The sequence below is a fragment of the Quercus robur genome, chromosome 5 (assembly GCF_932294415.1).
Source record: "Quercus robur chromosome 5, dhQueRobu3.1, whole genome shotgun sequence".
NCBI classification, from domain to species: Eukaryota; Viridiplantae; Streptophyta; class Magnoliopsida; order Fagales; family Fagaceae; genus Quercus; species Quercus robur.
In genome coordinates, this window is record NC_065538.1 from 58,290,151 (window position 1) to 58,355,391 (window position 65,241).

The 65,241-nt window shown below is 33.4% G+C and overlaps 3 protein-coding genes and 1 long non-coding RNA gene across 13 annotated transcripts; all 4 read right to left on the minus strand.

Moving 5' to 3' along the window:
• Positions 1–9,708: 9,708 nt before the first annotated feature.
• On the minus strand, positions 9,709–14,347 carry LOC126726448 (uncharacterized). Of its 2 annotated transcripts, XR_007655880.1 has the most exons (7): positions 13,811–14,347; positions 13,605–13,664; positions 13,478–13,522; positions 11,440–11,544; positions 10,670–11,288; positions 10,033–10,181; positions 9,709–9,889 (listed from the first exon to the last, which is right to left on the minus strand). XR_007655880.1 is itself a non-coding variant. In XM_050431705.1 (5 exons), exons 1-4 carry the CDS (start codon positions 14,042–14,044, stop codon positions 11,494–11,496), a joined length of 390 nt encoding a protein of 129 aa, XP_050287662.1. In that variant the 5' UTR covers positions 14,045–14,347; the 3' UTR covers positions 10,421–11,288; positions 11,440–11,493. The 2 variants fall into 2 exon arrangements, 1 of the variants encoding a protein (XP_050287662.1); XM_050431705.1 differs by lacking the exons at positions 9,709–9,889; positions 10,033–10,181 and having other exon boundaries at positions 10,421–11,288.
• An 11,753-nt stretch (positions 14,348–26,100) lies between these two features.
• LOC126726449 (uncharacterized) lies at positions 26,101–31,748 on the minus strand. 3 transcript variants are annotated; one of them, XR_007655882.1, is made up of 5 exons: positions 31,398–31,748; positions 29,936–30,033; positions 27,564–27,651; positions 26,613–27,246; positions 26,101–26,389 (listed from the first exon to the last, which is right to left on the minus strand). It is a non-coding gene; the product is annotated as an uncharacterized LOC126726449 (long non-coding RNA). The 3 variants fall into 3 exon arrangements; XR_007655883.1 differs by having other exon boundaries at positions 26,103–26,389; positions 26,613–26,851; XR_007655881.1 differs by having other exon boundaries at positions 26,613–27,651.
• A 3,379-nt stretch (positions 31,749–35,127) lies between these two features.
• On the minus strand, positions 35,128–42,844 carry LOC126726450 (protease Do-like 5, chloroplastic). 2 transcript variants are annotated; one of them, XM_050431706.1, is made up of 8 exons: positions 42,543–42,844; positions 41,500–41,649; positions 41,008–41,065; positions 40,797–40,900; positions 37,046–37,168; positions 36,702–36,789; positions 35,900–35,974; positions 35,128–35,308 (listed from the first exon to the last, which is right to left on the minus strand). In XM_050431706.1, the coding sequence occupies exons 1-8, from the start codon at positions 42,801–42,803 to the stop codon at positions 35,202–35,204; spliced, it is 966 nt and encodes a 321-aa protein (XP_050287663.1). In that variant the 5' UTR covers positions 42,804–42,844; the 3' UTR covers positions 35,128–35,201. The 2 variants fall into 2 exon arrangements, with proteins under 2 accessions (XP_050287663.1, XP_050287664.1); XM_050431707.1 differs by having other exon boundaries at positions 40,797–40,886; positions 41,003–41,065; positions 42,543–42,842.
• Positions 42,845–50,715: 7,871 nt separating this feature from the next.
• Positions 50,716–54,325, minus strand: LOC126726452 (cell division control protein 48 homolog A-like). Of its 6 annotated transcripts, XR_007655885.1 has the most exons (6): positions 53,670–54,325; positions 52,769–52,981; positions 51,874–52,043; positions 51,305–51,477; positions 51,065–51,189; positions 50,716–50,941 (listed from the first exon to the last, which is right to left on the minus strand). XR_007655885.1 is itself a non-coding variant. In XM_050431712.1 (5 exons), exons 3-5 carry the CDS (start codon positions 51,986–51,988, stop codon positions 50,855–50,857), a joined length of 399 nt encoding a protein of 132 aa, XP_050287669.1. In that variant the 5' UTR covers positions 51,989–52,043; positions 52,769–52,981; positions 53,670–54,325; the 3' UTR covers positions 50,716–50,854. The 6 variants fall into 6 exon arrangements, 4 of the variants coding, with proteins under 4 accessions (XP_050287669.1, XP_050287666.1, XP_050287665.1 ...); XR_007655884.1 differs by having other exon boundaries at positions 51,065–51,477; XM_050431712.1 differs by lacking the exon at positions 51,305–51,477 and having other exon boundaries at positions 51,065–51,261.
• Positions 54,326–65,241: the final 10,916 nt, after the last annotated feature.

Below are 65,241 nucleotides of genomic sequence, written 5' to 3' on the forward strand. Positions count from 1 at the left end.
TCAGGTGTGAGGCCCGGAGTTGCCCGTCCCAATGCACGTAGATCTCGGAACGGAGGACGAAGTTTAAATCCCTGGTGTGGACGGCTCTGAGGTCCTGAACAAACACTTTGCCGTCTGCAAAAGAACAGGTGACGCATTAGCCTTTAACAATAGAAAATTTTTTACTCCAATAAGAAGAAAAGAAGAGGCGGTGGAAAACAATTATATGAAGGGGATGGTACGAACCCAGTTCACGCCGTGTAAGGGGGCAAGGGATCTCCCCGGCAAACCAATTGCCGCGCACCCTGACGAACTCCCCGGCGGAGTTCCTGTTCGAATCGGGTAGGCACGATATCAGCTGTACCCGAGCATCCCTTGTCTTTAAGTAATAATTGGTGGATTTGCTCCCACAGAGGCTGTACATTTGGTTAATATCATGGTGGTCTAACTGTAAGTTAAAGGTGTGGTTCAACTTGCTGACACAACTAACTACCCGGTAAAAATGGGGGGGAAGCTGGTCGGGGCACAGCCCATAGTAAGTGAGTGTGCTTATCAAGAGGGGATCTACGGGGAACCTAACCCCACCTTCTAAAATGGACATCAAAGGAAAGAAGGCTGTACCCTGCCCTCGGTGGAGTTCCATATCACTCTCATGGTAGTAAGCCACGTCCACGTCATTGGGAATACTAAATTTACTCCTAAAGGTGGCCAAAGCAGCTGGGGATTCTAGAAGGTAAGAGTAACCCATCTATAAAGCCTAAAACTACAAAAGCGAACTCAAAGAAACAAAGCTGAAGGAACAGGAAGGGGAAGAAAGACTTACTTTGGGTTCTAAGGAGGAAAAGAACACTGAGCAAGCAAGCGCACAGAAATGTGGTCGGCAGAGAGTAAGCACTAAAGATCAGAGGCGAAGGAAAAATGGAATGGTGTTCAGAGAGGGACTATTTATAAAGCCAAAAAGAAGTGGGGGGAGAAGAAACGTTTATTCAAGCAATAAATGGGCACAATTTACGAGCGACCCAGCGACTGCCAAACGTAACCGATTCGCGCGCCGCTTCGGTCCACGAACCGTCAGGCAATAATGACGACTGCGTCTGGCGCTGCGAGACGGCGCGTCTTTTGAGAATATTAGTAAAAAGTAACAGTCATAAGTCCCAGACAAGAAGGTTCCCGAGGTCAAGAGGCCCAAACGGCTCCTTGATTCTTCTCGACGACCGAGTATGAATCAAGGGGGGTCTATTGTACGGCACCGAGATCCCAGGCCCACACAGGCCCTGGGCCCAGTCCCATACAGGCCCTGGGCCCAATCCCACGTAGGCCCCGGGCCGAGGCCCATACCAGCCTTGGGCAAAGGTCCAGCAGAAAGGTCCGGTTGTCCTGCGCCCTTCTTGGAGCTTCCTTCATGTACGAACAAGCGTAGGGTATTGAATTCCGAGAGGTGATCGGACAAACGTTCCCGGTCAAATATACGAACTGTTCCCGGGAAATTGTGATATTCCCAGGGAACTGAGTTGCCGAACATAGTCGGTCAAGATGGAGCCAAGTTCCAAGATCATAAATGCTGCACCGCCCTTTCACCTAAACATCCACTTCAATCAGATAATATTGGACCTCCAGTAGCACTAACGGTGGCTGTAATCATAATCTCCCCACTAACCTTAGCTATAAATAGAAGAAAGTTGGGAGAAGAAGGGGTTCAGAAAAATTGAGAGAAAACAGTCAAGGAGAGAGTATCAACTGAGTGTTACTTTAAGTCTCTCTGCCGAGAACGACCCATTGTAGGAAATCCTTAAGCCCACTACAAATAAATTGTGAGCCCAAGTGACCTAAGGTCCAGAAGTCTTGTACTTGGTTCTTACAGGAATGTAATACAATAATGAAGACCAAGAAGAAAAAAAAAATACAAAATTAAAATGGGAAAAGGAAAACTCTTTTCCCCCTTAATCAAAACTAGAACTAATTGATTTTGACAATATTATGAACAATTGGTCTAATGTTATGATAAATTTAAGGGACACCAAATTTTTTTTGGAACTATTGATGTAATTTATTATTGTTGTTAATACTAGAAAGCTTTTATTAACAAATGTCCACCTAAGGGCAAGAAAAGTGGTCATAGTGAATTCAATTTGACTATGAAAAAGTATGCAGTTTTTTTTTTAATTATTTTTTTTTTTTATATGCGTCCATAGCCTGTGGAACTCACATATCAGTCTTAATTAAATGCATTTGATGAGAAAGATGCAAGAGATACCTTATTGTTTTCGGACACCAAAAGTTGAAAAAAAAAATTGCATTATGTAACAAGAGGTATATGTAGTAAGCACAAGTTCTTATTTTGCAAAAGTTGAATGTACATATTCACCATTGTTAGACATTAACAATAACGTCTATGTTTTTAGGTAAAATTTTTTGGAAATTATCGTTACTTGAATCTGGGAAGTTTGAAATATCTTTATCATCATCTAATAGAGTAATTTCATTAATGGACTTGATGTTTCGCTCTTGTGCCTTCCTCTATAGATGTTTCCTAGCCTTTTGGATTGGATGAAAATGGTCTAGTCACCTTTGCATTTAATTGTTCTCTCTTTAGAGATGAGCAAGTATCTTGGTAGGTTCGTCTTAAGGTAACTTGGTTGAATGTGCCTTAGGAATTCTTAACCCGTGCCATCTACAATACACCTTTTCTCATATAGCGTTGACCATGATAGTTCTTCTGTGGTGAATTCTATTGTGTTGGTATCCGTACTCAGTTGTCTAGTTTTGTCGACCATAATGTGTTCAACACTCCCAAGATTCTTGTATAAGTATATTGGAACATTAATGAAATCTTTTTTCTTTCCAATCCATTTCACTCCATAATGGTCTGTGTATCTCTGTAGTTGTTGCTTTGTTGAAATTTCTGATGATGCACATGTTGAAGTAGATCCAAACTTATTTCTCATAGTATGATTTGATTTTGAGGCACTGCAACTCATATCTTATTCAATCTAAGATTCCAATGGGGTTAGAAATAAACTATTTAATATTGTGGTGCATTTAAAACCTTAGTTCATGGTCCAAGCATTATCAAATATATGAGTTGTCAAGTGAACATGAGTACCCCATGCTTCCAATGTTATAGTGATATTTCTCCTTGTGTGCAGTAGTTATGAGTTTGTACATGGTCATGTCAAGTCACTTTTAAGTCAATTATATTGACACAGTTGCAACGTACTTCAACAAAGCCACATCTTTCATTGACATGGGGCTATGCATTATGCATCAGGGTATGATTATTCATATATTTACGTTATTTACCACATGTGAGTATTAGCATTTAATTTAATGCATGTACTATAACATTAATTTATGAATGTTTTTGTCTTGTATCATCTTATGCAGCTTTACATCATTTACCAATAGTTAATGCACATTGTTAATAATGCAATAGATGTTATTGCAGCCAGAGTGAATGGAATATTCAATTTACAGGCCAAGCGATGTGTTCACAATGATGGGTCATTGTTGGGTATTGGAAGATGAGTTTAATTATCCAATTGATCTCAATCTGCGAAATAATGCACGAGTTCACAGTACCATGAGGTGGGGGTGGGTTTGGTTAATCCATGAATGTGAGATGTTTTATGAGGAGTTGGTTGGTTATAAGTTGCTAGTGCCTCGTCAGCATACATCGCAGATGCCAAAAGACACTATAGATGGACTTCATAGAGCATTAGACCATATAAGAGAAGAAAATAATCGAATAAAGATAAGTCTTAATTGATATCGGACCCAAGCCAAGATTAGTGAATTAGTGGAGTGTAAGTTGTACGATCAAGTATGATACATGCAATCACTTCTTGCTGGAGACATTTATCAGTTGGATGTGGAGATGTTGGATGAACAGTTATCGTGTTTGTGGCATGATTGCATGCTGTTGTAGAAGGCACCGCATAATTAAGGAGAACATATGGTCACCATTGATGCATTCTAGAACTATGTTTTCTTAACTATGTATTAGAACTATGTATGTCGTTGTTGTATTACTACTTTGCACTAGAATTGTGTATCCTTATAAGGGAGACAATGTGAATGTTATTGTTAGGACATATGTGAATCATGTTAGGAATATATGTCAATATTTTATGTAATTCGCTAATCCTTTGACAAAACACACTTTACTTGTAATTGGATAGATCTAGGATGTGTTTAATGCTTCAAGGAACAAGGTTTCAAGATTAAGTATTAAAGCCATGCAAGTTTGTCCAAGAAACAAGTGAAGAAGTGCTGGATTTTAAAGCTCGACAGTTAGCATCTATCAAGGTTTAAAACGCTGCTGAAGCCCGAAGCTCGACAACTAGCTCGTAGATATCCTATCTGTCAAGATTTATGAAAAACAGATTTTCAGTTCTGTTTTACATCCAATCCATGAGTACATGTTTAGGCTTTTTTTTCTCACAACCCTAAACAAATATACGGATTATTTTAAGGGCTGTCAAAGGTTGCGCAAGTGTGAAACAAAGTTTTGTTCATGCAAATTGTGACCGGAAACAGAATTTGCCCTAGTTCATCTTTCTCTTGAAGAAGTTGCTGTGTTTGTACACCTTAGGGTTTTGTGACCAAGGAACTTCATGATCTTCATCGTCTGATGAACTAAAGAACTTTGTAGCTAAGATCTTTCTCAAGTTGGTGATTAAGTCTTGTACTGGGATCCGCGTATCGATTGGTTAATCATGTATTGAGAGCCATGCATTAAAAGGTGAGATTGTCACTATAGAACAAGTCCAAATGGGTATTAGGGTAAGGGTTCAACTGTAGGTTGGTATAAGGTACTTGATTCCTTTACTTATAACTGCTTATTTTGATAATAGTGGATTCTCGGGAGTAGTAATCTTAAAATCACCCCGTGGGGTTTTTGTTGTGTAGGCTTTCCTCATTCGTAAACAAATCACTGTGTCAATTTAATTTCCGCTACACTTTAGTTAATTGGTTATTTGTTTGTGCTACCATGTATTTTGCATGTTAATTGAATTAATTAATTAACTTGGCTAAATTAATTGGTTAATATATCACAAGGGGTCAATACATTCTTGACCTATCAGTCATAATGGTTAGGGATAAACATGCACGTTGTTAATACCCAATTTTTTCCGACCCCGATTCATGTGTCAAAACAAATGCCAAAAATCCAAAAAAGTTGAGAAAAGGTGCAAATTGCAAGTTTAAAGGCCAAAAAGGGTATAAAAAAAAAGTTAAATACAACATGATTGGATAGTGGATCAAAGGATCACAACATTTAAAAGCCCTTTTAAAAGCAATTAAGACCAAAACCCTAGTCCGATATGGTAAAAAAATTGACTTTTTGATCCAACCGTCAGATCGAGTTGAATTTTGAATTGTCTCGTGGGGCATATTTTTCTCTTCAAAATGATAGTTTATAGGCCAAAATCAAAGTTAAAACGGATTAGATATCATTAAAATACCAAAAACTCTAATAAAATCTTCACCTTTCTTTCCAGGAAAAATAAGTAGTTTTTGGGCCAACTTTGCGAAAAAAAAAACTGTCCTGATTGGAAAAGAACTGGAGCAATCTGACTAAGCCAACTTGAAGAACAAGGTCTTGACTTCCTCCATAAAAAGGGCTCAATGAGATCTACCACAATTTGGAAGATACGAATTTTTTAAGGAAAAACGTCACAAAATATTCAACACTGCATCACCTTCCTTTTGAACACGATATCTCAACGATCGTAGCTCCAAATCTTGCAAGATTAGGACCATTGGAAACTAGACATTCAGAGCTTTTCAGAAATATAAAGTTTGAAGAAAACAGAGCTCAGAAAGTCCTACAAACAGCTGCACAAACACCGGGCCAGAAATAGGAAAAAAAGACAAACTCTCATCTTTTTAGCATCTCTATAAATACCCCCCTCATTTTTTTTGGAGAAAAATATAGGAAAAAAGGGAACTTGTGTTTACTAAACTCGAGTTCCAATTAATTTCAGCACCGGCCCCATCTGTCTCAGTTTTCATAACTCACAGATTATGTACATTTCATAGATCACACTTTGTCTCCCTCAATTGCTCTCACCTGTCCCAACTCTCACACGCCCAAACTCTATTTGTTTACTTCACACCCAACAATTTTTATTGATCGATCTACAAAATTAAAAGCTTCCTTCTTCTTCAATTTGTAGGTAAATATCTAAACATTTTTCAATTTTTTTTTTAGCTCTGGCTATAAGTTTTCTTTTGGTAGATATATATATACATACTACTTTTATGGTGTTTATGAGTAATGTGTTATTAGTTCTTTGTAATGGGTTGTTCTTTGCAATATGTAATGGGTTTTTCTTTGTAATGGGTAGTTATCTGTAATGTGTATGGATAACCTGTTGTTATCATTTGCAATATGTTGTTATTTGTAATGAGTTGTTATTTGTAATGTGTAACGAGTTTTACTTTTTAAAGGTTAGTGACCATATAAAAATTTGCTTGAGTATAAAAATTGGAATATTTATATTTGATTCAAGAGAATATTTTATATTTGCTTGGTTAATCATACAATATTATCTTTAATAAAAATTTGCTTGAAAATTTCAAAAATATTATCTCCAATGTTATATTTGGTGGACCATACAATGTTATTTTTACTTGGCGGACCATACAATGTTATATTTTATATTTTATATTTGCTTGGAGATAGTAGAATTTCAATTATTTATAATTGTTTGGTGGTTTTTACTTGGCAGACCATACAATGTTATATTTTATATTTGCTTGGAGATAATAGAATTTCAATTATTTATAATTGTTTGGTGGACCATACAATGTTATCTTTATATTCGCTTGAAGACAATATTTTATAGTTCAAATCGGATAAAAGGGTTATATTTGTCACTAACTTTTAGTGAATTTTTTTACTTTGAATGTGCTTGCAATGAGGAGGGAGTCTCGCAGTAATGTGACTTATGGAGTGACATATGAAGGGTATGGTAAAAAGTTAGAGATTATTCAGCAAAAAAAATGATGGGAGATCAATTTTGAAGAAGTTGAAAAAGAAAATTATGAAAAAACTGGATTTGGACCGTTGACAACACTGTAATACTATATTGCATCGGCGACACTGTGATACTATACTGCATGTGCCAGAAACTTGCTATCTACTAATAACAAGTCCTGCTTGATTCATTGAATGCCTTTGTGGAAAAGGACCGATTAATTTGGTTAATAGAGAGGAACGACTGACTATATACCCAATTAGAGGAAACCCTTCTCTCATTTTTGCGGAATCTAGTGGCTTGGCATTTAGGTAGTATAAAATAGCAAAATAAGAACCCAAGTGCACATCTCATCACAACAATAATCACAAATATATATATATATATATATATATATATATATTTTTTTTTTTTTTTGAGGAAACAATAGTTACAAATCTTCACTGGGGACAACCACATAATTCATCTAACAGAATAATGTACTCAAATATCTAGTCCATAACCCATTCAATTAATTACATCCTAAACAAACTTAAAGGAATTCCTCAAAAAACCTAAACAAATTTAAACATATTATTTAGAACCCAAAACATATTTACAACAGAACCCTAACAAAATTTCACAAATAAGTAAGGTAAAAAAGATTGAGCTTGCCTAGTTTTCAAATGGAGTGCTGCCACTTGTCACTGCCATTAATGGAGAGGCCGTCGTCTGTTGAGCAAGAGGTAAGGGATGACATAGTGGCAGAGCGAATAAGAGAGACGAAGAGAGGAGACACTGAGAGAGACGAGAGACTAAGGGAGACAAGATATTGAGGAAGACAAGAGGTTACAAGAGATAGACCTAAAAGTTAGAGTGAGGGAGGAGAGTGAGAGTGAGAAATGGCAGTATTGAGAGAGAGAGAGAGAGAGAGAGAGAGAGAGAGAGAGAGAGAGAGAGAGAGAGATGTTGATATGTGACTTGGAAAAATTTTGTAACTTTGTTGGCAGGAACTCAAGTTTAGTAAACTCGATTTCCTAGTGGATAAATTTTTTTTACCGAGCTAGAACTCAAGTTCCATGTGGGTTTTTTTTTTTTTTTTTTTTTTAATTCCACGTCAGACCTATATTAGTTAGACCTCGAGTTTGATAAACTCGATTTTGGATTGAAACTTGAGTTCCAAAAACAGTCTAATTGGGAAAAGATACTATTCAGCAAATTTCGCCGAGGGAAAAAAGGTCATTCTATATCTACTAGGGCCCACTCAAAATGGGAAAAATGAGCTTTGAACACTTGTGGGATCATTGGGTCTATGCTTGATGCTGTGTACGTAAAGGAACTCAAGGACACCAGAACATATCTGCCGTGCAACAAAGTTTTATCTAACGTGACACTTTTCCTCCCATGAACATCAATGCAAAGCTACCGTGATCCCTTAAATTCAGCAAGTTGGGAAGGGAGTTTTCCTTTTGAGGAAGCATTTTTTACGGAGCTCAAAAAAGAACAAGAAAATACAAAACAAAAAATCAACCGTAGTTCATCCTTTTTAGGATTAATAGAGCTTTAATGTAATGAGTGCTAACACCTAATAGTTAGGTTTTTGAGCGACTCCAAAATCATTAGATAAACAAGAACAATGTGAAAGGGCAAAATGAGATGGACTCCAAACCAATAACTACAAGATTCACACACGCTTACCGTCTATAAGTACGTGTATAAATGATTTATATATAATTTAACCTTTTTGTGTATAGCTTAGTATCATCTTCAAAATACTAATCTATTCCTCTTCCTTCTATCACATTTTTCTTACTTTCATCAGAATTAATACAGTCTCGTTAGGGATGGCAAACTGTTTTCACTTTTCACCCTGTTTTGCTCTTCAATACTAATCCATTCCTCTCCTTCAATACTCTTACCATAGGGAATGAATTAAGGGGGGGGTGGGTGGGGGGGTGTGTTGGGTGGTCATATAGAGTTCTAGAACACTTGCCACTTGCAAGTCTGTGAATAGTTTCCATTAATGAAGTAAATAAAAAAAGTGAAAGGAAATATTGATATAAAAAAATAAAACCAACTAAATTGCACAAGGAGTACAACTAGAAATTGAAAGAACCAAGATTGTGTAATAGAACTTCAAGAGTAATGATTATTACACACTTGCAATTGCACACTCAATACACACTCCCTTTCAAATGGTGTTTTGAAAACAGTAAAAACAATGTGGGTATGAAGTGTATACGAAATGTGCAATAACGAGTGTGTGACAAGAATTAGACAAAGCTCAAATCACAAGGGATGCGAGTGCATTTTACCCTTTATAGTATCGCAAGCTCACCCTCTTCTCTTTAATTTACTTCAAAGAGCCGCGGGGAGTGGGGACCAATGTATTCAAAATGAGCTTTCTCCCACAAGATCCACAATATTGAAAGTAATATAGGACAATATGCCTCAAATGATTACTGGGTTAGCCAATGGCATGTAGCTTGAGTCATAACTCATGTAAAGGGACCAGCAGACTACCGTTTGCCTTAAACATATTGTGAGGGCTATACCTCTGGTTTATGATGCATGTCATTGCTTTTTATCATGATATAATTTTTCAAGAGAAAAAGAAAGAGACGGAGAAAAAGCAAATCTTAAATGCTACATAGTCGGAATAATTAACTTTCACCCTTTTTCATTTTTGTTACAATTGCACAAATCATTATTGAATATTTAATATAAAAGAAAAAAATAGAGAGAGGGGGAGTTTTTTTTTGGGGGGGGGGGGGGGGGGGTGGGGAGGAAGGAGATCTTGGCACATAAACCTGATGGATAACCAAAAGTTCAGCATAATACTCCATTGACATGACCTAGCATCAACCAGTTCACAGCTTCGAAGTCACAGGTGGAATTGGACTTTTAATCACCCTAATTAGGCCCTCTTGAGTTGCCGATGCAACATGCTGCTCATCAAAACATGTGTAAATTGGTTCATGACACAGACATCACTTGGATGGAGAGAAAACAGCAAAAAGAGTAGGAGGTAATTAAAGAAGAATAAAGAAGGTTGTTTCTGCTATTTATGAACATATAATGAAATCTTTACCTCTCTCCTTCTATTGAAAATTTTAGCAGAAAAAAAACCACGTGCATTGTAGGCAGCGGGACTGTTTATCTGGGGGAAAAAGCCAAAACAAACTTGCAAGCACAAATAATAGGCAGTCATCAGCTCTGAGAGGCCGGTGAAAGTGCATCCTGAGATGGAATTGAAAACAAGCTTATAGTAATGATTGAAAAAAGTGGCAAAGGAATGCTCTTCAATCAACTTTGACCATGAACTTAAATCCACATACAATAGTTGACGACATGTATGTCAGGATATTTAAGTTTGCCAACAGAGATACTTCCAAGAAATGGCCAGAAACATCATTTGATAAATGATTGTAGCAGTGCATCTATTCAGCAATACAAAAGGAGTTGTCCGATTTTTTAAAAATGCAGTTTGCTACAAGGCAATAGTTACCTGAATTCACTTCATGCTTCTCGTTTAAAATCAAGAACCATGTTAGCAAACTATGATTTGGTCATCTTTTTCAGACATATAACAGCTTAAGCTACATTATAAAAACAGGCCCTATATTTTTAAATTGATATTGAATATAAAAGTACTCAATAATCAATTTTGGCATATTGGCCACACACTTTGGTGATTAATCATCTGGTAATATGACACAGACACTTACCAGTGGTCCAGACTAACAGCACTTGTCTTCAAATTCTTCCTATGGTGGGTATTCATACTTACTTGAAGAAATATCAGATCAGAATTATATGCCACTACACATCTGTAAATAGGAACAAAAATAAAGCCAAGTAAATTGGACCTTTATCCAGATACCATTAATAATATTCGAATTTATATTTGATTAAGAGTACATTAAACATTGCATAGAGCATTAGTTGTGCTGGTAAACTGTCCCAAGAGCTCTTCTATATATGCCAAGTAAACCTTTCTTGGGGCAAGGCCCACCAACAAAAATTTTCATCCTGACCTCTACGAAGGGTCAAAATAACAGTGAGGCTGATTTTCAATCATGTAAATATGACACATAGATGATATGGCATGTTAACTTAACTGGAATATACGAATAATTACAGTATAAGGTTCCCTCAAAAACTACGCAGAACAATACAAAAGGCCACATTGCTCATTCATTATGAGATATTCTGCTCAGCTTTTATTCAAGCAAAGCAGAACCCACCTTGTATATATATATATATATATATATATTTATAAAATGGTTTTACTTGCCTATGCAAGGCCTGATCATCAGAGAGTTGCCTTTTGCTCAATACCTCAAACTGCAATAAAAATAAAATGTACTCAAAAGATGTGGCTTGTAAACATGGATTTGCATGCCAGCAAAAACCATATTCATATTTCTATAATAAGTGATGTGCATATTTAGCCCATAGGAAAAGATGAATATCCAACACAATAAACCAGGCTAACCTTGGAGGAGATTTAGTCTGATTGGTTGAAGCATTGGGCTCACAAAACTGTATCTCAATGGGCCAATGGATGAAATTTGTAGTGGCCACCTTGTTCCCATAAGTCCTGAATCAGCCAAACACCAACATTTTAGCTATGTAAGATGAAAAAATTAGAGTAAATAATCTAACCAAACAACATCTTTCATTCAGTTATTAGGCTCATAATCAAAAGATGATCTTTAGGTACAATAACAATGAAAATCCATCCAATTTCACAATTACTGCAAAGCACACATTACCCAGGAAAAACAAGCAACAGTACTCAAAACAAAACATAAGCAGACAGAACAGAGCTATGAAACAATGTCCCATGCTTGTCTCTATCAATTACTAAAACTAGCAGAAAAGTAATGATAGCATTAAATACAATTCAGTTTAAAAAAGTTGACAGGTCGCATATATGGCAGATTTTCTGGTTCCTGTCTTCAAGTGAAGCCAAATACAGACATAATTATGGTTCACTTTATTCTTAGGCTCTAACTGGAAGGCTATCCCGGTCTACTTTGCTGGAGGCTCACAAGCTTATATCAAATAGGATCTGATATAGAGAAAGCACTGTGTCTGTGTGTAGGTGTGCTTGCATGCATTTGCTGCCAAGTGATTATTTTTCTTTTTTCTACCTCATCTAAATTTCTCATTTGTTTTTTTAAACTTATTCTTGACTCTTTGGTGTATCTCTTGTGTACTTCCCATGAGTTGTGACCCTTTTCTCTCATAATGAAATTTGTTTACTCATTAAAAAAAAATAAACTGAATTTATACTCATGAATGTATGTAGATTTTTTTTATAGCCTGGTAGAGAAGTGTACCATCAACCATACCACCTGTATCCTAAGACTCCCATGTAGCATAGATAAATATATAGTGAGCATGACAATACCAAAGATAGCATCTTATCTTCAAAGCAAGTAAAGGTGGACATTCATCCTTAGCCTTATATCTTTAAACATTTAAACATCATATGGAATGGTGAATTCCTATTTAATATATATATATATATATATTTTTTTTTTTTTGAATGGTGAATTCCTATATAATATATAACTTACCTTCTTTTAAATCCTAAAGATGGTTTTGGTTGCTTAATGAGGCAGCCTTGTACCAAACCTAAAAGTTACTGAACAACAAATAAAGAATTTACTAATTCTCCTATATTTTGAATTTCTTGATTCATAAACAGATTCTTCAAGTCATTCTTCTTAAACATCCAAACAAGATTACTTAATTCCAATTCATTCCTTTCCCTTGCTTATACATTTCATTCCATTTCCTTATGAACTCCCAAATGAAGATTGAAAGATGGGATCATAATATAAAGCTCTCCAACAAATTTCTGAAATTCCAATTTAACAAGAACTATAGTCTAGGACTTTATAAATTGTCCGAGAAACATATAGGTTTGCCTAATAGGATTTTCCTTGTCAAATTGCTAAACTAACTTCCATTTGGGACGGGGGGTGGGGGGAGGAATGGAATGGAACAATTGAAAGGGATTTTTAAGAATATTCCAACCATTTTCCTATTTGGGAGTTTATTAGGAAGGAATAGAATGATTAGAAGAGAATGCTCATTCCATCTCATTCCCTTCTAAACATTCCTTCTCGAAGTGGGAGGAACACTCAATCCTTTAAAGAAATGGCAGTAAATTAACAATTTTATCCCTATTTTGAGACAAAAAATAAATAAAAAGGCGTCAGGTATAATAATAAAACTATATATTTATGTTATTTCTGTGCCTTCTTTTAAAACTTCCAAATACACTCTGTTCTTTTAAAAAAACCCCAAACTTAGTGTTTACTGTGATCATTATACAGTACATAAAAACGCACCAGCAAGAAAACAAATAAACAAAACAATAATCGAGAACCAATAAATGATAGAATAATATGCAATACACAAGGACAGATGAATCGTTTAATCTAACTAGTGGAGATACGGAATGTCCATATGCAAGGGCAGATAGCAATAACCTGTGAATTGCGTAGTAGAAATCTTACCTTGGAAGATGTGGATCCGTGAGACGTCTCTTCCATCGATGGAAGCTGCAAGTTGGAGTTCAATAATTAAAAACAGCAAGAAATGGGAAAATGTTTAATAAAAAAATGGAAAGCACATATTAGTTACCATCTCTGGAGCAGGTACAGAAGCCATTGTTACTTCCTGGTGTTCAAACCCTTCTTCTTTCTGTAAAATCAGCTTAATCGAATGTTAAATATTCGCACCTTCAAAACCACATAAAAAATCATGGCAACCAAAATGCATGATGATCAAAGTAACCGCTGGCCAAACTCAAGTCAGGAAAATTTCAATGGCATGCAATTAACTCATACCTGAAATGGAGCTAGTAATGTGAATACAATGTTTCCCTTCTGTATCGCATCTACTCTTCGGGTAGCAAAGTGTTTCCCATCACGTACTCGTTGAACTTGATACATGCGCACCATTAACAACTTTCTCACTAATTTTAAACCATGAAAGGGATAATGGATTAGGGTACCAGAAATTTTCCTGTAGCAGAATTGCAGAACAGCATATACTTCAACATTGCATGAACCCCACAACATATTGAATCAACAATTTGACATGAAAAAGTCAAGCACAAAACTATTTCAAAGCCATAATTTGTTCGAACTTTTACTTCTTTATGCAGTCACTAAAAAAGTAGTAAAAACGAAGAATATTTTGGGTTTTTTACACAGACAACAACAGGGTCAGAGACAAGAAAGCTTAAACATAAAAAGAAATATTGAAACAGGGTCTAGACTAAGACTTGTTACAGAGCCTACTTGGGACCTCCAATCACTTTTTTAGTCTGTCAAAATAAACACGGGAAAATCAGCCGAAGCCGTTTCCGAAATCACCCCTTCATCAAAATATTGGGCTTGAGGAACAAGGGCTAAGATAAGCATTCTCTCCACTCTCCAGGCTCATAACCTCTTAGGCTTGACATACACGGGCCAACTAGTACATTTGTATTTCCCACTGGAGAGCTTTGGGCCTCCGAAGGCCTTAGGCCCAACCCCATATCAGTTGATGGTGTTTGATTAATCCCCCGTGCATCCCATTTGGAACTAATGCCTAGACATGGCAAAACGGGTCAGAATTTTCTGACCCGACCCGACCCGACCCGAAAAATACCCGACCCGAACCCGATTTTTTTGACCCGAAGCAAAAACGGGTTGACCCGTGACCCGACCCGTGTTTTGTGCGGGTCAACCCGACCCGACCCGCGACCCGACCCGACCCGCGACCCGACCCGAACCCGAACCATTTTTTTTAAAACTTTTTTTTTTGGTAAAAAAAAATAGTGAAATTAAGACAATATTGGTTTAATTGTTTATTGTGAGTTTTAAGGAAACAATTGATACATTTACATAACTGCATGCAAATTAATTGAAAAATAAATGATTGAGCATTCTGTAATGAGTAAAGATTTTTAGATATCAAATAGCAAAGTACATGCCAAGATAATCTGGTTACAATAAAGTTAAAAACAGATTTAAAATTGTAAATATGTGTGAGACACATTCACAAGTGTGAAACTAGTAAAGCCAAAATATCAAATTAGCATAAATTATGAATGCTTAGATCTATTTTTTAACAATTTATGTTCAAAATAAATGGCTTTTCAAAATAAATTATGATATTTCCTAGAGTGTGTGCTGCTTAACAATGATATGACCTTCATAAAAGAGACTAGGTATAAGTAAGTAAGCAATCAAACTTTAATATATATCTCAAATTGAAATAGAGTGTCAACCACAATTGATAATAGATTATAAAATTAAAATTTAAAATTGTAACTTTCTTATATGTTTTTATTCTTTATCAAATGAGTTATCCAATAAGTCATTTGTAATTTTTTTTTTTTTGGGAATGTTGATATTGTGTAAAAATAAAACTTGTATATTTGTTTTACTTATCTTTGTGTTGTTTTGTTTTAGATAGCAATGTTAGGATTTGTATAATTTTAAAATTATTGAATAAGTATTAATAAGTTTAACTGAGTTTATTCATGATATAAGTAGTGAATTCAAAATAATGCATTTTACATCAAATAATATGTTGCATAACTATCCAAATGGCAAATACATATTGTTTTCTTTATAATAAAAATAAAAAAATAAAAAAAATAAAAAATAAAAAATTTCATGTGAAAAATACGGGTCAACCCGACCCAACCCGACCCGACCCGCAACCCGATTGACCCGAACCCGTTTTCAACCCGATTAAAATGACCCGTTTTTGACCCGTGACCCGTTTGACCCGTGACCCGATTGACCCGACCCGAACCCGACCCGACCCGCCCGTTTTGCCATGTCTACTAATGCCTCCACCTTTGACATGATCCCATGATACAGAGCTCGATTTTGTTAAAATCCAGTTTCAAAAATGAGGACACAAATCTAAATAGTTTCAAAATAGGAATATATTGCTATTATTTTTGTAAAATAATGGCAAAAACCCAATATCCCCCGTGATAAGGGTATGTTGCATGGGAAGAATTTTCATCAGCTGCATTTCTTAAGGAATTGTTTCATGAAAATGGAGACAAACCAGAATAACATCCTATCTAGATTATTGGTTGAGTGGAAAAGGGAAATATGAAGTCGGTTTTATCCCTCCATTCATCTGTGTAACACGTAAATTCCCATGAAAATTTGTCAACTTTTGTATAATTTGTGATTAAATGTAATTGTTAAGATATTTTCTTGGATAAATCATTCTTTTAATAGATGAAAAATTGTTAATACCCATGCAAGAACTTAAAAGCAAAGTTAATAGATTTCAAGAGAAGTTGTGATACTTAGAAGTTGGCAAATGCGATGACTACTTTAATATATATAGAGGATAAAGATTGTGGTGATGTTCTAATGGTTAGCAAAATACATATTAAATAAATAAAAATTGCGAGTTTTGGATTTGAATTATTCCTTTCATGTGTGTTGGAATAAAGACTGATTTGACACTATAGAGTAATTTTTTTATCAAATTTGATGAGATTCCACTTGCTCCTTTCATATATATTCATGTGAAGGTTTTATTATGTTGGCTAATAATTTGGAATGTAAAGTTTTGGGGAATAAATGTAGTAAAAGTTAAGATGTTTGATGCGATTCCGAAGACTTTGGCTAATGTGAAACATGTACCTGAACTTGGGGAAAATCCTATTTCTTTTAGGTTGATTCTATTATTTGGGTTATGGATATTTTGCATGAGCGGATTTATGAAAACTAGTAAAAGAGTTTTAGTGCTCATCTAGTATATCTTATTTTGCAATTTTTTTTTTAAATAGACTATTTGAACAAATTTACCTAAAATAAAAGTAGAGTTTCAAAAGGCTATATTTTGATAAAGTTCAATTTTAAAGCACACTCTCAAATGAGCACTTAACAGTAAAAAAGAGAGAGAGAAAAAAGTGACAAAATATGGCTATAGACTTCATCATGGCCTAAGGCTATAAGGAGATTTTACTAAAATAAGTATTAAAATGAAACATATAGATATACTCTATACCAGTATATGACAAATGACATGTGTTCATTTACTAAATCACACTTAGATAATTGTTTACAATGAATTTAATCAAATAAACTTTTGGACCCAATGTCTTAATCAACTTTTCTTACTTGCATCAACTTGGGGACTATATGTATGGCCCATTCGTATTCTAAATCTTGTATCATTTCATTATCTTGGATTTAGAAATAAAATGAACTACATCAATCTTTCAAAATTCATGTTTTACCTTATGCTTAAAGCCCAATTACATCATTCACATATCTCACACTCTCTCCTTGCCTCATTTAGATCCAATCCCAATTTCATTTCTTTCTTTCCTTTTCTTTTCTCTTTTTATTTCTTTAGGCTTAGAACCAGTTACAAGTCACTCATCTCGCCCTCTCTTCCTCATTTGGGCTTAAGCATAGGTTATACATGAATTTTGCAAGGTTAGTTCACATCTTGTGCTCTATTAGACCGTATGAAAAAGGTCTCATCAAACAATTTAAACACAAAGATCAATGCCCTATTTATAATGCAAGCCAAACATATTTTGGAAAATTTCTTTTTCATGAAAAACTTATTTCAACTTGTATTTAAAATGGGCCATGACATTTAGAAGTCCACATCTTTTCTTTTTCTTTTTGGATTTTTATTTATTTATTTATTTCTTTTGAAAAAAGGGTGACCAAATTATATCTCAACATATCAAAGCCTTTTATTTGTGCCATTACAAAACTCATCTTGAATGTTCACTCTCCTCCCTCGTGAGGGCTTGCCCCTAGTTTCAAAAGTTTGATCCATTTATCTTTCATTCTCAAATGGGCCTTGCCCCTAATTTGAAGAGTTTGGTCAATTGGTTCAAAAAGATTTCCTCTTTTAATCCTCATTGGACGCTTAGGAAGCTACCTATATCTTTGGGTTTTAGGGTTTCAAAACTTTCCCAAAGTATGGATGGGTTCAACTTTTTTCAATAAAGCCTATAACATACTCATGATCTTGGGCTCTCTTACTTTTGAAAAAGATTTTTGAATTTCAATCCAAAACCTAGGGTATGTTATGACTTTTATAGCCCAATGCCTTTCTCCAAAATCTATGGTATACTCATGATCTTGGGCTCTCTTGATTTGAAATTTTTTTTGAATGGGCCCAAAACTTAGGGCATATTATGGCTTTGTGGATCATCTCATATCCTCTTTTTGAAATTTTCTTTTCATAAATTTTTTTTTTTCATTTTTTTTTCTTTAGAAAACTTCTCTTTTTTTTTTTTCTTTTTTTTTTTGAAAATTCCTTAAAAAAATCATTTACAGAAGATTATTTTTTAAAAAAATTCTTCTCCTTGAAAAAATTTTCTTTGCAAAACATTTCTTTTCTTATACTCTTGTTGTAATAGTTCTATTGCAAAAAAATTCAACGATTTATTTTGTTACAATAACCTAATTTAAAAATTATTAAAATGTTGTTGAAGAGCTTAAAGTAGATCCCAGGAATAATGAACTAAACCCCAACAACAAAGACCATCTTCTTTCCAACTTTGTGCAGATGAAGAACGATGGTATGACTACAACAATAGCTAAGCTGAAGATAGATGAGAGGTAACCTTCTATTAAACTTCTATAATATGCACAGTAGTTATCCACCCTTATCTTCATCATTGCGTAGTGGAGTTCACGGAAGAACAACTTAAAGAATTCAAGCATACTCACAATATATATATATATATATTGTTGTAAAAGTTCTATTGCAAAAAATTTATGTTGCAATAAATTACTGCAACGATTTATTTTGTTTTAATAACCTAATTTAAAAATTATTAAAATGTTGTTGAAGAGCTTAAGGTAGATCCCAGGAATAACAAACTAAACCCTAACAACAAAGGCCATTTTCTTCCCAACTTTGTGCAGATGAAGAACGATGGTGTGGCTACAACAACTGCTAAGCTGAAGATAGATGAGAGGTAACCTTCTATTAAACTGCTATAATATGCACAGTAGTTATCCACCCTCGTCTTCATCATTGTGTAGTGGAGTTTACGGAAGAACAACTTAAAGAACCCGGGCATACTCACAATATATATATATATATATATACTGTTTTAATAATTCTATTGCAAAAAAATTTATGTTGCAATAAATTATTGCAACGATTTATTTTGTTTCAATAACTTAATTTAAAAATTATTAAAAATCATTGATTGCAACAAAATGCTATTGCAACGAAATTTTTGTCGTGATAATTTATTGCTACAGACTTTATTGCAATAGTGCACAACAAAAAATTTTTCATTAGGTGTTTATTGCAACAGTTTTGAGTTTATTGCAACAAAAAATTTCATTGCAATAAGGTACAGTTAATAGTATTCAAGTGAGTGAGTTAAAATAAAATTATAGTCTGTGTTTCTTTCTTGTAAAATATTGTAGTTTCCTTATTAGTGATATTCTCTTCAAAAGTTATGCTTAATATTATATAAGTTCTTGAAAAAAGATTTAGGATAGTCATTTATTTAGATTTAATTAAAGAGTTTAAATTCTATAATGATATCTCTAATAGAGTAGTATTGCAATTTTATCTAAAGAGGTTCTTTCTACGAATTGACAAAAATAATTTGGGTCAAATTATTGCAATGATATCTTTATTGTAATAGATAATTGTTTCATATTTTTTATTACAATAGATTATAAAATAAGTATAAGATCATTGTAATAATATATTCATTGCAGCTTCATGTTTGTCATTGCAATAGATTGTAAAATAATTGATATTTAGTTATTGCAATGATATATTTGTTGTAATAAGTTGTCTCTTTGAAATTTCTATTATAATATATTGCAAAATAATTGGTATCAAGTTATTACAACGGTTTCTTCAATTTAAGTTATTGCAAAAAAAAAAATTTAATTTCTTCAAGAGTAACATGGAAATTGTCAATGTCAAAACAGATCCCATACATTTAGTTCTCTGAGGTAAAGGAACACTAAGCCATCCTAGTGGTCCACTGATCACTGCATATCCACCCACATAGAAAAACATGTAAACAGAAATGGCAACAGCAACATCCACTTCGAAGTACACCACGCTATAGTCATTCAATCACGGTAAACCAAATATCATAAATAATGTGAAGGCCATCACAGATGCAGAAGATCATAATACTACCTGTCTTTTGTATTAACCAAGTAACATAACTCCCAAAATTACCATAATGAAATTTGTATACCCAACTGCCATAGATGAAATATAAGTAGAGGCAGACACACCAATAGAAATTAGAAATACTAGGGCGAAGAAGTTTATGGCAAAAATTCCCGTCATTTGCATAAATATTTCTAGTACACATGCAATAAATAGATATGGCATATACTAGAGGCTAAAGGGATGAAACAAGGAACTATAAACTCCCTTACTCTCTGCTACAAATTTGTCAAATTCAGCAACTATTAGTCTAGTCCTTTTAAAAGCATTTTTAGCTCTTTCAAAGTCTTTCATCTCTATAAAATAATGTGGACTTTCAGGAGCAGTAGCAAATAGCATCAAGGATGCAAGAGCTAAGGCTCCTGAAAGACCAAAAAATCACCTCCACCCTGACTTGGTCTCTGCCACTAAATAATTTATGGTTGATGCCACAACGAATCCCCCCAAATTAAAACCATAGACATATTTAGTAGCTAAGGAGTCTGCATACTCAGCTGGAGCAAATTCTGAAATATAGACAGGAAGAGCTTACAATAGAATGTAATAGTTTACATACATCACATTGTTAACATTCATGAAAAAATCATTTTCTTATAATCATACACAAACACTATATACGTTAATTTTTAAAATTCTAAAATAAAAAGTAATACTTGTAGAATACATCCTACTCCAAAGCCACAGATGATTCGACCAATGAATAGGGTAGGATGGTTCTTTACTATTGAGAGTATGGATCCCACCAACACAAGTCCAAAGCCAGTAACAACCAATAGCCTTCTACCATAGAGCTTCAAACATACAAATGCAAGGAGGATTGACATAGTAGCAACAAAGTAAAGGCATGCAACCAAACTATTAATTTTATTGTCATACAATGAACAATAATTGGTTGTCTTTGCAAATTGCATTTCTCAGTAAACACCAAAAAGTGTGAGTGATTCTTTCATGTTAACAACACCTCCTAGAATCAAAATAGCAAATATTAAACCCATATTCGAATATATATTTCATTTCTTTCGGTGTAAAATATTTTTCTTAACATTATTTTCCTATGTTTCACTACACCAAAATAAGTATCAGGTTTTAATACAACAAAACTAGTATAGTGGTATTAGACGTAATATCACATCTAAAAATTAAAGTCGTTGCAATAGTAACTTAAAAGTAGTAAATTATTACATTAATAATAATTAGTTACAATAATTTATAATAATGAGTATATATATATATATATATATATTGTTGTAATAGTTCTATTGCAAAAAAATTTATGTTGCAATAAATTATTGCAACAATTTATTTTGTTTCAATAACTAAATTTAAAAATTATTAAAAATCATTGATTGCAACAAAATGCTATTGCAACGAAATTTTTGTCGTGATAATTTATTGCTACAAACTTTATTGCAATAGTGCACAGCAAAAATTTTTTTGTTAAGTGTTTATTGCAACAGTTTTGAGTTTATTGCAACAAAAAATTTCGTTGCAATAAGGTACAGTTAATAGTATTCAAGTGAGTGAGTTAAAATAAAATTATAGTCTATGTTTCTTTCTTGTAAAATATTGTAGTTTCCTTATTAGTGATATTCTCTTCAAATGTTATGCTTAATATTATATAAGTTCTTGAAAAAAGATTTAGGGTAGTCATTTATTTAGATTTAATTAAAGAGTTTAAATACTATAATGATATCTCTAATAGAGCAGTATTGCAATTTTATCTAAAGAGGTTCTTTCTACGAATTGACAAAAATAATTTGGGTCAATTTATTACAATGATATCTTTATTGTAATAGATAATTGTTTCATATTTTTTATTACAATAGATTATAAAATAAGTATAAGATCATTGTAATAATATATTCATTGCAACTTCATGTTTGTCATTGTAATAGATTGTAAAATAATTGATATTTAGTTATTGCAATGATATTTTTGTTGTAATAAGTTGTCTCTTTGAAATTTCTATTGTAATATATTGCAAAATAATTGGTATCAAGTTATTACAACGGTTTCTTCAATTTAAGTTATTGCAAAAAAAAATTTTAATTTCTTCAAGAGTAACATGGAAATTGTCAATGTCAAAACAGATCCCATACATTTAGTTCTCCAAGGTAAAGGAACACTAAGCCATCCTAGTGGTCCACTGATCACTACATATCCACCCACATAGAAAAACATGTAAACAGAAATGGCAACAGCAACATCCACTTCGAAGTACACCACGCTATAGTCATTCAATCACGGTAGACCAAATATCATAAATAATGTGAAGGCCATCACAGATGCAGAAGATCACAGTACTACCCGTCTTTTGTATTGACCAAGTAACATAACTCCCAAAATTACCATAATGAAATTTGTATATCCAACTGCCATAGATGAAATATAAGTAGAGGCAGACACACCAATAGAAGTTAAAAATATTGGGGCGAAGAAGTTTATGGCAAAATTCCCGTCATTTGCATAAACATCTCTAGTACACATGCAATAAATAGATATGGCATATACTAGAGGCTAAAGGGATGAAACAAGGAACTATAAACTCCCTTACTCTCTGCTACCAATTTGTCAAATTCAGCAACTATTAGTCTTCCTCTAGTCCTTTTAAAAGCATTTTTAGCTCTTTCAAAGTCTTTCATCTCTATAAAATAATGTGGACTTTCAGGAGCAATAGCAAATAGCATCAAGGATGCAAGAGCTAAGGCTCCTGAAAGACCAAAAAACCACCTCCACCCTGACTTGGTCTCTGCCACTAAATAATTTATGGTTGATGCCACAACAAATCCCCCCAAATTAAAACCATAGAGATATTTAGTAGCTAAGGAGTTTGCATACTCAGCTAGAGCAAATTTTGAAATATAGATAGGAAGAGCTTACAATAGAATGTAATAGTTTACATACATCACATTGTCAACATTCATGAAAAAATCATTTTCTTATAATCATACACAAACATTATATACGTTAATTTTTAAAATTCTAAAATAAAAAGTAATACCTGTAGAATACATCCTACTCCAAAACCATATATGATTCGACCAATGAACAGGGTAGGATGGTTCTTTACTGTTGAGAGTATGGATCCCACCAACACGAGTCCGAAGCCAGTAACAACCAATAGCCTTCTACCATAGAGCTTCAAACATACAAATGCAAGGAGGATTGATATAGTAGCAACAAAGTAAAGGCATGCAACCAAACTATTAATTTTATTGTCATAAAATGAACAATAATTGGTTGTCTTTGTAAATTGCATTTCTCAGTAAACACCAAAAAGTGTGAGTGATTCTTTCGTGTTAACAACACCTCCTAGAATCAAAATAGCAAATATTAAACCCATATTCGAATATATATTTCATTTCTTTCGGTGTAAAATATTTTTCTTAACATTATGTTCCTATATTTCACTACACCAAAATAAGTATCAGGTTTTAATACAACAAAACTAGTATAGTGGTATTAGACGTAATATCACATCTAAAAATTAAAGTCGTTGCAATAGTAACTTAAAAGTAGTAAATTATTACATTAATAATAATTAGTTACAATAATTTATAATTTTTAGTTGCAAGAGAGGCTTTAATACTAAATTGGATTTAGAAATTTTTTTGCAATAACTTAAATTGAAGAAATCAAAAAAATTTTGCAATAACATGAAGTTACAATAAATATATTATTACAATGATCTAATTCAAATTATTTTATAATTTATTGTAATAAAAAATATGAAACAATTATCTATTACAATAAAGATATAGTTGCAATAATTTGACCCAAATTATTTTTGTCAATTCTTTACAATCTATTGCAATAAAATTCGTGAAATAATAGCCTATTGCTACAAGATATTCAAAATAGTAAATTGTTTATTGCAATAGCAAATATATTATTACACCAAAATTGTCATTAAAATATTTAAGATTTATTGCAACAAAATATCTTTGTAGCACAAACCTATTACTTCAAATTTTATTGCAATACTTCGCAAAAACTATTGCAATGACTCTAATGTTATTGCAACGATTTTTTTCGTTGTAATAAACATTTTTTTGTTGTAGTGATTTATATATGCTAGTTTACTTTTTCTCTAGCTCTTCTTCTGTATAAATAGTTTGGTTCTTCTAATAGTATAAGACTACTCTCTTCTATTTTATGTAAACAATATTTTCTTTTAATTTTGAACTTTAGAAACTCTCTAGGTTTTTTTTTTTTTTTTTTTTTTATATCCTTTTAAGCTTTTAATATTGTAGTCTGTAGAGTCTCACATTCCTCATATGCTGCTATATTCTTTATATATGTCATGAACTATTAGTCACAATAGTTTAGATCCCCCATGTAAGGAACTGAGGGCCACAGTTAACATTTTCTTTGAATTTGTTGAACTTACACATTTGTACTTTATAAATAAATAAATAAACTAGTACAAAGTATTTTAGCAATAGTTGACAATTCACTAATCCAGGCATAAAATAAAATAAAATTCATCTATAATAAAAGAAGATTAACTTTTTTTAAAACAATTTGATATTCATTGGATGCAAAATAACACAGCTACTCAAAAAATGTCTAGATCAAAAAGACCTCCTTTAATTAAAAAAAAAAAAAGGGCCTCCTTTAATTCCCACCAAAAGTTTTGCATTATTGTGTCTACACCATATCTCCTTTAACAAAGAAGAATTGTACTAGTAAAAGAAAAGCAGTACAAACGAGATCAAATATATCAAAGAAAAAACAACGAAGCTGTAGTAAAACACATAGATATTCTTCTTTTGTGACCCCTTTGCTTTATTAGAGAGGAAAATGAAAAGGAAACTATGAGAGGGATGTGTAAATCCACAGTTGCCCTATACACCAAAAAAAAAAAAAAAAACCCACATAGTGTGTATGGCAATCATAGAAGAGATAAGTGACCAAGTCGTACTATGCTCTTGACAACCAATCACTTATACACAATCGAACCATGCATTTTTCTTTTTCATTAAGCTTAGATCATTCTAAAAACACTCTCTGACCGACATATAAAGTTCCAATCAGATCGACCCCTCACTCAATTTCAACTACATCAAACTTTAAAAGTAATTAAAAAAAAATGGCAAATTACATGTACCGCCCTATTGTATACCCTTCAAAGATGAAATTACCTTGTGATTTATATTGTGACACTTACCTTGTGGTTTGTTCACGAGGAGTTTCTGCTACCTATAATAGAATTTGATTATGTGTCAAGTGCCAACATCACATTTAGAGAAAGAGATGAAGAAACAGATTGTAGGCTCCTTACATTTCTAGTTCTCTCTCTAAATTCTCCTTCAATCATCATTTTAGTTTGTATGTTTACAAGGCGTAAGCTTTAAGGCAGAACAGTCTTTTTCTTTGTTTCTTTTTCTCGTTTCTTTTCCAATGGGTGTTGTTGGCATTAAAATTTGCAAATACCTCGTAAACAAACTGCAAGGGAGGTCAATGCCTCATAAAAGAGACTACAAGAGAAGACAAAGTAAAACATATGGTAGCTCCACGTCTTAAAAATGATATTCATATCTATCTCCAGCTGAGCCTACACAAACACAGAAGCGTTGGGCATGCATATTTGTTCTTCATTAAACAAAAGATATTCTAAAAGAACATTATAAACAATGCTCTTTTCCCATGGTAAAGGTTCCAATCAGACAGACCACATGTATCTCACTCAATTTTCTATAAGCTCAAAGGTTTCTTGCCAAGCTTATTCATATCTTGAGGCATCTAAAGCGGAAGTCTGGCACATTGAGCAACTGGAGTTCTTATTTGATCCTAACCAGAAAAATATGATTTAAAACAGAAGATTCTTACAAAATAAAAAAAGTGATCAGGATTAGATAGGCATGAGCTAATAGTTTTGTAATATTCCTTCATCAATGCATTTATTGTAATTAAACCCCAAAAAAAAAAAAAAATATCCAGATTGAGATTAGTATCCTAATTCTATTAAAAAGATTAAAAAAAGAAAGCTACAATTAGAGGAGAGAGCTTTTTTGAAAATCCATGCTAAAGTATAAGATATCAATTTCAGCAACTGATTGCCTTAAGAAGTAATGTGCTTGTTATTCGATACAACGGTACATATGATAGAACTAGTTGGGGAGACATGCTCTGGCTTTGCTTTCTGCATCTTTGGTAGATCATGCTCAAGAACATCACTCAGTGCCTTTGAGGCTTCTTGGAGCTCATCCAAACTGAAAATGTACAGGTAATGTAAGTCATACAATTATAAAAAATACAGTCATTCATTCTAGTGTAATATCTATTTCGTGTATGATGCCTAAAAGTCCCCTCACTTGCCAACCTTGTTTCCCAGTCACTAATATGTCAACTATGTGAAAGAAAAGCACAATGAAAACAACCTGAAAGTTTCAATGACATGAAAATCTTGAACATGCACCAAGCATGTTTCCTTACCTTATTGAGAGTGGGGGAGTTAATCGGATGATAGTATCATGGGTGGGCTTAGCAAGAACTCTCTCCTTTAACTGTAGGCAGATATCATATGCAGAAATAGTGCACAGATTTTTGCTGTTGAGCTCCACAGCATTGAACAAACCTCTACCTCGAACTTCTCGTATGTAGTTTGGGTATTGCTGCTGAATCTTAAGTAGATGGTGCCTTAACTCCTGTCCCAGTTGGGCATATCTATAGAACTGAGAAATATCAAGAGACAATTTATGCATCAAATGGGGATAAAAAATCAAAGAAAAAAAAATAATGAAGGTAGCCATAGATATACATGATGAATCTGGGAGAAAAAAGCATAGTTATTTCAAAGCCTAAATTTATGTAAACTCTATTTATGAAAACCCCAACTTGTAATCCAATTGAATTGAAAGATAGAAGCTCTACTAAAACCTTTGGGCTTTAGTTTTAAAAGGAAATTTCAGAGAAGGTATTGCATAAAGTACAACCAAGTATTATTTTCCAAACCATAATACAGATGAAATTGTTGTTCCACCACATTTTAAATTGGCTTTTTTAGAGCCTTGTGAAAGCTCTCTGCAGCTGACTACTGCTTTCTCCTTTCCTTTCTCCTTCTGTGGTTCTTAGATAAACAACAAATGCAATTTAGTCAGATACTTTAAAATGTCAGGATGAATATAATCCGAAGTGAGAAGTGGATAAAACTCCATTAATCATCAAATGCATCATTCTTGTATAAATATATTAGCACAACAATCCTTTTTGCTAAATAGAAAATCAAGTTTTAAGTATTATAGTAAGAAATTTTAATACTCTCTGAATCTCCAGATAATTAAGCCACTAAAGAAAATAAAAATTATATCATGGAATAACGTTGCTGTTATTGTCCTACTTGTCTATATCATCTCATGATACAACATTAGGCAGTGGATTTGATACCTCTCAAGTCTCAACAAGTCTCTCATCTTTGATGACATCTAGTTAGGCGATGGCAACTGCACTGGCCAATGGATTTCCCCCAAAGGTACTGAGAGTAATAAACAATAAGAGAACTGTGAGCTCTCATATAATATATCCCAACAGAAACACCAAGAAAATGGCAGACTTAAAATGAAAGAAAAAAAATATGAAGATGGGAAAAAGTAAATTAATGAAAACCAGTAAACAACTTTAGGAGAAAAATTTTAGATTCAGCCGAATAGAAACAGCAATTTCAAGAAAATGTTTTCTTTTTTTCCTTTTTTGGGAAACAGAGAAAACATTTTAATATTATAAAAAATGGCATAATCATGCAGCATGATTTTGTTTTTTATTGGTAATTTACACTGTTATATTTCAGCTTTCAGGTAATGTGGATTGAATTCGATAAGTGTGTTGTGCAAGCATGTGTTGAGTCCCGCATGAGTGTACAAGGTCGAACTAGGCTATACAAGTGATTAAGAGTAGCCTCAATTGTAATTTGACTAGTCCTTTTGTAGTATAGTGCAAATATAGCTAGAGCTTCCTTAGGATGTGACAAATGGTATCAAAGCCTACCTGCTAATGCCATATGGCTCAAGGGCACTACAACACAACGTGGGTCCAAACAAGGATGTCAGGAATTTAAGCGGGAGAGATTGTGATACCCCACATTACATGGAATGGATAGGATAAGAGTAATTGTGCAAGCATGTGCTAAATCCCACATTGGGTTTACTAGATCAAACTAGTCCTTTGGGGTATAGCACAAATATGGCTAGCTCTTCTTGGGTCATGGCATGCACAACTACTTTGACTTAGTGGGTTTTGAACTCACAACCTAGCCCTCCACTCACATTTTTGAGAGGAGAATGTCCATTTGAGTCAAGGCTCATTGGCTGCAACATAGAAGTTTTTAAATGGCAAAATGAAAAGACAAATACAAAAAAATTTATCTGACAGATAAAGGCTAAAAAAATTGATATGTGAAAGGTGCTCAGTGTGGCATGATTTTCCAAAGAAATAATCCACGGTCATTGCTCCTCACTATGCTATTTTATCAGTCATCTTTTCAGCACTTCTATATAACTAAAGAAGAAAACACTTGAAACACTTGTGACAAATCAATCATTCCCTTGGAAATTAAAAGTCTCCCAAGATCCCTATCTCCTTTGCAACAAAAGAATATCAGCAGAGTTATTACTTCCACAATGATATTAAGAAACTCAAATCTCAATGCTCTAGGATTTTTCACTCACTACAGCTTCAACAGAATCCTTTTATTTGAATGAAAGATTTAAAGAAAGAAAAATTTGCACAACCTATATGGTTTATTATTAAACCCCATTAGACACGAGGGAACAACCATATAACTGCTTTGATTATGTCACTTGGTGAAGGAAACCACACCCTTCCAAGAGAAATGAATAAAGGTAGATCTATCAACTTCTAACCAAACCCTCAAAATGAATTTAGGAGGAAGGCATCTTATAAACAAGACAGAATCCCAATCCAAGTACATGAAATGTTTTTTTCTATGTTGAACTTTAACCGTATCAAACTTGTCTTACAAATTGTACAATTCCTTGCTACAAATATGTATCAAACGGATAAATTAAGGAATCTTTCCAGAATGACCAGTCGATAGACTCCAAAACATGGTAACAGAAGCTCAACTTGGAAAGAACTAAAAGTTCCTGCCGCATTTTAGAAAAAATAAATGGTTCCAAATGTGGCTAGGCTTGATGAAAGTAGTATTCAACTTCACTGATCCATATGCATCATTTCACTCAGAAAAAACTAAGTATACAGGTACATCATGTCCAATATCTGTTATGGTGTTTCTTCCAGAAGGTACTTTTTTCTACAGAACACTATTTGTCTATGTACAATTTGCATACATTTGCATGTTATTTGCAGAACTAGAATTAACTGGCCAACCATCCAACTCATAGAAGGATATGTATTGCCACAAAGTGAGGTGCATTACTGTTGAACCATTAAAACCTGACTGCATCATAATCCTGTTTGGCTATTTTTGTGTTTGGGTTGACTCTGTTCTTATTTGGTTGTTATGCCATATCACTCGAAGTGAATTGACTCACTATGCGTAAATCAAACCTGGCCATTTCTACGTGTATGCACTATTAAATAAAATCCTTAAAAAACTAGAGCCACGTGTCTTGGTAGCATTTTCTAAATCAGATAATATAAATGGGTGTTGTAATGTGTCCAGGCAAAATCTTTTAGATCAAGATGGACAAGAGTTAGAAATTAAAGGCTGATTAAATAAAGTAGTAAGCAGGTTAAGAAATAAATCATTTATGAAATACAAAGTACTTATAAATGCAAACCTTTAATGCTCTCCGGGTTGGATACAAAGCATTACATCTTTGTCTGCAAGCACTGCACTTACAGGTATCACTCCACCACCCAAAGCTTTTCCAAGTATCTGGAAAAGAAAATTAAAAAGTTATTGTACGTATTGTATCACATTGGAGCAGTCAATAAGATTGTTAAGTTAATTTAAACAAAAAAGGCCTCCCAAGCTTAAGAAAAAGTAATGAAGATACGGTGCAAATTGCAGCTTGCAGCTTGCAATTTGCATTTCACATCTCTCAAACTTAGCCTCTATGACAAGATATTCAGACATGACATATCTTTTTCATCATGCAAGACACATTAGGAATACAGTGCAAAGAGGCAAGAATTTTCTCAGGCAGGGAAAACAAAGAATACAAATGTTAGGTTAACTTCAAAAAAGTATATACTACATTCTATTGCGAATCCTGTTAAAACTTAAAAGTATGTTTTTCTTGTTTCAAGTACAAGTCCATAGTTCTGGAAAGAATTAGGTCCCAGAATTTTAAAACTTCGCTTTCAGAGCTGTCTTATTCGGTCTTGTGTGACTATTTACAGAATCTCATAATAAGATATTGGTTATGGGTGGATAGGAAGAAGTTTATCAGAATTTATAAGTTTGTTCTTTTCGTTTTTTTATTGATAAGCTATGCATCCACTTAAAGTAAGTTATGTTATTTCTGTTAATAACTAATTAGAGTGAAATATGGGAAGAGACAGTAGTCTCCGCTCTTCTATGTATATATCAGGAATAGTGTACAAATTCATTCATTATTGCAATACACAGAAATTCTCTCATATCTGAAGTAGAATTTGATATTATATGATTAAGAAAATTGGTTTATATTATATGCAAGATGCCATTGTATCTTGACCAGGACTGGTCCAATTTCAATGATTTATACTGGACAGTTGCAAACTGATCCTATAAGTGAATTAGTACTAAGCAAACTGATATTATAGAGTAAATTAGCAATTAATATTTACCCAATGTGCCTTGCCCTCTACACAAAAGTTAAACTAAACAAACATTAGTCATTTTTATCATGGAATTATTTTAATAGTACTATACTATACATAAAAATCAAATACATTAAGCAGTAACATCACTCAATGTACGTGCCAAGCCGCAAGCGGTAGATAGGATTGGCCCAATACAATTTGAGTTGTAAGACAAAAAGTTTAAATGGACATTTTAATATTTAAATATCACTCAAGTAATATTTAGTTTATTAACGAAAAAAACCGCCAATTTAGTCATGGGCGAAGCAATGGCTGCTCTCCCAAGATTGCAAGCAACATCTACATTAACTTTAATTTGAGGCCTGACAGACTTAGACCACATCTTTTAATAGCGTGATGTTTGTGTGCAGACTAGTGTGGCCTTGAATCTCTTGTGCTCTAAGATAGAGTTGAAATTTTTTTGGAGGAGGCGAGAGACATTAGGAGACATACCTTCAAATTGAGCTTGATTCCTAGCCTTCCATATAACATCCCAAACCATAGCTCCAAACAGAATCAACTTTGAATCCACCTCATAAGAGAGAGATGAAAGGGTTTGAATAAACATATCTGGAGAGCTGAGGTTTCAGCACTTAGGTGTCAGACCCCGAAGACTATTAAACCAGATAGCACGCACCCCAGGGCAGTTTGTAAAGAGGCGGAGGCTGCTCTCTTCTTCCACTTTAGATAGTTCTTTTGTTGGGAGGACATTTGCTGCTATCCTCCATAAATGCAATTTTAGTCTATCATAAATCTTTGTCTTCCATATAAGACCCCGAATAGAATCTTGGCTGTGAAATACTTTTTTTTTTTTTTTTTTTTTTTTTCTGAGAAACTTGGCTGTGAAATACTTTGGAGGCAGTATTTCACAAATTCACTAATGGTGTGTTTAGATATAGTTTATTTTGTTGAAAATTAAAAATATTGTAGTAAAATAATTTTTAAATATGTAAATAGTGTAGTGATATCCATTTTTAATAAAAGTTTTGTTAAAAAAGATGTTTGTGAGGCTAGTGTATGGTGCACGAGACTCACTAAATAGTGCATAATCCCATTTGTGACACTCTTCTCAAAAAAAAAAAAAAAGTGAAACACAAAACGCTGTGTTTTCATCCGCATCCAAATGGATACTAAGTATGCATTTGGATTAGCATCCAGGGTGCTACGTTTGCATTTTCCTCTTTTTTTTTTTTTTTTTTTTTTTTTTTTTTTTAAATTGACGTGTGCATTTCACGTGGGAGTGTCTGTCAATGGGTCCCGTGCATTGTGCACAGGACCCACCACCTCTCTGACAATCCAAATTTCCACTGGAATGACACTGTTCAATGTGTCCCGTGTACTGTTCACGGAACCTACAAACCTCTTTATTCAATAACTTTTTCATTAAAAATGGGTCCTACGGTACTATTTACACATTTAAAAATTATTTTACTATAGTGTTTTGGTTTTTAACAAATAAGCGGTATTCAAACAGACCCTAAATAAATTAGTGAATTATACGGCAGTTTCATATTAGTTGGAAAATTCAATTAGATTCTCAATTTTGCGCCACATCTCCTATCTAATTTTTAATTTTGTGTTAAATGAATTGTTGAGTATAAAAATCGAAATCGAACCTTTTAGCTAGAGAAGCTGGTACCAACCCCTAATGATTGCGAACAACCATCCCCGACTTGCTTCACTAGTTTCCCTAAATACCTTAAGTTAGCAAAAATAAAATAAGATAAAATAAATGCGACATGCTCACCCACACACATGGAGTTTCTGCATGTGTTACGTTCTTTTTTCTTTGTCACTCATTAGTTTCTGCAACTGTGTTATATTCTTTATACATGTTAATTACATGAAATCTGCTTATATCTCCCCCATAACCTCAATCACATAGTGTTCATAAATGTGACACCCCACCCCCCCACACACACGCGCGCACACACACACACAGTCTAATTCAATTTCAAACACAGTCACAAATATACTCACACATTTTGGTAACCCCAAGCAAATACAAATTCGTTAATCACAGCTGCCTTGTTTACAAATACAAGCAACCACCCAACCACAATGTTTCGAAATTGATGACACACATGCGGCCTAGTCCTAGGTCTGACCCATTGAACCCGCCCAACTCTCTCTCAAAAAAAAAAATTCTCTCAAGCCCAAAACCATCACTCTCATAAGCACACGCCTTTCAAGCCAGTCTCAATCAGTACCAAGCCCAGGTCCAAACCCAACCTTGAAATCCAACACTTCCTTTACAATCAGACCAGCCCATATTTTCAGCTCATACCAAAGCCCCATTTGAAATAAAAAATTATCAGCCCACGTCAAATTTAAGCCCAACAGAAGCCTCCATTTACATAAAAACCTAGCAAGCCCACACCTAACCTAACCCAACTGAAACCCTCTCAAACTTAGAGCCCAGGTCGAAAATTGAGAGACACAGAGATCCGGGAGAGGGGCTGATTTTATGTAAACTGGCTTCATCAATACTCTGATATAATATTAGTCAATAGGGTTCGCCAAAAAATTATACACCCATCATTAATTCCTTATAGTCTTAAAATACTAAAATTATAACTAATTTTATAATAAAAAAATTTATAAATTAATGTGGTAATAAATGTGATTTTTTTTAACCAACAATGTAATAAACGAAAACTATATTTTTATTTTTTGTTTAAATATTAACACCGTGAGGTTTGTATAATACTAAAATTTATTAGCATGACTCTTATAAGTCACAAATGCAGCTTCATGTCCAAAACAAAATAATCAGATGACAACTTGGCTCTTCTTGATAGAGCATGAGCTGTTATTAGTTGTTTAAGTATGTGTTTTTGACGTAAAACATGCAACACATGCCTTCCTGAAGCAACAAGGGTGCTGGAAGTCATGGCTCAAGATCAAGGGGTGCTAGTAGAGGCCATCGCGACGACAGTGTTGGAATTGTATGAAATTTAGCAAGTTGACGAGAACCGGCATTTTGATCCAGACTCGATATTATCTTGAGTGTTGCCTAAATTTAGGCAAATTCCTTCGTTAAGGCCCCAAAAACAGTGTATTTGCTATTTATAGTAATATTTGTTTTTTCCTTAATAACTTTTAGTTTAAAAGTCAAAAAAATGTCTTGTCTGTTTTGAGAAAACTTTTAGAGACAGTATTTTTAATTTCTGCAATTATTTTCAATTTTGCTATTTTTGGTGAAAATTACTATTTTACCACCTAATTATGTGATTAGTGTGAATTAGAATTTTTGGGTGTTTTCCTAGCCGCTATAGGTTTTCTTTTACTATTTAAACATATTGTAGCATCTAAGGTAGTTCAATTTTCAAATTTATAAAAAATATAGACTTTGTCTATTTCTTTCTGGTGGATTCTAAAACCCTATCACCTTATGAATTCAAAGAACCTCTTCTGGATTCGAGGTTTTCATTCAAAAGTTAACGTGTTTAGTTTCTTTTCCATTCAGAAAGCAATGTGTTTATTTTCTTGTAGCTTACGCGACATTAGTTTCACATGTAATTTTTATTAAAACATGTCTATCAATGATAAGTTAGAGATAAAAATTGGGTTGTAACTATTCCTAATTGCTAGAACTTAGTTTATGGGGTTAGAGCATTCACACCAACTCGTTTATATCTGATTTTGGTGTTAAGGAAGAGATAGAGATTGTTTGGTGTTAAGAAACAAAACAAACAATTAGGATTTTGTATCTTCAACTCACGATTTCAGTTCAAATTCACCTATGTATGGACCTGAGTGCAAAATGGTATGCATAATTAACACTGCCCTCTATGCTTCTAAACCCCAACGTGCATGATTCAATTAAAAGAGTTATGTTTTATGGCTTAATTGTTTTATGACTACCATAGCCATTGTTGGGCAAAGTGGTGCCTCATTTTGCCATGAGGGCTGGGGGTATCAGATTACCATAGCCATTGTTGGGCAAAAGTGGTACCTCCTTTTGCCATGAGGGCAGGGGGTATCCATGGGCGTGTTCCAACCCTAAGATATTAAGTATGACATCATGTGGTGGCCCAAGATAATAAGTATGATAATAGGAATTATGATTTAGGATAAATACACACATATACTGTCAGTGCAAAAATGATGTGTGCGTTTATTTATGTGTGTTAAGTGTTGTGTAATAAACTCCACTCAAAAGAATATTTATGGACAAACATGACCAAAACCCGACCCTTCGAAGCTTGATGTAAGACCAACCAAGTACATGTTTCATATTATTTACAAACATGATCAAAACCTGTCCTTATAAGATGTTCCATACACAATGAGGTAAGGTACAGTTCGAACAACAGTGTCGATTGGAATTGCAAAGTTAACACCTGATGATACTCCTGTCCCTGCAATACAATGAAGAACCAATAGCATTCAAAACTTTGATCTTGGCTTCTAGCATCTTTATTATATTTTAGATTGAATAACTAATTTGTTCCTCTAATTATTGGGGGAAGTTCAATTTAATCTCTCAACTATAAATTGTAATAACTTAACCTATATATATATATATATATATATATATATATATTATTCTAGTAAAAATAAGGTTCGTGAAATATGAATTTTCTTAAGGTTCATGAAATAGGACCTCATCGTTCCCCTATTTCTCTCTCTCTCTCTCTTTTTAATTCCATTTCTTTTAATTTATTTATGCAGTTGTGTTTAGTTGGAGAACCTGTGGTACAATACCTAGGGAAATGTAACTAAGTTTTTTTCTTTTCCCCTTTACTTTCTCCCATTCTTTATCCTTCCAAATGCTGAACGAGTTACTGAAGATTATATCACAAAAGGCAATGCACCTTTGAAGTGAAAAAACAAGTGGCTCAAGCTATTACAATGGGAAAAAAAAACATGTGCATGATGTTCATTTATCAAAATGTCAGGTCAAAGGTGCAATTAAGAGAAGTAAAATTAACTAAGAAGCATCTCTTCACCTTTGCGAGTAAAAGTTGCAGTATTGACTCCGATAACATGGCCATATGAATCAATTAATGGCCCTCCTGAATTACCTGTACAGATTCCATGCAACAAAGTATGAAGGATCATGGAATGAAAATTAGCATTGGTAAGAATAGCAATTCATTTAACTATAAAATTAGCATTGGTAAGAACTCAGTTCCACTTTGTCATATAAAAAACAATAATTCTAATCTATTCAAGATTGTGGAATGCAAATCCTAAACTATAAAACCACCCTCAATGCAGATAAAAAGCAAATGACTCAATCAAAGTACAAATTATATCCAAATAATTCAATTGATCATAAGGTTACTTAATTGAGGAAAAATTAAAATGAAATTTAAGGACACTTAAATACAAAGTTACATTTTACTTGAATAAAAACTCTATACTTGATATCTTATATCAGTGGGTGTAATAATCAGATAAATATCCAAAACTATTCTGAAAATTTGAACAAACCATAACTTCATAAAATCTTAGAAATTTTTTGTGAAGACAACTGCCCCCACTCAAATGTCTACGGTTCCACCAGTGCACTAGGTAATGCCTCATTGTTTGCTGGGTAGCTAATTATAGTAGTATGATCTTATATCACTCGACAACGATAAAGAGTAATGGTTGCATATTTGCAATATACAAAACTGAGTAAATCTTCAACAATAAAGAATTTAGATATAATAGGATGGATTGAATAAATACAATCTTTACTGAAGTAAGAGAAAGAGTGATGATTATCAAGGAATTTCAAATATTTGAAAGCAAAATGAAATTTACCTGCATTAATGTCAGCATCTGTTTGAATTGCTCCTCGAATGGCCCTTCCATTTGGCGAGGGTATCTCCCTACCTAATCCACTGACTACCTGCACAACTCAAAGTAACAAATACATGGATGTTAGACTCTTTTACCAAAGACAGAGCCACATGCCAATGAGAAAAGAACACTCTCAATTGACTACTCAAAGCCTCAAAGTACTCCAAAACAAAGTACAATAGACTTAAAATAGATTATGAACTCAGTTGTGAAATTTTATAGTTCACACTTGGTATTAAAACGTTTTTTTTTTTTTGCTTCTTTTCTTTTGGTTGGTTATATAGCAGACATATTAGAGAAATTACCCCTGTTGTCAGAGTGTTCTCATATCCGTAAGGATTTCCAATGGCAAAGCAGCTTTGACCCACATGTAAATTCTGAGATGTGCCAACAGCAACAGGCTTTAATTCAATCCCTTCAACACTAACCTGCCCATCATATTGTGTTTGAATAATTTTACATAGAGATGACATAATGCAAAACACCCACAAGTAGACAAAAATGTCATCATGTGGAAGGGAATGAATAAGGAAATTTGTCCTTAGAAGTGACTCTTCGAAATCTCTCTTGTTTATGCAGATAATGAATGAAGTACACATTGTAAATTAGTTTTATATGTTCTTTGCAAAGGTGAAAAGGGAAAATCCATGGATACTTCCATCTCATGTGCATTTCACGCTGCAGGTCATACTTGAAAGGCCTTCTATCTTATCTTTGACCAGTACTTTTATATTGAGTAAACATGATTCCAAGAAAGCTGGTTACCCATCATATATGAGCTGAGGTCAAAACAAAGACTTCATAGCTGGGAGATAATAATACATCTCTTGGAATGTAAAATCTCACTTCATTACATAACATTACAAATTTTTAGTTCAGTTTGCTAGAATAATTGCATGGTAATCAACAAATGATAGAGTTTCTATGTTTTTGTCCAGCTCGTGGGAGGTATATTAGGAAGAGCTGCATAGAAAATGATATCTCATTGTTTTTTTGTTAATGGAAGGAGTCAAATAGGTGAAATTTTTGCTGGGAAGCATTTGATTCCCTCCCAAGCCCCAAAATTGACTCTAAAGAGCATGAAGCATTCCTATTTAGGCCTTGAAGCTATGCTTGCCAAAGGTCTCCTCTGCCTCCACTTACCACCACCCCCCACCATTATCCTTCCCTATTCTATGAATTTGCATTAGCTAAAAGAAGATGTTCCCATATTGCTTTAATTTTTTTTAGATTAATTGCAAGGTTTTAGGGATTACATCAATATGGAAAATATCTAATTAAATCCCATAAAACCCTCAACATTAAAATCAATATTCTAAATTCTAAAAAAACAATTCAAAAGTAAAATAAAATCTTAATGATTTCGGAGCTCCTTGCATCAAATTTTTCCTCCAATTAGAAAGGTCAACTTTTGTTTCTCTTACCAAATACATTTTCTAGACTTTTTGCTACCGTATATAGTAGTTAACCATGGCATGTCAAATCAAACATGATAAAAAACTAAGCTTTGTAATAGCATATATCCAATCCTAAAATCTTCAACTTGATGAATGAAACTCTATTCAACAATGAAAATATAAAGAGAATAAAATTCTATAAGTTTTCATATAAGATAGTATACAAGGAAAACCACATCGAGCAATAGGTCATGAAAGCTAAGATTTAAATTTGATGATCCCCAAGCAGCATTTGTCTTTGTTTTGTTTATCTCAAGACTCAAGAGTGATCACCAAGAAGCCTCTAGTTGAGCCAACCATAAGTTGAGACCAAGTAGTAGCTGGGAATATTAAAAACACTAATAAGCCTATTAAAACATAGATCGTTCAGCTCGAGCTTGGCTTGAAAGTAAACATGCATTTACCTGAAAATAAACAAATCTTAATAGCTTGCCTCTTACATCTCACCACAATCTCTAATGAGACGTTTGCAAGCCAATCAAAAGCCAATATTATAGCTTGATTCACATCACAACTCTGCTCCCAGTGTCATCTCACACAAAGATAAATTAGTAAAAAAACTTTAATGATTGATTTATCATCACAATTGTGCTGAAGACCCCACAATCAAATCCTAGTGCATGCATGAGTTAGTGGTTTTGATGATGCAGATTTAGGGGTGGTGCAGGGGCTGCTTCTTGGTTATGTGAGGGCTGCCACTCTGCAGTGCATTATTGTCTTTTAAGAAAAGGATAACATAAAATTCAATTTATTAAATACTCACAAAATTTATCTTTCAATTGATTTCAGAGCAATGATTCATCATTACCATGTTGATGCTTAATTTGCACCTCAGCTTCTAACTTGACCATAAAACTTACCTCCACACCTCAATCCTAAATGTGAAATCCGTTGTCAATCCATCATTATTCTCTGTATCATTAATTTTCTTAATGTCTTTTCCAACCACAATGGGCTAGTTGATTTAGAATGGACAGGACAGACTTTCCTTCTATAGAGAGAATGTCAAAAGTCAACACGTAAGAAATTTAGGAGTAGAAAAGTACTAATAAAAATCATCAGAGCCACAAACAAAATTACGGTGAAATTTGGTGACTAGAAGGGAATCATGGTGAGGTTCAAAACTCATAGCCTTACGTCCATGACCTACACCGCTTTTTGGGAAAATTCCTTTAATTAGTACTTTTGCTAGTTATGATAAATTTTCTTTATGTTATAACTTTCAATTTAAAATTCAAAATAAGGTCTAGTTTGTTTTGAGACGTCTCCTAAAGACTATAACATTTGATTTGTAATATTCTAAATTTTTTTCTTTTTGGTAATTTTTCCTATTTTTGAGCCTAATTCTGTTCTTAACAAAAATTAGGGAGTTTAGGTGTCTCCTATCCACCCTAGGAGTACTTTTGTTCAGGGTTTTCTAAGGGTCTCCTTGCAGCCCTATCTTTTCCTATTTATGTACATTGTAACCTCCAAGGCAATTTGGTTTTTCGTTAATAAAATTTTTTTGAGAGTTTTCTCCTATAATTTTCTAGTGGATTCCAGAATTCACCTTATGGATTCAAGGATTATCGTCTTAAAACAAACGTGTTTGATTTCTTGTGGCTTTTTGTCTGCATCACTTGTGGAATTGACATCATAAACAGTTCCATTGAGATAAGTTTATGTCATCTAGTATTAACCATATCTCTTAATTGTTTTTCAAGTATGAAATTTTCTCCACCTCTTCTCCTTATATGACGTTTGTATACCAATTTTTACGTCATATATGATCTGGTGCTGAAGTGAACAGCATTTAGTAACAATGCAAAACTTCTGAGTCCAAGGACAATTGTATAAGTTAAGAGGAAACAGATAGATGTATATGCATTTCAAAGTGCAACATCTAAATGTAAAAATAATTAACAAGTGTCATTTCATCCCAACCACAAATCATCCGTTGATTCTTCAAAATTATTCAGTTCAGACCTCCACTTAGTTTCACCCAAGCTTCATCCTAGTCTAGGTAGATCACCTAGGTTTGGCTATGGTGGATTCCCTTAACCAAGCCACTACCCATGAGTCACTAGCTCTTTCTTCAACAGGCACATGGTCAGAATGCCAAGCTCCTCCTACTACTTGGGAGCTTACGGTTTCATGTTATTTCACTCCCTGATACTTCACTATCGGTCAAGGGTGTTTACCCTTACAACGTGATCCTTCCTTATTCAAATTCCATGTTCTCCATGATGCTCAGGTCAAAGCTTAAGCGAGTGATGCTTTCGGCAATTGGACTCTCACCATCTAGGGTGCAACACTCCACTACTGCTTCATTGCTCTCCCAGAAAATGAGGTTAAGTTATCTTAAGCACTTTCATGCTTCTCTGCAATATAGGCAGTAGATTATTTTACAATGTTACCATTCTTAGTTTTTGAACTTATATTCTAACCTTGTCAATATCGAAATAGTCTATGAGATAAGCCTTATCATGAGGTACCTCCTGGAATTCACCCCAAGTTGTTTGCAGCTTTTTTTTTTCTATAAAAGTAAGTCTACATTATATATCCATGATAAGAAGCTTAATATGTGGCAAAGAAATTAAACGACAGTTTCAGTGCACACCTTAAGGACGGCCAGATCATATGCTGGATCAACACCAACAATCTTTCCTTCTCTGTAAAAGCCATTGCCTCTTGTGTCCGCTAGATAAATCTGTAAATACAGAACTGAAGCATTGTTACTCAAACAAAGGGCTAGTACATTGACTGAATGATGATTGTCAAAACAAGTGAAACAAAAAATAATAACTAAAAGAAAAGAGCCAAAACCTTACAACGATGTATCCCGCTCCCATCTGTTGCCAATTTAGCTACAACATGGTAATTAGTGACCTGTCACACACAAAAATAAGACTTTTCTCATTAGTATTGGAGAAATCACCCATAAGTATTAAAAACATATATATAATTAGACTGGTAAGTATGCATATCACTAACTCATACATAAAATTCAAGCTTAAAATGAACCCATCTTTCAGTTTTCTAGAGAAAAGTATAAATGCAGGTAAATATGTAAGTATCAGCTGCAAGCCTGCAACATTGGGTGTAAGGATGTTAGCAATATGGTATATTTTGTTATATGATATTCATTTTTCAAATTTTTTAGGAAAAGATGTTAAACCATCAACAAAACCCAGGTCTTGCATGGTGTTTTCTTCTGCAAAGATAATCTGATGACAATAATTGTTTAGGGAACTTGCTACTGAACTTTGCATATAACGCTAAAGATGGATTCAAATACAAGAACAGAAGACGGGAAAGCTTACAATGTGACCAAACTTATCCCAGATGAAGCCTGAACCTGTCCCTTCAACTTTTGCATTTTCATCCTCAATAAGATTGACATCATCAGAAGTGGTCCTGGGGCTTCTAACTATTTCAAGGTCTTTAATAAAAACAACAGATGGTGAAGCTTCCTACAATAATTCAAAAATAACTCCGCCAGTTAAGCAATCAATACAAGCAAGCAGGGCAAAGATGAAAATTATAAAAAAAAAAAAAACACACACACACACACAACTGATTAACATTTATGCCTTCTTTATTTCTTTCTTTCATTTTTTGATATGTTCTGGCCCTAAGGGGAGGAGGAAAGGGGAGATTCAAACTAGTGACCTTCACTTCATAAGGCATGGTATCAAACCAATTGTGTTACCCTTTGGAGTTAAAATTCAGTCTTTTCTAATAGCAATTTAAGAAAATGGCTTATGGTGGAGGTGTGCACTGTCTCTGTCTCTTCAATGTGCTGCTTAAGGTTAATTTATTGAAGCAGTATGTCCCTTATCAGCAGTTAGGACTTCCACTCTAAATATTTGTACATATTCTAAAGAAATTTTTTTGGTAAATAATAAACGTTAAATTTTGATCTTGGTTTTAAATTAAACCCTAAAGTTGCAATTTTTAAAATATACCTCTATTGTTTAAATAAATTGCAAATGGTTTTCTCATAGTCATAGACGACTTAAAACCTATTTTATTCCAAAAATAAAAACTCATATAGAGCACTAAAAAACCCTTCATAGGAATTTTACCAAGTGGTATTATAACGCCAAAAAGGCCTAAATTGATTTTTTTTTTTTTTTTTTTTTTTTTTTTTTTTTTTTTTTAAATTTGGGTACCCAAATGCGAAAAGAAAATTACAAATTGTTCCAATCACTCAAAACAGAAGCAAAAATGGGTGAAATAAATGACAACATTCACAACAACTAGTAGTATCAGTTTGAGAGCAAATTATTGTTATTAAAATGTCCCCCAAAAACAAATGCAGAAACAGAAGAAAAAGAGTGAGTAAGAGGAAGAGTAATAAGACCTGGAAGAGTTGCACTACTCTGTCTTCTTCTTGCTCAAGTGGGTCTTCTTGTTGCTGTTGGGCAAGTGCAAGGTGAGTTAAAGAAGAAGCAACTGCAACAAATAGGCTTGGACCAAATGCTATTGCCCTCCGCCTCGTAAGGAGGTTCTTCTGTGACTTTGGGGTATTAGAGGAAGAGGAAGTAATTTTGTGTTTGTGGATTGGAGGGAAGTGATTGTGAATGTGAAGGAGAGAAAAAGAACCCAACACCATTACTGCCATCTTACTGTTTACTAGTTTCTTGCACGGGTGTCCAGTCCAACTGATAACTGTTTTTTTTTTTTTTTTTTTTTTTTTTTTTTTTAAGATGGAAGTCGGCTGCCTACGTGGCCCAAAACCAAAACCTTTTGCCATTTTTTTGCTGAATATTACTTAAAAAAAAAAAAAAAAAAAAAAAAAAAAAAAAAAACTTGCCAACAAAATTCCTTAGGGCCCAATTGTTAGGGCTGTCCAGACCCGACTGGAGCCCAACAACCTGACCAAACCATCCGATTCTGGCCCGAACTGAAGGTCTAGTTAGTCGGCGACGAGTTTCCGTTCTCAAAAACCAACACCGACGGGTCGAGTGGTCGGTTTGCATCTCTAAAACCCGAGCAACCCGAATCGACCGGAACTACAAAAAAATCTGGCCAAATCCTACAAAAACAAGCTAGATCCGACGAGATCTTTACCAAATCTAGTGAGATCTCGACCAGATCTGGCTAGATCTAGTGGGATTTAGCCAGATTCGGCCAAATTCTAGCAATTTCTAGCCAAAAAAATGCATATTTCATTTTTTAAAAATCCAGTTTTCGATGAGATTTTCCAGTTTTCGGCAAGATTTTCCAGTTTCGGACGAAAATTCTAGATTCCGGCGACTTTTTTTTTTTTTTTTTTTGATTTTGATGCCCTTTTTTTTTTTTTTTTTTTTTAATTCTGGCAACTGACTCGACTCGACCAACACTAGCCATCACCCAAAACTGAACCGATCGATTTTTCCGGCAGTCGGTTTTGGGTTCCTTCGCCCCTCCACCCGACACCAGCGGGTCGAGTCTGGGTGGGGTCCAAAACCGACCCGACCCGACTCGTGGACAGCCCTAATTATCGTTGTTTAAGCAACATTTTTCAGTGTTTAAACAATATTACACGTATTTTTACACATTTTTTCACTCACACTTATTTTCAAAAAATACAAACAACATTACTAGAAATCTCTGGTTAAATGGGTCTAAGTTTTATATATGGGTTTGCCCACCCTTAACACATTTTTTTAAAAGACAATTTTTTATTTAATTAATACAATTTTTATTGAAAATATTCAAAGCTATCAAAATTGATAGTCACTTTTTTTCTTTCCCCAAAAAAATTTAGAAAATATTTCTTAAACCAATATTCTCAGAGCATATACGAACTTTTTCATATATATATATATGGAGAGAGAGAGAGAGAGAGAGAGTTTATGACATGGGTGAAATTATTCAAAGAAATGAGGAATATAAAATCAGTAGAAGGAATGCCGAATTGACAAATAATTAAGTAATAGTGTTACCAAATTATTGGCAAAAATTAGAGAGAAAATTTGCACGTAATTCCATAATGGAGATACCGAATTACAATCAACTCTCTCATGCTCGAGCACTATTGGATGTTGGACACAAATAACTCAGTTTGCATTTATTGTGCAGAATGTATTTTTGTTATAGTACTTGTGCAAATATACACAAGAATTGTAGTTTTCCATTTTAATTTTTTATTCTTTTTTGAATTTTCCAAGGATAAAGAAAAAGTGTGGATGATGGTTGCAGTGCAAGAATGAAAAACGATTAAAAAAATTAAGGAAAAAATGATATCTAATTTAATGAAATAGAGTTTAGAATTATAATTTGATGCAAGTGTTTTGAAAAATAGTTAGGTAAAATAGAAAAAAAGAATATTCTTATTCTAAAATAGACCCCCCCAAAAAAAAAAAAAAAAGTTTGCACAAGCTATTGTGAATGTTCTTAGCCATGATGGTATGTATCATAAGGTAGCCTTTAAATTATTATTTCATGAATTTTATTGCAATAAATTGCAAAGAATTGACAAAAATAATTTTGATCAAATTATTGCAACTGTATCTTTATTGTAATAGATAATTATTTCATATTTTTCATTATAATAGATTGTAAAATAAGTATTAAATCATTATAATAATATACTCATTGCAATTTCATGTTTTTCATTGTAATAGATTGTCAAATAATTGACATTTAATTATTGCAATGATATATTTGTTGCAATAAGCTGCATATTCAAAATTTATATTGTAATATATTGCAAAATAATTGGTATCAAATTATTACAACGGTTTCTTCAATTTAAGTTATTGCAAAAAAATTTCTAAATTCAATTTAGTATTAAAGCCTCTATTGCAATTGAAAATTATAAATTATTGTAACTAATTATTATTGATGCAATAATTTACCATTTTTAAGTTACTATTGCAACGACTTTTAATTTATAAATATGATATTATGTCTAATACCACTATACTAATTTTGTTGTATTAAAACTGTAATTGACTTATTTTGGTATAGTGAATATAGCAAGGCTTCAGGCTTCATCGTATGTACTTTTTCCAAAGTCAATGTGTTCCCTAAGCTTTCACATTCATTTCTTCTTCACTTATGTTTCTCATTTCTGGAACCAAAATGCTAATGAAGGCTTCCATCACTAGAGCATGCATGGCAAAAAGGAGAACAATATATTCCTTGTAGATGCATCCAACGGGCACTGATATGTAGGCCATTAAGCTCAAGAGTAACATGGAAATTGTCAATGTCAAAATAGATCCCATACATTTAGCTCTCCGAGGTAAAGGAACACTAAGCCATCCTAGTGGTCCACTGATCACTGCATATCCATCTATATAGAAAAAAATGAAAAAAGAAATGGCAACAACAACATCTACTTCGTAGTACACCACACTATAGTCATTCAATTGCAATAGACCAAATATCATAAATAATGTGAAGGCCATCGTAGATGCAAAAGATCGCAGCACTACCTGTCTTCTGTATTGACCAACTAACATAACTCCCAAAATTACCATAATGAAATTTGTATACCCAACTGCCATGGATGAAATATAAGAAGTAGAGGCAAACACACTAACAGAAGTTAAAAATACTAGGGCAAAGAAGTTTATGTCAAAAATTCCCGTCATTTGTGTGAAATCTCTCATACACATGCAATAAATAGAGATGACATATATTGGAGGCTAAAAGGATGAAATAAGGAACTATAAACTCCCTCACTCTTTGCTATTAATTTTATTGTCATAAAATGAACAATAATTGGTTGTCTTTGTAAATTGCATTTCTTAGTAAACACCAAAAAGTGTGAGTGATTCCTTCATGTTAACAACACCTCCTATAATCAAAATAGCAAATATTAAACCCATATTCAAATATATATTTCATTTCTTTTGGTGTAAAACATTTTGATATATTTCACTACACCAAAATAAGTCTATTACATTAGGTGTTAATACAAAAAAATTAGTATAGTGGTATTAGACATAATATCACATCTAAAAATTAAAAATCATTGTAGTAGTAACTTAAAAGTAGTAAGTTATTACATTAATAATAATTAGTTGCAATAATTTATAATTTTCAGTTACAATAGATGCTTTAATATTGAATTTAGAAATTTTTTTGCAATAACTTAAATTGAAGAAATCAAAATTTTTTTTGCAATAACTTATATTGAAGAAATTGTTGTGATAATTTGATATCAATTATTTTGTGATATATTACAATAGAAATTTCAAATAGACAGCTTATGGCAACAAATATAACATTGCAATAACTAAATATAAATTATTTTACAATTTATTGCAATGACAAGCATGAAACTGCAATGAATATATTATTATAATGATCTAATACCAATTATTTTATAATCTATTGTAATAAAAAATATGAAAAAATTATTTATTACAATAAAGATACCATTGCAATAATTTGACCCAAATTATTTTTGTCAATTCTTTGCAATCTATTGCTATAAAATTTGAGAAATAATAGCCTATTGCTACAAGATATTCGAAGTAGTAAACTATTTATTACAACAACAAATATATTATTACATCAAAATTGTCATTAAAATATTTAAGGTTTATTGCAACAAATTTTTTTTTAGCACAAACCAATTATTTCAAATTTTATAGCAACACTTTGCATAAACTATTGCAATGACTCTAATGTAATTGCAATAATTTTTTTCATTGTAATAAATAAATATATATATATATATATATTTTTTTTTGTAGTGATTTATATATGCTAGTTTTACTTTTTCTCTAGCTCTTCTTCTGTATAAATAGTTTGGTTCTTCTAATAGTATAAGACTACTCTCTTCTCTTTTTTGTAAACAATATTTCTTAGAAAAATAGCATAGAGTGAGTAAGAAATTGATATTTTATATATTCACTTGAAGATGTTATTATAAGTGGTGAAAATTCTTGAGTCCCACATTGGAAATAATAGAAAATATGAACTTTGGGCTGGATATTGGGTTGGACTTTAGGCATATGTAGACTAGGCCCACTTATCCAATTAATAATAATATTTTATTATTGAGTTAGTTAGACTTTGCACAGCAGTTATCTCTGAAACAGTGTTTCAGTTTTAAGTTACGTATAGTTTCATTGTCCCTCATTTGTAAAAAAGAATTTTTTCAGAGAAAACCCTTCCAGTGAGATTTTTGTTCATTCATTTTTGTGTCAAAGAGAGAGAAAGAGGCATTGAGTAATTCGCAGAGCACAACCTTGTGTGCTTTGTTTTTGTGCTAAAAATAATTTTATCCTGGAAGGCAAACATCCACGAGTCTCAAAGCACCACAGTGAAAGTGTGAGTGGTGAAATTTGCTTTAAGGAGATTGTGTAAAACACAAGACTTGATCTCAATTGTTCATCCTTTTACGCATTGTTCATCATTTCAAGCATCTGATCTGTGAGTCTTCAATTATTTGCAGATTTCTTATTATTTATATTCAGTATTTGTTTATTACTTTTGTCTATTATATTTATTTGTGTTATTATTTAATTTTAGATCTATGTATTGTTCCTTTTACTTTATCACATCAGTAAATTGTTGAAATATATCCAACAATATTTTCTTCTAATTTTGATATATAGGCATCTGATACAGTAATTCACAAGTTTGGTAATTGGATGATGGGCATATCTATTTGTAATATTTTCTTCATGCAGAGGTGTCAATCCCAATGGTATTGGTTAATGCATTTACTGCCAACTTATTTTCTCCTTAGCTGAATTGTATTATTGTGACATGTAACAAGCCACGTGTCATATTTTTATATTGGGTCCGGTTAATGTGTGCCCTTAGGGCACACATTAAACTTTCTATTTTTGAAAACATATTTTTGGGAATTGAAAAAACTGTCATTACTTTTTCAATTCTCAAGAAAACTTTTTCCAAAAATAGAAATTAATATGTGCCTTAAGGGCATACATTAGTAAAATCGATCAAAAAAATCAGACAACAAGACGGTGTCGTTTGATATCTTTTTTATGTGGATTCCATTAGTAACGAATTCAACTGAAAATAGAGAGGTACGTGAATCCGTGTTTCATTTTAAAAGAGGAATTACTATTTAAATAGAAACGTCACCGTTTCTTTACGAATCTATGCTCTCGCCTCTTGTATCATATCAGTATGATTTAAGTGTAACGACGTCGTCTTATTTTAAGTTTGGATCCTTAATTGCCATAAAAACGACATCACTTCATTCGTGGATTGACTCTCATGCTCTGTCTGAGTTTTTAGTTTAAACTTTTAACATATCAGTATAAAAAGATGACTATGATTTTGCTAGGACTGAGCACGGTTCTGTTCGGGTCGGGTTCAGATCCAATCCATATACCAATCCGGGTCGGGTGAGTAAATTATTTTATTAAAGGGTGTTATCGTTATTACATTTCTATGTGTATTATTTGACTAATTGTATTTCTAAAAGGAAACCCTCTAGTCTGAAGTTTGTACAGTAAGTGTTTTCCATAAAAGTTGTGTTTGTGGATTGGAGGGAAGTGGTTGTGAATGTGGAGGAGAGAAAAAGAACCCAACACCATTACCATGTTACTGTTTACTTCTTTCTTGCACGGGTGTGCAGTCTTACTGATAACTGTTTCTTTCTTTCTTTTTTTGTAATTTTTTAAGATAAAGTTGGTTGCCTGCGTGGCCCAAAACCAAAAATCTGTGCCAGTTCCATTTAAAAAGGAAAAAAGAAAAAAAAACCTGTGCCATTTTTGCTGAATATTATCTTAAAAAAAAATTACTTGAGAAAATAATTAGGAAATAAGTTTTTATATATGGGTTTGGCCGGCTTTAATAGATGATTTTAGGAAGATTTTGATACAATATTTATTAAAAATATACAAAACTATCAAAATTGTTAGTTATTTTTTTATTTTCAAATAAAAATTTTTAAAAATATTTCCGAACCCCAATATCTTTGGAGCATCCGATACATCTTTAACTTTTCTTTTTCTTTTTTTCTTGTTTTGTTTCATTTGTCAACTTTTCCTCCCAATGGTAACATATATAATTCATTCATTCATTCCTTTGGACCGTTAAAGATTTGATTTGTATTCTTTCCTTGTTCACCCATAATGCCTATCAAATTGGAACCGATAAAATGCAATCACACTCTCAATATCATTTACCTAAGAAATTTCAATAATATGAGCTTGTATTGACTATGACATGTATTATAGGCCTCAATATTCAACCATTTAATTCTAGGACAAAATGGGCTTTTGTCCTTTTCAGGCAAATTAATTAGCTTTATACCCTCTTTCCCAAACCAAGTAGTGAAATACCCCTTTTTTAAAACTCGATTTATGATAAATTGAGTTAGAAAATTTTTTTTTTTTTGAAACCCTATAGTGGCATTTTAATAAACTTATAGTGACGTTTTTAAGACCTATAGTAACGTTTTTTAACTCGACTTCAATGAAATCGAGTTATAGGCAATTTTTTTACCTATAAATCGATTTCATTGAGGTCGAGTTAAAAAACGTCACTATAGGTCTTAAAAAACGTCACTATAGGCTTCTTAAAAACGCCACTATAGGGCCTAACTTAATTTATCATAAATCGAGTTTTAAAAGAGGGACATTTTCCTATTTAGTTTGGAAAAGAGGGTATAAAGCTAATTAATTTGCCCGAAAAGGGCAAAAACCCATTTTGTCCTTTAATTCTATTATTATGCAACTTCGAGAAACAATTACCTGTTTTTGTATCGTTAACTACTGATTCCTTTGTAAAAAGCATGCGTTGAATCAGTCAAATGTTTCTATATTGCCGGAGAGTTGTCACTTGCTTCGAAAGGTGGAAATTGGCAAAGAAAATGTATTAGAAGCAAGTGCAAAGCTTTTTCCTTATTCAAAAGCTCTAATTGTTTAAAGGGTTATAGAAGAGGCCAGCGGCATCAAGGGAATAATTTTAAATTTCTAATTTGGAGGAAGGTAAAGGCATTGGAAAACAAGCGCTCTATACACAGACATTACACATACACGTGTAAAACAAATTGCATATAAAGTTATTTTTATTCAACGAGTAAATTGTTTCCAATAAATGTATATATCCACTTTCCAAATACACACACACACACGTAGGAATGGCCTTGGATTGGGTATGGGTATGCACTACAAGAAATTTGGTTATTTTCAACGGTTGAAACCGTTGAAAAAAGTACTAAAAACTGTTGAAAATACTATTTTCGACGGTTAAAGTAACCGTCGAGAACTGCCATTAAAAACTATGTCGAAATTTTTTTCTACAGCCTATGCAACCGTTGAAAAAAATGTTACACTTTTATCAATGGTTAATAAACGTCAAAGTATTATTATTAAAGTATGCTTGTTACTTTTTTCCACATGCACTCAACCGTTGGTAAAAGATACCTTGAGATAAATTTCAACGGTTTGTAAATGTTGAAATAAGTCTTTTCTTTAATAAAAAAAATTTTGAATGCGCTTTTTCATATTGATCAAAATTTAATAACTTGATTCAAAACATAAATGTAAACACAATTGTTCAATTCTAAATTGAATTACAATAGCCAATCAACTACTCTTTTAACACAATGAAACAAATTGTACAAATCAACATAACTCAACTACTCTGTCTATTGCCCTTTACATTTTTAAATTTGAAACATGAATCACTACTTGCTACACAAAACCTGTTTTGAATAGTACACTTAAAAAGTGTTTACTTAACAAACTAAACAGAGCATTCATGTACAACGGAAAAACTTACCTTGACTTTCTTAGTCAGTACCTCCAACTCAGCCTCACCGACTAAATCTATCTGCCAATATGGGAAAAAATCTAATTAATTTGGGCGGCCAAAATAGCTTCATTCTAGACATACATCTCTTCGCAACAGAAAACTTAGAACCATAGCATTTCAAGGCAAGAAATCAAAATTCACCTTGTTGAAAATAATACGGTCGGCATAGGCAACTTGTTCTACCGCCTCATTCACCACAAATCTTGGTTTGACTCCATTCAAATTTTGCAAGGCATGCTTCGAGTCAACCAAAGTAACAACTCCATCTAGTTTCAAATAACGCGAAACCAGTTCATCACTACAAAATGTTTCTATAACAGGAGCTGGCTTAGCAAGGCCTACAAAAAAGATTCCAGGAATTAAAGAGTAGCTTTTCAATACCTGCATTTGATGGAGTTAGTAATCTCCCAGGTTTCACCTCTCTTTTTTTCCCCTAAAATAACATCCATAAAAGACAAACCCAAGGGATAGCATAATCGGCTAGAGACCACGCCTCATAAGTGGAGTCACTAGTTCAAATCACTCCTTCCCCCTTCTGTTGGAGCCAAAATTTTCTTTAAAAAAAAAAAAAAAAAAAAAAATCCATAAATGGCATAACATCATACTAAAGGAATGACAAGAGCCATTCAGCAAATCTTCAAGATCAAGAACAAGAAGCCATTGAACATGAGGTTTATAAATTCAACAAAGAAAACTGGTGAAGATTTTTTTATATACATATCCTTTCATCTTTTTTATAATAACTTCTAATTTTCATCTTTTTTCTTATTTTGATGAAAGATCCACTTGGAATTCATACCAAATGAGATTCAACTTATGCTTCAAGATTGATGCCTCTATACTAATCAGTCATTTTAGAATTTGAGTAAATACATAAAATAAAACCTCCACCCCCACTACTTACATAAAAAAATGATAATTGGCATTGCAAAGGTATTAATGTAAAATACCTGTTATTTCTATAACAATATGATCAAATTTGTCCTGTTTTTCCTTAACTAACTTCAAAAGCATTTTAACAAGATCTCCTCGCACAGTACAGCATAGGCAACCATTATTAACCATGATAATGTCTTCAGATACAGAGGAATGACTAGCAACCAATGATCCATCAACCAAACTGCATTGATAGTAATCAGATCACTAATAAAGTATAAGAAAAACCTCAGCACTCTTAGCAAATAATTCTCAGCCCTTTAATAATAAAAAATTAAAAAATAAACTCTCTAGTAAGGAAGTAAAAGAACACTAGATATTTGCATGCTCACTTCCTTAACATGAGTCTTCTAACCAAATTACGCTATCTGAGTCTTCTGACATAGGAAATAAATAAATAAAACCATTCCCATATTGCCCCATAATAACTCCAAATTTTGTAAAAAAGAAACTTATGTCAGTATAGAAAAGCAGCATCATTAATTCATTATAAATAGATCATCAAATTATGTTACACCAAAATTAAGCACTAATTTCTATAAAACAGTATCCGTAAATTATCTCAGCATCTAACTCAATCTATTGTTATTTATGGCTAGACTATAATAAGTCACTAAGTCACTACAATTTCTGCACATCCTGAACCAAATATTTTGGTTGTTAATTCAGCTCTTAAGAACAAAACTCTAAATGTGTTGCAATGGCTGGCAAATTACAATTAGCTTCTCCAACTTAGACATAATTTAACTATTTATGCATTAAAACTATCCAACTTCTGTAACAGTATCTCTTTTAAATCGCATACAATACATTTTCGGTCCCAACCCCCCCACAAACAAAGGTCATAAAAAAAGTTACTTCAGTTTTTAAGTGAGGGGAAATAAGAAAAGGTTCCAAATAGACACTCACGTTTCAAGTATGCATCAAAGAGATTGCTAGTGACCCCTTCAATAGTATCATCCACAGGAAGAATGTGGACACGCTTTCCGTATTTGACATCTGCACACTGGTGCACAGAAACAAAATCTCCAAGCCTCACCCTGAGGTTACTTCTTATAACCTTGTTCATCCTTATCTTTGGCTTATCACAAGTGTCATCAGCCAGGGCAATGTAGATAGTATCTTTCCTTTTCTTCCCCCAAACACCAAAAGCAACAAATAAATATATATAAATCAGATTAATAAGAGTCTCCCTTAATAATCTTAAGCTCATAGATAGAGATTTCATTATTAGTACCACTTTGCAGGAAGGAATTCATCAAAACAGAACAAACTTCTCATTAAGAGTAATGCTAAGAAGTAAAAACAAGCATGTATGCACAAGTTTGAGAAAGAAATCAAAATTTCAATACATAACATGCCAACTTTTAAACAACATTAGCATAATTTGCCTCCTAAACAGCCAATTCCCTTTCTAAACATACAAACGATAATCTCTATTTACATTACCTTTACCTTAAGCAAGTCTATAAGGCACACAATTTAATACCAATTCCACAATGTGTAACAACCACTACATTAACAAACTAAACCCAACTGCTTCAAAAAACCCAACTTTGTGAAGCCAAAAAAAAAAAAAAAAAATCCATTTCACAGATCCTAAAAAACCCAAAACCGAGATAAAAGCACAACACTAATTCACCACCCAAAACCCTGATTACCCATAAACCCAACACAGCCATACAACATAATCATCATCGTCAATTCATCATCATCAATGGCAATAACAACAACAACAATACACACAACACAAGCAAAAACCCTTAAAAGCAATAATCGAAACAACTCAAGAAGATCCTAAAAAGCTCACCTTGATCAAGATCGTGTCTCCCTGGAAAAGTTGGAGCTTTTCCATGGTATCGGGATGAAGCGCAACGACAGAGTAGACTTTGAAACAAAACACAAAGCCATCTAAGAAAGATACAAAAACCTATATATAGGCATATACACAGGAAGAGGGAGAGAGAGAGGGAACCTTGGTGGTTTGGGGAGAGAGAGGAAGTGAGGGAGAATTTAAATATCCACTCTAAAATTTTCCCAGGAACCAAACATTACAATTTATAAACAAAACATGAAAACGCTCCGAATTTGCCTCCGTTGAAGAATCGAGACGAATCAGGCAAAATGAACTTTCTGTCGTAGTGGCGATTGAGCTTGGAACCCTAGAAAATTGGGGGAGATTAGATGAGGTAGGCAAAGAGTAGAGGAGTTGATGGAAGACTTCGACTTCGATTTTTTGAGTGACGATGAGACAGAGCCATAGCGTTGAAAGGCCAATAGTTATGCAATTGCCATGACCTAAAGCTTCGAAATTTTCATGATTGAGAGCTATGAAATTGGCTTTGAAATTTCTAAGTTTTGTGTGAGAGAGATTTGAGCTACTAGAGAGAAAATGAGAAACTGTGAGAGCTATCTATAAAACTTTGGGTTGTTCTGTAGCTTTATATAAGTTCTGTGTTTCTAATTTTCAACACTGACAACTGTAGAAAAAAGATGTAGTTTATCTTCTACATTCATCAAGCCCGTGGATAAAACTTTTATTTAATTTTTTTTTTGACACTTGTTTCAATAGTTGTGCCAATGTGGAAATAAGCAGGTTAATTTCTTTATTTTGATCAACAGTTGAGTACAACAGTAGAAACTTAGGGGTTTTATTAACATTTTTTAACGACCATAGTAAAAAAATGTGGAAAAAACTCAAGTTTGTTGTAGTGATGGTATACCTATACTCGATCCGATTATTTTATTGAATTGTAACACAAGTAGTTTTAGATCTCGATTACAATTCATGAAATACAATTCAAAAAAAAAAAAAAAAAGGTGACTCACTCAATTGAAAAATTAATCATACGCTTTATCATTAGTTGTGGTCCTTGTGGTGGACAAGGGATACTGTCATCTTAACGTTTCAAGCAAACTACAAACTTTTCTACAAAAGTCTTCTTGACTACTACAGAAAAGTTGGCAAGATTGCTTTTCCATTCACCAATGACACAAGCCTAGAATGCGGTTTGCTCCTCTTACATGATTGCAGAGATCCACATCAAATAATGAAAACCCCGAAGATCAAACTGGAGAGGAAAGAAACACTTCTGTACGATGTTGAAACCATCTTTCAGGCTAATATCATACAAATCAATTAGGACCAACAATTGGATTCCAATCGTTGCGAATCCTTAAACAATTGGACTCCCCCCAGCTCTCCATTCATAAACTCATAGAGCTCTGATCTATGAGTTTATGCCAGATGGATCTCTTGAAAAGTTCATATATGAAGATTTTTTCACAAATGTTGATCGTTAATTGGCGTGGGAAACATTATACAAGATTGCAGTTGGCATTGCTTGGGGATTAGAATACTTGCTTAGAGGTTGCAACACACGAATCTTACATTTTGATATAAATCCCCGCAACATTTTTTTGGATGAAAACTTTTGTCGAAAGATTTTTAATTTTGGCCTTGGCAAAATATGCTCTAAAGAAGAGGGAATCATATCAATGTTGGGAGCAAGAGGAACGGTAGGATATATAGCTCTAGAACTATTTTGTAGAAATTTTGAAGGGGTCACTCACAAGTCAGATGTTTACAATTATGGAATGATGGTTTTAGAAATGATTGGGGAAGAAAGAATATTGATGTTAGCGTTGATTGTATTAGTGAAATATATATTCCACATTGGATTTACAAATGTCTTGAACTAGATGAAGAACTAGGATTGCAGGGCCTCATTAACAAAGAGGATGAAGAAAGTGCAAGGAAGATGATAATAGTGAATTTGTGGTGCATACATATTGATCCCTCAGACTGGCCATCAATGAGTAAAGTGGTAAATATGTTGGAAGGAAGCCTTGATTTCTTGCAAATCCCTCCCAAGCCTTTCTTGTCTTCTCCACCAAGAACTCTAGTAGATTCTTCATTTGCAATGATTTTGTTATGATATGTCTCTATTTTGTCCAAAAGTGCATTTCTTCTTTTGAAGGAAACCTAATGTGTCGGTATTAGTGAAGATCTTTGTGAATTATTTTGATTTTGAGCTTAAAGATGAAGAGCCTTCAATTATTGTTTACAATATGAATATCAAGCATGATGGCTTTTACTATTATAAATTAGTATCATTTGATTATTTTGGGTGTGATTGATTGATATTATTCCTTTTTGAGTGGACAATCTTTTTCTAAATTATGTTATGGTACGTTTTTTTTATATATGTATATATATGTGTGTATATATATATATATGTATATATATGTGTGTGTGTGTGTGTGTGTGTGTGTGTGTGTATATATATAAAGAGAGAGAGGGAGAGAGAATCCTATACACCAAATTATGAAAATACACAAAACCACTCCCTACATCCAATTTGTATATCCTTAATTCAAAAGTTTGCAAAAACTACTGTTCTCTTTGTTAAGTTATGATTTTCCATAATGTTTATGTTGGCATTATTCCATGATAAATTTGTTGTAAATTCCATGATTTTATTTCTTTGTATTTTGTGAGATTTATTGTAATGGATATAGTCATAAGACGGTGAAGATTTGCTTAAGATAGCTCCTTTGGCGACTAGTGGGAGAGTCAGGGAGACTGGTTGGCAATTGCATTAGGTTTCCATACATTACGTGAGGAGCACTTGTTGTGGTTCATCAAAATTTAGTTTTCCTAGTGGCTGGCAACTGGCTCACGAGTAGGTCGATCCACCAATGATTTGCCAGGCATTCTGAATAGCTAGAATTTTTGTGTGACATTTCCTTTCCTTCACCCACACTATATATAATCTCATTAGCCACAAATTTTGAGGCTAACAGATAGAAAACCCTAGAAATATTAAGGGTTTTATAAAACCCAACTTTTAGAGAGAGCTTCTCATCCTTAAGTGAGAATTCCTTTGTACTCTCTCTCTCTCTCTCTCTCTCTCTCTCTCTCTCTCTCTCTCTCTCTCTCTCTCTCTCTCTCTCTCTCTCTCTCTCTCTCTCTCTCTCTCTCTCTCTCTCTCTCGTTGTCATATTTTGAGAGGAGATTTACTGAAACACAACTTACACACAAATTGAGTGTTGAAAGTGTCTTGGTTCTGTGAGAAGCATTAGAGCTTAGCCAAATTCAACTAATAAGGCTTGGTGGTGTAATTGGGAGGAATTGCTAGATGAGGAAAGCTAGTAAAGACAAGATTTTGAAAAGTTCGTTGGGAGTTAGAGCTTGTAGGGATCAAGTGCATCGGGTAAATTATGATTGAAAAGTCTCTTCGATTATTCTTATACTTCAACTTATTTGTTAGTGGATCCTTTTGTCTTGGAGGGCCGCAGAGAGGTTTTTTTGCTGAGTTCTTCGGTTTTCTTCTTCGGTAACACATTGTGTGTTATCTTGGGTTTGCTATTCTCTTCCCTACTACCTTTTACACTTTAGCATTGTATTTTCATGTTCATCCTTACAATTGTTGAATATATCAGTTAATTAATTGGTTAATTACATAAATTTAGCTTTAATTGTGTTTAACCTAAAATTGATATAGCCGTAATTAAAATTTGGGAATCGTAATTATCTCTAGTAATTAGACTAGTGATCTTTCACTCTTCTAAACATATAAGAAAACTATAAATTTTCTAATTCCTTTATCTTTATATTTTATTTTATTTTTAATTCACTTTTATTGCTCTCTCTCTCTCTCTCTCTCTCTCGACCATTTATTCAAGAGTCGATTCGCTCTCAAACTCAAAAGCTAAATAGAAAGTGGGTTTGTGGTAATGGGTTTGCTAGGTTGACGACTCGATGCAGCTGATTTGATGCTGTCGTTTTTGGTGGTGAATTTATGCACTAGATGCGGCAATTTATGTGGGTTTTGGCGGAAGGAACCATGGGTTTGTGGAACCATGGGTTTGTGGTGATGGGTTCAGGGTTGACAAGTCTTATAAGTTCTAGTGATAATATGTCTGGGTACCTCAAATGTGTGATGGTTGGGTGGGTGTGTTGAGAGTTTTAAGTTGTATTTATTTTAATTATTAAAACGACAATGAGTTGTTGCTTTGTTGGATGTAAATAAATTATATAAAAATAATTATTTAGATTATTTTTTTAATATGATGTATTGCAAATAGAGGAATAAGATGTAAGTGGATTGTAAAGTAGAAAAAGTAACTTTTGGTGAGGTAAAATAGGAAAAATTTAGAAAACTGGATGTGCATACTTCTAGTTTTGTAAACTTCAACTCAATTTCAAAGTGAATGGTTACTTTTCCTATTTTAATTATTTTGTTTTTAAATAAAATATATTTTTTTTTTACATCCAATTATCATAGGTTCTTTTTTTAGATGAGAGAGAGAGAGAGAGAGAGAGAGAGAGAGGTTTAAATACAAATATGAGAAGTTTTACAAAGCTATAATGCTCTCCAAATTTGTTGAGCACTGTAATGATTTGCAAAAATTTAAATAGTGTATTGTCACAAGGGTTAGGACTGAGGGCATTACGATCCTTTTACACATATAATGTCCTTAGGTCATCTTGGTCCTACATGTGAACCAACCATAAATGGAAGTGTATTAAGGTCCATATATGAATGAAGGAAATGAAATGAGAGATAATTGAGAAATCAGAGGAATAAAAAACTTGTATTACGATACCGTTTCGGACATTAGAACCAATATTACTTTGAGGTTTGTTAAAACTGGACCCTTTTTTTTAACACACGCTGAAACATTGTCGTTTAGTTTGCTACCTTAAATTACTGAAGTTCAAACACTACTGTCTAGTTTGTCTAGCCTGTTATCTCCCTCAAACCCATGGTTGGAACAGGGACCAAGAGTTTGGGTTGAAGATCAATGAAGCAAGAAGAAGGCAATGGTTTAGTAAAGATATCAGCAATTCAATCATGAGTGGAGATGAATTTAACAACGATATCCTTGCAGACTACACGTTCTAGGATGAAAGGGAAGTTCACACCATAAGACCGGAGATGAGCAAGGTAGATACCAAGGTCCTTGAGCAATTGTTGAATTCATGAACAAAGTTCAGTTAAAGAAATTGCATCAAAGATAGATGAGATAGCCTGAAGTGGATTTACGATCAACTGAGCCACCAACCCAATCAGCATCAAAGAAAGCCGTAAGAGTCAAAGGCTGAAGTTGAAAGTGAATGCCATGATTGGACATAAATGGGTTTTGTTTGTGGTGTACTGTGCCCCCACAATGGCAATTTGGAAAAGTACCATAAATACGCAATGCCAAGCTTCAACATCGGCTGGTATGGTCCTGTATTGGGAGAAATCTTAGCAGAATTGTAGGGCTCAATGTGGACAGATGTGTAAGAGACAGTGCTCCTAGTTCTTAGTGAATTTGGATCAAACCCGCTTAAACGAGTGGAGTCGATCCTTGGATAGTTGAGGCACCTGATGAAGAGCTTGGGCTAGCTTATGGAGATGGATCTGGTTCCGTTGTGTCTAGACCGCCCAAACTATGTAAGTGAAGAGATTGACATTTCTGCTCTGTGTTATCATCCAAGACAGCAGCTCTCTAAAATCTTAGAACGCTGTAGAACGTCAAAAACCCCAAAGCACCGAATTTGCCCAGACAATATCGAGCTCTGTACACAGCCATAACACATGTAAAGGATTTTCTGAGGCTTTGTGACAGCAGTCACATAGTGGGTCGTTGATGATGGTCCGTCGAACAAGACTTTATTTCATTGGCATGGCATAACGACAAGCTCGCCATAGCAAATTCTTCACCTTTTGTGGCACATTCAGTGCCCACAAAGCTTTCCAAAAATGCTTTTCTTGGCTTGAAAATTGCTGTGACCCATCCAAGTCTGGTTCTTCTTTAAGGAATCTATATCCAGACTTCAATTGTAACTACCATCACTTGAATAAGGCCAAAACAGGAGATCCTCAGAAGCCCCACGTGCTAGAGGCATTTTCTTGATTATATCTGCCTCTTCTAGTGCAAATAATCCATCAATCCACTGTTAAATTTTCAAAGGGTTCAATGGGATTAGAGATTACCTGTGGAGGGTGTTTCCTTGGCAACCAATGATGTTGCCAAATCCTTATTTTCTCACTATTTCCAACCCGCCATCTTGCACCTCTTTGTAGGAGGTCTCTACCTTTTAGGATGCTTCTCCATGCATACGACCCCATCCTTGATTCAGTTGCCTCCATAATAGTAGTGTTTGGGAAAAAAACGAGCTTTGAACACCTTGTAAAAAAGAGATGTTTTATAGTGCAATAGTTGCAAAGCTTGCTTTGCTAGGAGAACATCATTAAACAGAGCAAGATCTCTAAAGCCCATTCCTTCTACTGTCTTTAACTTAGTCATCTCTTCTCACTTTAGCCAACGAACTTTTCTATGTTCACCCCTTTGTCCTCACCAAAATATTTTTAATCAATGCCTCAATTTCATGGCATAGTCCCAAAGGAATTTTGAAACATCCCATAGTATATATAGGAATAGCCTGAATAACAAATTTTATCAATACTTCTCTGCCCGCCCAAGAAAGTAACTTCCATTCCCAACCTTGCAATTTTCTCCACACCCTTTCTTTTATGTAGCTGAAACTTGCCTTATTTCCTTTCCCAACAAGAGATAGAAGACCCAAATATTTTTCATATTGCATAATCTCCTGCACACCCAATACTCCTTTGATGGTGGATCTCATTTCAGCAGAGGTGGATTTGTTGAAGAAAAGAGCTGTTTTACTTCTATTTACTTTTTGGCCCGAGGACCCTTCATACATATTCAGAACACAAATTGCACTTACGGATTCCTTCACACATATTCAGAACACAAATTGCACTTACGGATTCATTTACATTATTGTATTTAATCAAATAGATGTGCTTTAGTAGAAAGTCGTGAGTGTATTTTTCCTTCCACTTTCTCTTTTACTTAGTTAATTATATATATATATATATATATAACAATCCCTAATCATGCATGCTTATCAAACTTAACCCTTTTATTTCCACTTAATCATACACTAGGGTTACCAAAGTTAAGTAAAGGTCCAAAATGGTGTGGCCTGTGGGACACCACACCTATTAACACACACTACAATATAATCCATAAACTATTCATCAAATGAATTCATAATGCCTAATGTCCATATAACCTTAGAAAATAAATCACTTTTATTAATGAAAATTGTCACACGGATTGGATTTTTTGGGGAGAGAGAGAGAGAGAGAGAGAGAGAGAGAGATTTAATTGAATATTAAAGAGACAAGTATTGAAACATGTTTGTACAAGTGTGACACATATCAATTGATTTAGATTGAAAATTAAATATAAAGTTTCTTACGCATGGCACGAAAAGCATTTAATTGAAATATTATGCTAAAGAGACAAGTATTGAAACATGTTTGTACAAGTGTGGCACATATGAATTGATTTAGATTGAAAATTAAATATAAAGTTTCTTATGCATGGAATCCTTATGTACAATAGTGTTAGAACTTGATTTTTACTAAATCATAATTCGTTGAAAATTTAATTATGACCTAAAATTTATATTATATTATTTTTCAATATGGAAACTTTCTTAATTTAGACATTTAAAGTAGTTTAGAATTCTGAATTTTAACTCTAATATTTAGTGATTTTTTTTTTCTTTTTCAAAATAACAATATTTAGGATTCCCATAGCTCTTACATATTTATACACTACTAATGTTACAAAAATTAAACAATGACAATAGGGGACAATAAACCTATGGCATGGATTAAAAATGAACTCAATTAGTCTTAGAAAAGTTTTCTTATTTTATTTGATTCAATTTCAAATGTTTATTAATGAATAAATAAATGTTATACTTTCTCCCACTTGTGGGAAAAAGCATGTAAACCAAAAATTTTCTTGTCTCTTTCAATAGTTTATTCCAAAGTTCTTACACGATGGATTGTGACAATGACAATGAGCTTGTTCTATAACTCTTTTATACATTTTTCAATAAACTTGGACAACTACTTCATAGTGATTTCTTCCTATTCTAATTACTTCTTCTAAAATAAAAATACTTAATTTAGCATGTGCATGTTTTAGTATGTGCCAACCAATTTTTTTAAAATTTAAAATTCCAATCAAGCACAATGTTAGATGATTAATGTACAAATAATTAATTTTAGATAATTTCTCTTTTAAATGAAAAATGTACTTATAAAAAAACATTGTTATCGGTAAATTTTTAATTTTTTAATATTGTTTTTAGCATACCATTTTCTGTTAGAAAAATGGATTTTGGTTTGATTGGCAACTTTTAAGCCAAACTTAAAGTAGAGCTCACACATTGTTTCATGCAAGACCAAATTGGAAAGTTTTCTCCTCAATGAAGAGATTAACATCATGTGAGCACTTTCCGAAAATCATTTAAGGATTTGTTGTATAATTGACTCCTAAAGTGTAAAATTTGTAAGTCTCACATAGAAATTAAATTGAATAATTTTATAAAACTATATACTTATGGGTGTGGTTCTAAGCGGGTTGTCTAATATTAAATAATTATTTATTAATTTATTTAAGTGTCTACTATTGTGCAGCTATTCTCCGAATAATATATTTGTTCATGTGACACCATTTTCTTATATATAATTTGTGGATCCATTTTAAATAGTAAGTTCTCATTTATTCCATATGGTTTTTAGTTTTACATTCACATTCATAGTCAAAGGATGAGAAAGAGACACAATTTTGTTCACTGTAGCATTTAAATTAATGTTCTTCTTCTATATGTTGTGATCATTGTATCCTAGGTGAATAACATTCAAGACTCAAAGCATCAATTGATCTCGGTATAATAGGTGATGCTCAGTCAGGCTATGAGTTTGGGCCAAACCCATCTAGGTAATGGGCTAGGTGCTCGGTTAGTAAGCAAGGCGGGAAGGACCCGTTTTAGGAAATGTGTCCTGAGCTCAGTACGTACCGATAGTTGTAGTCCGTACAGTTCTCTTTCTTATGTTTGGTTTACAAAAGAAAGAGATATGGAAAGAAAAATGTTTTTATATATAAATATATATATATTATTTTAACCATGATATATAAAAGTAAAGAAGGCAATAAAATTCCTAGGCAAAAATGTAACTTTTTGAGACATTTAAAGTTAACAAATGTGGCTGCAATTCTTTAGTGGAGTTTCTCTCCATTCCACCCAAATCGGATGGACGCAAAATGTGAGCACGGAATGATATATTTTCCTTCCTTTTTGAACTTTAACTATCTTCTCTTCTGTCAACCAAACAGAAATAATGCATCACTTTCCCCTTTTCTCTCTTCTTTCATTCGTTCCAAATGAATTGTAAGAAAAATTATCTTATACTATGTCTTTAGTGAGAGAGAGATAAATATATCCGGGATTTGGATTTATTGAGAAAGTTTTTATTAATCTACATACTTTATAATGAAATTTGTTAAATATCAAAAGATAGATGTTGAAATTGTCATTGCAGTTTTTTTTTCTTCAGTACTAACATTTTAATAGAAGCTTCTACATTTCTTCACTCCTATTTGCAGCAAAATCAATGTGACACAAATAATTAATTATATGAAATCTGCTTATATCTACCCCATAACTTCAATCACATAGTGTTCATAAATGTGACATGCTCACCCACACACACACACACAGTCTAATTCAATTTCAAACACAGTCACAAATATACTCACACATTTTGGTAACCCCAAGCAAATACAAATTCGTTAATCACAGCTGCCTTGTTTACAAACACAAGCAACCAATCAACCACAATGTTTCGAAATTGATGACACACATGCGGCCTAGTCCTAGGTCTGACCCATTGAACCCGCCCAACTCTCTCTCAAAAAAAAAACTCTCTCAAGCCCAAAACTATCACTCTCAAAGCACACGCCTTTCAAGCCAGTCTCAATCAGTACCAAGCCCAGGTCCAAACCCAACCTTGAAATCCAACACTTCCTTTACAATCAGACCAGCCCATATTTTAAGCTCATACCAAAGCCCCATTTGAAATAAATAAAGTATCAGCCCACGTCAAATTCAAGCCCAACAGAAGCCTCCATTTACATAAAAACCTAGCAAGCCCACACCTAACCTAACCCAACTGAAACCCTCTCAAACTTAGAGCCCAGGTCGAAAATTGAGAGACAGAGATCCGGGAGAGAGATAGAGAGGGGCTGATTTTATGTAAACTGGCTTCATCAATACTCTGATATAATATTAGTCAATAGGGTTCTCCAAAAAGTTATACACCCATCATTAATTCCTTATAGTTTTAAAATACTAAAATTATAACTAATTTTATAATAAAAAAATTTATAAATTAATGTGATAATAAATGTGATTTTTTTTAACCAACAACTTAATAAACGAAAACTATATTTTCATTTTATGTTTAAATATTAACACTGTGAGGTTTGTATAATACTAAAATTTATTAGCATGAATCTTATAAGTCACAAATGTAGCTTCATGTCCAAAACAAAATAATCAGATGACAACTTGGCTCTTCTTGATAGAGCATAGCTGTTATTAGTTGTTTATGTGTTTTTGACGTAAAACATACAACACATGCCTTCCTGAAGCTACAAGGGTGCTAGAAGTCATGGCACAAGATCAAGGGGTGCTAGTAGAGGCCATCGCGATGACAGTGTTGGAATTGTATGAAATTTGGCAAGTTGACGAGAACCAGCATTCTGATCCAGACTCGATATTATCTTGAGTGTTGCCTAAATTTAGGCAAATTCCTTCGTTAAGGCACCAAAAACAGTGTATTTGCTATTTATAATAATATTTGTTTTTTCCTTAATAACTTTTAGTTTAAAAGTCAAAATAAGGTCTTGTTTGTTTTGAGACGTCTTTTAGAGACAGTATTTTCAATTTTGCTTTTTTTTTGGTAAAAATTACTATTTTACCACCTAATTATGTGATTAGCATGAATTAGGGTTTTTGGGTGTTTTCCTAGCCGCTATAGGTTTTTTTTGCTATTTAAACATATTGTAGCGTCTAAGGCAGTTCAGTTTTCAGATTTATAAAAAATATAGATTTTGTCTATTTCTTTCTGGTGGATTCCAAAACCCTATCTCCTTGTGAATTCAAGGAACTCCTTGTGGATTCGAGGTTTTCATTCAAAAGCTAACATGTTTAGTTTCTTTTCCATTCAAAAAGCAATATGTTTATTTTCTTGTAGCCTACGCGACATTAGTTTCACATGTAATTTTTATTAAAACATGTCTATCAGTGATAAGTTAGAGATCAAAATTGGGTTGTAACTATTCCTAATTGCTAGAATTTAGTTTGTGGGGTTAGAGCATCCACACTAAGTCGTTTATATCTGATTTTGGTGTTAAGAAAGAGAAGAGATTGTTTGGTGTTAAGAAACAAAACAAACAATTAGGATTTTGTATCTTCAACTCACGATTTCAGTTCATAT

What these genes read in the sequence shown, in the direction of transcription:
- LOC126726452 (XM_050431708.1), bottom strand. Translation starts at nt 53,087, where the DNA reads ATGAAATCTCTATCTATGAGCTTAAGATTATTAAGGGAGACTCTTATT. An exon ending in CTTTGATGCATACTTGAAAC is followed by an intron (nt 51,262 to 52,768) that starts GTGAGTGTCTAT and finishes TCTTTTTTGTAG; the next exon opens with GCCTTGCTAAGCCAGCTCCT. An exon ending in ACCGTATTATTTTCAACAAG is followed by an intron (nt 50,942 to 51,064) that starts GTGAATTTTGAT and finishes CCATATTGGCAG; the next exon opens with ATAGATTTAGTCGGTGAGGC.
- LOC126726450 (XM_050431706.1), bottom strand. Translation starts at nt 42,803, where the DNA reads ATGGCAGTAATGGTGTTGGGTTCTTTTTCTCTCCTTCACATTCACAAT. An exon ending in GGGATAAGTTTGGTCACATT is followed by an intron (nt 41,066 to 41,499) that starts GTAAGCTTTCCC and finishes TGTGTGTGACAG; the next exon opens with GTCACTAATTACCATGTTGT. An exon ending in TGGGAGCGGGATACATCGTT is followed by an intron (nt 40,901 to 41,007) that starts GTAAGGTTTTGG and finishes ACAATGCTTCAG; the next exon opens with TTCTGTATTTACAGATTTAT.
- LOC126726448 (XM_050431705.1), bottom strand. Translation starts at nt 14,044, where the DNA reads ATGTTGTGGGGTTCATGCAATGTTGAAGTATATGCTGTTCTGCAATTC. An exon ending in CATTACTAGCTCCATTTCAG is followed by an intron (nt 13,665 to 13,810) that starts GTATGAGTTAAT and finishes CTGATTTTACAG; the next exon opens with AAAGAAGAAGGGTTTGAACA. An exon ending in ACGGATCCACATCTTCCAAG is followed by an intron (nt 11,545 to 13,477) that starts GTAAGATTTCTA and finishes TGGCTGATTCAG; the next exon opens with GACTTATGGGAACAAGGTGG.